The sequence below is a fragment of the Larus michahellis genome, chromosome 2 (genome assembly GCF_964199755.1).
Source record: "Larus michahellis chromosome 2, bLarMic1.1, whole genome shotgun sequence".
NCBI classification, from domain to species: Eukaryota; Metazoa; Chordata; class Aves; order Charadriiformes; family Laridae; genus Larus; species Larus michahellis.
Window position 1 is genome coordinate 135350311 of NC_133897.1, and position 72089 is coordinate 135422399.

The 72089-nt window shown below is 38.5% G+C and overlaps 1 protein-coding gene across 3 annotated transcripts; it reads left to right on the plus strand.

Moving 5' to 3' along the window:
- The first annotated feature begins 16257 nt into the window (after positions 1–16257).
- Positions 16258–59367, plus strand: CRISPLD1 (cysteine rich secretory protein LCCL domain containing 1). Of its 3 annotated transcripts, XM_074577298.1 has the most exons (15): positions 16258–16517; positions 17458–17780; positions 37129–37247; positions 37379–37511; positions 38973–39088; positions 39997–40097; positions 41193–41372; positions 41465–41525; positions 41651–41717; positions 42364–42494; positions 45686–45729; positions 45822–45894; positions 48106–48181; positions 55502–55632; positions 57527–59367. In XM_074577298.1, the coding sequence occupies exons 2-15, from the start codon at positions 17523–17525 to the stop codon at positions 57576–57578; spliced, it is 1542 nt and encodes a 513-aa protein (XP_074433399.1). In that variant the 5' UTR covers positions 16258–16517; positions 17458–17522; the 3' UTR covers positions 57579–59367. The 3 variants fall into 3 exon arrangements, with proteins under 3 accessions (XP_074433399.1, XP_074433398.1, XP_074433400.1); XM_074577297.1 differs by lacking the exon at positions 57527–59367 and having other exon boundaries at positions 55502–55729; XM_074577299.1 differs by lacking the exon at positions 16258–16517 and having other exon boundaries at positions 17528–17652.
- The last annotated feature ends 12722 nt before the right edge of the window (positions 59368–72089 follow it).

The following is a 72089-nucleotide window of genomic DNA, read 5'->3' on the forward strand; positions in this document are numbered from 1 at the left end:
GGAAATGTTGAATCACCAGAGGTCCAAAGCCTGGTTTGAAGAATATCTACAGGCCAAGAAAGAATAAAGACTTTCCAAACAGATTTGGGAGTAGCATCTCATATGGAAGAGAAGGCTAGGAGTAGGCATGGAGACGCCTCTAGGAACTGATGAAGACATTGTGCTGAGAGCAGCAGCCCAGTGATATATGGAAGTTGAATAAGCAGTTGGATATAGGGATTGTGAAATACAACAGTAATATTTTCACTTGGATGTTTTAAATCACTCTTCTGCGGATGGAAATATATACGTTATAATTAAAGATTCTTATAAAAAAAGCTTTAAAATTAGGACTTTGACCTTTAGTTTACTTACAGCAATCTCTATAGACTTTACCAATGCCAAACCATCTTTCCTGCACTTAACACTGTTTCCTTTATGTGCCTGTGTCCCTTAAACTGTCTGAAAAGTTGGAAGAAACTGCTTTCCTAGCATTTTTTAAAGAAGCATGCTATTTATTATACATCTGGAAATAATGCATTGTACAACTCCCTCAGAGAATTTTTTTCTAATGTATATTTTGGGAAGCTTAGAAATTTCAGTTATTTTTATCATGATTAGTTAAGTATAGATGTGAGCCTTGCTGACAGATCATTTTTCAAAACCTTATCATATGTCAGTGAAAGGGTTGTCCTGATGCCAGGAAGTGATTGTGAAGGCAAAACCTGGCTGAGGGGAGAAAGCAAGTAGAGTTAAAGTGTGCCCAGTGCCAGGTGGGTCACCACATTAATGCCCTGTGGCTTTTTATTATGATAATATTATTTTGAGTATGTGATATGCTATCATTCATATATAGTAATTCAGTTGTAAATTCGTGTGATATGAAATATTTAGGAGAAAAATGCCACAATACATAAAAAATGTCATCCACAAGTTTTCACTGAAACCACAATGATCAGGTTTCACAATCTTCCCAAAAAAACTTCCAACCTCTGAAAATTTTCTGAGAAGTATTTACTCCAGGCACAAGCACCTTTTAATAAAACCTCCATACTGTGCACCCTGGCAACTCTGCACAGTATTTTATCATTTTAGTGTTTTTCAAAGTGCTATGGTGACTTTTTAAAAAAAACCTTCTCTCCCTTCTCAGATCTATTGCAGAATGTATTACAACACCCCAAATTTTCAAATATTAAAACTTTACTTTCCTAGTGCTAGACTGGAGGCCAGAAATTATGTGCTATTCCACTACAACACTGACAAGCAAGAGCAGAGAACACAAATATACCAGTATTTTGATTCACTAACTGCAAAGGACATGCAGATGATAAGCAGTATTTGAGGGATAAGTCCTCTTTTCCTGTGTTCCTGAATCAATATGATTTGCACAGAGGAAATGAAGGAATCAAAATCTCCCCTTTCTAGCCATGGACTCGCATGTGGGGAAGTTACAGGCCTAGTTCATTAGTGATAATGGAGGCAGACTGTGATACCTTTCCCATGTAGCATTGGGACCCCACCAGATATACATCTTAATTGCACAATCATACCATGCCAGGCACAGAATCCTTGGCACCCTCTTTGATGCATGCCAAAAAAACTGAGGAAGCATTCCAACTCCCTGTCCCCTACAAGATCCAGACTGTGATTCCAGCAGCCCTACTGCATTTTGAACATTTCACACCTCCTCTGTAGTCAGTGTATTTCTCACATGGTGCAAACTAATTAAAATGAAGCCACATCAAATTTCTTTTCCAAAGGAAGCAAACTTTGAGTAAACTTCGTTACTTCCACTTGGCTGCACTAAATTTTATAGCATCCTCAGGAGGATCAGTCACAAAAGTCCCTACGGCTCACAAAGTTTATCCTCAGATTGGTCAGGTACCATACTGCTGCAAACACACCAAGATCTCAAAGTTCTCATCCACATAGACTCATTGAATGGTTAGAGTGGGAAGGGGCCTTAAAGGTCATCTAGTTCCATCCCCTCTGCCATGGGCAGGGACACCTTCTACTAGACCAGGTTGCTCAAAGCCACATGAAGAAAGACCTGTCCCTTTTCCCCTTTTTTTCCAAGGCAAGAAGGAACTGTGGTGTGAAAATATTGCAGTCCATACGCTCTGTAACTGTCTTGTTTGCATATATAAATATTGCTTCTTTAAGAAAAACAGACACTGGCACCAGTGTAAGAATGTATGTTTTAATATTTGCGCACATACAGATATCAGTCTGTTTAGAGCGAGAAGGCTGAAGAACAGGCACACACAACTGGCACAAAAGGGGAGCTGACCTTTCAGTATTTACCCTGCTGGTGTTTTCAATGGCACCTACCTGGCTGACGTTGGCGACGCCGTTTCGGAAAGCGCCAATAGACTTTACAAATCTGAAAGCTTCTTTGCAAAGCGTTTACTATACGGCTTGCTTGAACTTCCTTTTCTGGGGCCCCACATTCTGTAAGCAATTAATTATGTTTTATAACATAAGCATTCAGAGAACAGGTCAGTGTTTTGATGTGTATAACCTGCACTCCTTTAAAAGTGCTATTCCTTCCAAGCAGTGACTGAAATCCTCACATACCCTCCTTTAGCTGTAGCTGTAGCTGTGTGGGTTTGCCATCCGCTGCAGCAGCTGTGGATGCAGCCTATTCCCCAGTCCTTGGCCGCAAGGCTTTTTTTTTTAAACTGTGGGTCAGAGGAAAGAGAGAGTTGGGATTACTGGATGCAAAACAGCAGAGTATGGAAGACTGATGAAATGGGAGGAAGAAGGAGTTCTCTAATAAACATCCTTTTATATTTTTCAGCCACCTGTATACCCATGCCTGTACTGCTGCCAAATGTAGTATTTTTTAATGCATAACCCATGCTGCAGAAGGAAAAAGGTGGTAAATCAATGGTATAGCTACTTAGGAATATGTGCCCCGTTGTTCTGAGAGGTGAGGTAGGAAGTTAGGGAACTGTAAAGACATTGCTTCTGAGGAAGAGTCAGAGGTCCTGATATGAGGCAGGTAAGTAAATGCAATAATAAAGTTGAAGAGGCAGAAAATAAAGGGCTGGGTCTTGCTGTGAGACAGAGGGAGTATGGGGTCTGGTTTCTTGTTGGTGGAAGGACCCAGCAAAAGGAAGTGTGGGACTGGGAGAGAAGGAAGCAGAGAGGAGAATTTGGTGCTCGGCTGATCTCAATCAATCAACGTTTGACACTGTTAAGTTTAAAGAATACATGAGGGAAGAACGGTTCTTCCTGCACTGCCTGCACTGCAGGCACAGAGCTGGAAGCTGCTGCTGGTGGTGCGGGTGGCAGCCCATCCACATCACGGTATCCTTGTGACGGTCTTACTCTTCTACGATCATGTCCGTCTCTCCTTGATACAACAAAATGCGCCACATGGATCGGTTCCCAAAGCCATCATTGCCTCAAAATAAGACACTGCGTCACAGACCTTTTCCTGATACTGGAAAATAATTACCCAGTGTGAGGAATGAGTATTTAGAGGTGCTAACAGTCAAGGCTACGCACTGAATTGCAAATGACTGGCAAATAAGCTATTAATTAGAATAGAAATTGATTCCATCTTGTGGGATTTAAGGAGAAATAAGATTCTCACAAGGTCTCTTCTGAGTGCTCTTTTAGTACAGCTAAAGGCAGTATTTTAATTTTCAAATAATCCAACCCTATAATTAAAGTTACATTTTTGCCACAAATTTTAAAATATTAATGAAACTTGAATAAGTCTGGCTGAAGTGCTCCCAGGCAAAATATAGAAATATGCTAACGAGCACCTTCTTCAAAGATCTACTTATGAAAGAGCCATATTCTAACTGACAAAGTTCATTGCTTTCGTTATCCTTTGTAATTTTAATTAAATCTTTCTTTATGAATCAATTTTTAAACCATTCCTTCCTTTCATGTGCTTGTGGAATCATATATCTAATTATATTTATCTGTAAATTTACAGGAAATATAATAATAATAAAAATTAATAATCTTTAGATCTTTGTTTTAAACATTGTGTTGATTTTTGACAACTAGAACGAGTTGCTATTGAAAAGGAAGGTGTTATGTAGGATGACATAAATTAATTCTTAATAAATGGATCATAACTGTCCATGCTGGTATAATTTATGAAGACCCTGTTTTGCACAGCAGGGTGTGAGTAATTTATATAGAAGAAAAAAGAATTACTAACAACATGTAGTAGAAGAATTAGCATGCTTAGTCATGCCAACATAAAATCAGAATTAAATATTCTTGATGATCCTTGAACAGTGTTGTTTGAGAATATTCCAGTTGTACTAGCGGGATGTGGGTAAAAGTCATTTCACCTGACCTTTAGGCTGTGGTATCATGAGACACTAAAAGACTCCCAACACCAACTCAGAATTGTAACAGTTAAATAATACAACTTTCCTTTATGATCTATATGCCTGTACTAGTTCAGATTGGTTTGGGGGGAGGGGGAAGTGGGTTAACTGTGCAAGAAGTTATTCTGTGTTATCTAAAGCTGTCCTGTGCTCTAGATGTACTAGATGTGCTCTAGATGTACTCTGCTCTAGATATACTACAGGCATGATCCCCAGTACCTCTTCCATTCCTTTGGCTTCTGGTGCCCCTGGGGGACTTCCATCCCCAAATCCCTTAAAATCCTTTCTCTAGGGGAATGCTACCTATGATCAGTAGACTTATGATGCCTCTGTCTGATTTTGCCCACATTAAAAAGATGTGTGATTCAGCTGAAGCAAGGCCCAAGACTTGTAAATCACTCTGTGGGACCTGATATTGATCATCTGTACCTAGGCAGAAGTGCTGGATGTACCAGATCTCTAGGAGAAAGGCTGCTGCCAAGGAGCCACTTACTAGTGTGGCATGGATGGTCTGAGATGTTACAGATGCTAATGCAGATGATTCTGTATTGGCACATGAACATGTTTCTCAGATGAAGATGCTCTACCGGTGTCACTGTCAGCCTTGTTTGTTGTTCTCTTCCAGTCATAAGAAGCTTGGTGTAAGTGTGTGGGCCTTTTCTTCTCCTCCACCACTCATCCTCAGCATGGCACACAACTTTTAAGACCCAGGATGATATGGGAAGCAGAAGCTGAGTCCAAGATAGGGCACGATCATGGCAGAGGCTGTCCCAGGGTGAAAATGGATTTTTTATAGCTAGATTGCTCCAGGCCAGTCAAGACATGTGACAGCCTCTGATTATGCTGCTGGGAACTGTGAGTAAAGAAGAAGAGCAGCCTGTGTAGAAGCAGTATGATAGGTCCTTTCTCATATGTGTTTGATTTAAAAAAACCCAAACAAATACATACATGACGGGGACAAACCAGACCCAGGCACCGCTGTCTGCAGGAAAGTCAAACATTTATGCCTTGCACCGTTTCTATCTCTGGGGTTAGGGCAGTGCTACTTCCTATACTTCTCATCCCCATAACCAGCCACGCATCTCTCCCAGCTCACTTACAAGAGCTCTGAACCTGCAGGGTTTTGGAGCCCTGCATTGCTATTAGTTCAAGGTACCTCCCAGCACTGGTCACACCAGTGCTATGTAACGCACAGCGGTTCTCAGCTGCTGCTTTTCTCAGAGACGGGACCTCCTAGTTTTGCAGGGTGATAGTGCTGCTGAAATCATGATTTCACTTGAAGTTACGGTTTGTCACCATCTGCCTTACTGCAACTATAAAGGATAAAGCAGGCAAACATAATAGGATTAATAGGACATCAAGTCTGATACCAATGCGTCTCTGTCTTCCAGTAAGAAAAATGCATATTTCACATACAGTCATACAATAAAGGCCAGTCTGGGATTTACTGGTAATATAATATCTGGAATCCAAAGTTGGTGTCTTCTTTATACCCACAGTATCTTCTTCATCGTGGGACTCCTAGTTTGTTCAGTGTCCAAAGTAGTTCAGCACAGATGCCTCTATCGTTTTTTCCACCCAGTAACGATTTCTTCACCTTTGTAGAGTGATGTACTGTCACCAGTCATTGCTCTTCTTATGTATCCAAACACAGTAGAGATGAGACCCTGCAGAAATCATCACTGGTAAAATGCATGATGCTGATACTTGCATGCTCCACAATTGTGCACACTTTGAACTGTGAAGTTCATGCTGGAAACCTACAAAGTCTACAAAACTCTCACCATCAAATTAATGATTGATTTATCCCTGTGGGTCTGGTGATATAGCAGGTGACCCAGCACAGCCTGGGTAACCTGCAGCATGTAAGCATGTAGGTCTGGAGGGAAGAGGATTGCCAATCTGCCAGAGCTATCTTCAAGAGGCAGAAGTAGCTTCTGCTCCCCCACTGTGTCTAAGTTTGTCTGTAGGTTAGGAGCATGGAAACCTTGGTACCTATGTTGCTAAAATAGCACGGGGGCTGGAGCATTAGCGGTAGGACTGGTGGGGCCCCATGCTGGCATCACACCCGGGTACTGTCATGACCTTGATGTTCTAGGGGAAGATGGGACAGTGCAAATATAGAGGCCCATTGCAAAGAGTTGTCATCTCTCTGTGCCTTTTACAGAGCCCCAGCCTCCCCAAAGAGGCCAAGTTTCTCCCTGGCAGACAAGAGAAATGTTTGGTAGCCAGTGGGTCAGTGCCTCAGTGGTGAATGGAGGTGCTGATGACACGACAGTGAGAGAACCTCCTCTGAGGCCACCCTAGCTAAGAGTTCCACAACAGGAGGAACAGCAGAGGAGTTGCTTCCTGCAGCACTCTGTGCCTCCATAGCCTGCTCTCCCTCCTGGGCCATCTCTGGGCCATAGCCACAGGCCCACAGGTGTTTCGAGACTTTTCCTACCTTAGTAAGGAATGTGCTAGGTCCACGATTTAAACTTGTTGGTTTTGTCCCTCTCCCCAAGATAACTGGCTAGGGGATTTGGACTGAGGGGATGCAGCAATGTATAAAGAGAAAGGATCAGAAGGCAGGGGAAGGAGGGAAATGGTGTACCCCCTGGAAATGATCCCCTTCCATGCCAGACACACAGTGTCCTCTAGTTTGCTGTTCAGCTGTACAGCTTTGTCATCTCCAGTGTGCTTTACTGGGTGTAATGGGAATGGTGTAGGTGGTTGATTCTGCACCTGGATGGCCTCTTTAGTTATTCTTACAAAGGAAGGGTGACATTCAGCTGAAGTGAGTCAACAGCAATGATGTAGTCAGTGCTATACACTGTCTGGGTCATGGGAGCTCCTCCTTGCTGCACCAAAGGTCTGTCCCTCCTGAGGTAACTCCCACAGCCAGCAGGAAAAGCACCAAGTTGCTCTTGCAGAACAGTTCATTGGGTAGAGGAATCTCTCCTTGACAAAGAAGGGTGACAAAGAACATTTCTATTCACCTCTGTCACACTGTGTGCTGCCACTGGCATTTGGATGATGCTTTGCTGGCAAAAGGAAAGCATGTGGCAGATGGCAATGTACTTACAGCCCAGTGGAGAGGGCTGGGTGGGGAACTGCCCTAGTGAGGCTAGAAAAGGGAGGGAGAAGGGCAGCATGGGGGAGGGAGAAGAAGAAAGACAGAAGCGGGGGGTGAAGACTACTTATAACCATAGAGACTCAAAGGTGATGGTGATACTATAAACTGAGATTTTCTTCTCCACTGCTGTCAAGGTGTTATTCCCCAATGCAAAGAAAACCATCTTCTTATACATCTTAGAGAATTATCACCACAGCTGAGACCCCCGTCCTCTCTGCAATGTCTGTGTGGGTCTCAGGTTGGGGCAAGACAACATGATCAATGAGAGTAAAAATTTGCCTTAAAAACTCCCCACAAACAAAAACAAACAAAAAATACCTAAATACTCAGGAGAAGCAATGGAGAAAGGACGGAAGCCAACAGGAAGGACTTTTTTCTGTCCCTTCCCTTTCAAGGGGGGATAAACTGAGGAATCTAAGTGTAGCAGGAGATATCATTCCTGCCCACAGCGACAGTGGTCGCAGCAGTTCAAACAGTAAATGCTTGATTCTTCTCCTCAGCCCTCAGTGAGGCAGTAGGGATTTCCATTTTGGTGCTGCTGTGGCCAGTAGGCCCTGCCATGAACACATGCAGTGGGGCAGGGCTTGTCCTTCTGTCCTGGATGGCCTCTGCTGGGCTGCAGCTCAGCCTACAAGGGGAAAAGACAGCAGAAAGTAGCCAGGCCACCTACGCTCCCTGCCCAGCCTCATCTAGGGCTGGCAGTGGAGATAGGACACTGGGCTAGGTGGACCATTGGTCTGACCCAGCAGGGTACTCCTTATGTCCTTCAGTTATTCTTACTATTCAAAGATTTCCTGTGCTTAGATTTAGATGTTCAGAAGAGAAAAAAAGCGTCTAACTGCCTAAAATTCATAGCATCTCTGTGATGCTGTTTCTGTGCCAGCCAACTTAGACAAGCAATTAGGATGCTTGGGCAGAGCGAGTTTACGCCCTGGGGTAAAAAAAAAAAACCAAAACAAAAAACCCCAAAAAACCCCCCCAAACCGAACAAACAAAAAAATTCTTGAGAATTTTCATTGGAAGGGTCTTGGTCCAGGGACATACTTCTCCGTAAATTCTCATTTTCAAATATTTTTCTCCCTTTTTATTTTGACTCTTTGCTGTGATTTCTATGTCGGTAAAGATGCTACTTTTAACAGGGGTACTGAAAAAATACTGATATTACTGTCTAACTTTAGAAAGGCTGAAATGGCTAAGTCAAGCCATTCCTTTTCCAGAGAGTAAACAGGGAATTAATGACTCTCACAGGGTTTAACTGGATGGGACTGCACCGTTACAATCAAACTGTTAAACTGTTAAGCCACTGCAATGTTAAATGCTCTAACTGGCAGGAAGGGATTCAAACTTGGGTTTGCTCCCTCACACATGCAGCTCAAGTGATTCATACATATAAATTTATAAATAAATCGTCAGCCACATTTAATATAAAAAGAACATAAGAAAAATACAGGCAGTTCAGTACCATGTTTTGTTCAAAACTTATGACAAAATCCACCTATTTTGGAGTAAAAGTTGGTTTTGGGCAAAATGCTCCAATCCCGTCTCTGCAGCAACACTGAGCACAAAAGCAACATTTAATTCAGTTAAATTATTTTATGGGGCAGATAGCTGGAGACAATAAAAACCACCAGCAAAGTTCTCAGTCCTATTCCAAATCAATCAGCAGCAAAGGGACTTAGAACAAAAGTGTTTCTGCGCTTAAGGCTTGAATTTGTTGGAGCTGTCAGCGTATATCTGTTCAGGCAGAAAAAAATAGCATGCTCATAAGTCCCCTATCCCCCCAAAACAAAAAAACCGAAAGAAGCGTATGGTTGTGAGCTTGAGAGAGAGCAGAAACAGGAGACTAAATTGACAAGAATATATATGGTACCATATACCTTCCCCAATTAGTTCTTTACTTGAAATACATTAAATGTAAATAACATTTTTCAGTGTGATTTCGTTTTACCAGAAATGCCCTCCTCGCTGGGTTACAAAAGCGTTACTACACATCTTCCTGGCTCACAGTGTACTTGATTATTTTGTGAAATAGAAGTGACAGAGAGAGTGCCATCCTGACTCACTGTAATGTACAGGTTGGGGGAATTAATCAAGGACAATCAGGCTCAATTCCTTTTAGAGAGGGGTGGAAATGGAAACCTACTCCTTCAGATGCTGACTGATTATCTCTTGTGGTGCTGTGTAAAAGAAAAGGGAGTGTGTATCTGTCTTCCGTTACATTTTATGAACAGCCATATTGAAACAGTGAGTATACGTGCTAATATCTAAATGTCAGAGATGGTTTCTGTGAGAATCCAATTGTTCTTCATTTCGGAGTTTTTTTTATTTGGTAAACAAAATACTTTTCGATCTTTATATGCTTAAGAGGCAAGGGGAGCAAATTAACTAGTTTTATAATAAACAACAGTTCAGAAATCAGAACAATTTCTTGTATCTTTCCTTTAAAACATATCTTCAAAGCAATTTCAGTCGTGACATTTTTCTTCGTAATGATAACCTGCCTTCCATTCACCTCAGCTTCGCAATGACCGGCAGCTCTGACACTGGTTTAAATCTTTCTTGGATTTCATATTAGTTGCAGAATGTTAAACGCTGATAACTTTTGTTCATTGTTGATCTTGGACAAAATCACACTAAAAAAATAAACTGTTCTTAATCTCAATTCGAAGAAAAGTAGAAGCTCCCCTTAGAAATAATTGCTTTCAATCACTGTGAATACACAAGAATGACTTTTTCAAAGCAATACAATGATAATAAAATTACACTTCACAGAATCGCAGAATCACAGAATCTTCAGAGTTGGAAGGGACCTCTAGAGATCATCTAGTCCAACTCCCCTGCTAGAGCAGGATTGCCCAGAGCACATCACTCAGGACTGCATCCAGGCAGGTCTTGAATATCTCCAGAGAAGGGGACTCCACAACCTCCCTGGGCAGCCTGTTCCAGTGCTCTGTCACCCTCACCGTAAAGAAGTTTTTCCGTGTATTTGAACGGAAATTCCTATGTTCCAACTTGCGCCCATTACCCCTCCTCCTGTCACTGGGAACCACTGAAAAGAGTCTGGTACTATCCTCCTCAACCCACCCTTTAGATACTTGTATGCCATAATAAGGTCTCCCCTCAGCCTTCTCTTCTCCAGGCTAAAGAGTCCCAGCTCTCTCAGCCTTTCCTCATAAGGGAGATGCTCCAGTCCCTCAATCATTTTAGTTGCCCTTTGCTGGACTCGCTCCAGTAGTTCCCTGTCCCTCTTGAACTGGGGAGCCCAAAACTGGATGCAGTATTCCAGGTGTAGCCTCACCAGTGCAGAGTAGAGGGGGAGAATGACCTCCTTCGACCTACTGGCCACACTCTTCCCTATGCAGCCCAGGATTCCATTGGCCTTTTTGGCAACAAGGGCACATTGTTGGCTCATGGATAATTTACTGTCTACCAGGACCCCCAGATCCTTCTCCTCAGAACTACTTCCCAGCAGGTCCACCCCTAACATATACTGGTGTTTGGCATTCTTCCTCCCCAGGTGGAGGACCTTGCACTTGCTTTTGTTGAACCTCATTAGGTTCTTCTCTGCCCAGCTCTCCAGCCTGTCCAGGTCACGCTGGATGGCAGCACGGCCCTCCGGAGTGTCAGCCACCTCTCCCAGCTTGGTATCATCAGCGAACTTGCTGAGGATACACTCTGTCCCATCATCCAGGTCATTAATGAATATACTGAACAAAATTGGACCGAGTATTGGCCCCTGAGGGACACCACTGGTTACAGGCCTCCAACTAGACTCTATGCCACTGATCACAACCCTCTGAGTTCTGTCACACAGCCAGCTCTCAATCCACCTCACTGTCACCTCATCTAGCCCATACTTCCTCAGCTTCGTAATGAAGATGTTATGGGAGACAGTGTCAAAAGCCTTGCTAAAGTCAAGGTAGATGACATCTATGGCTCTCCTCTCATCCAGCCAACCAGTTATAACATCATAGAAAGCTATCAGATTGGTCAAGCATGATTTACCTTTGGTAAATCCATGTTGACCACTTCCAATAACTTCCTGTTCCTCAACGTGTTTGGAGATGACATCCAGAATGAGTCGCTCCATTACCTTCCCAGGGACGGAGGTGAGACCAACCGGTCTGTAGTTCCCTGGATCCTCCTTCTTGCCTTTTTTGAAGCTTGGAGTGATATCAGCCTTCCTCCAGTCCTCAGGCACCTCTGCCATTCCCCATGACCTTTCAAAGACGATGGAGAGTGATCTAGCAATAGCATCTGCCAGCTCTCTCAGCACTCACAGGTGTATCCTGTCAGGGTCCATGGACTTATGAATGTCCAGATTGGCCAAGTGGTCTCTGACCCAGTCCTCCTCAATTGAGGGAAAATCTTCTTCTCTCCAGACCTTCCCCCTTGCCTCCAGGGTATGGGATTCGTGAGGGACAGCTTTAGCAGTGAAGACTGAAGAAAAGAAGGCATTCAGTAATTCTGCCTTCTCTGTATCTTCCACCACTAGGGCACCTGTCTCATTCATCAGTGGGCCTAACATTCTGTCGTCATGTAATCATTGTATTCAAAGTTTAAAATGAAACTTTTAAAACTAGTAACATACAAGTAAGATCTTTAGGCCATCTATTCATAACATAACTAAAAAAAGTTATGTTCAAATAATTGTTCTAGAAATCATAGCGTGACTTTATTTCATGTATTTCATGTATCTTTACAACCCAATTTATATTTTACTATTTACTTTTACAGACTTTTGTGATTACTTTCTCAGTGACTTGTGTGAAATAGCTGGTGAGGATGGTGCAGAAAAACATTTCTGCCAATTTTGCTCTTCATCATACTCATGCATAATGCATGATGATAGGTATGGCTCCTTTTCCCAAAGGCCAGGAACTGTGGAGTGTTACAAGTATCTTTATTGAGTCCAGTTCTTTTAAATATTTTTCAAGCATCTTAGAGAGACAATGGGAACCATGATCTTTGTGAACTCTGCTGGTGAAGTAACAACAACAATGGACATAAAATTTTCTCCATGATGCTACAATGTCTAAAGATGACCAGCTCTTCCATGAACAGCATGTTGCACAAACTGTGCTCAAGAATGCATAGTGATGCCTGTTGATAAAGGATATCCGTGTAAATGCTGCTTGGTACATGCAAAGTGTCCAGGCACTTGAACGGCTTCTGATAGATGATATGGGATTTTTGTGTATCTTCTTACCCTGGTAAATCTAGCCATAGGAAAGCTATGTCCCATTGCTTTTTTGTTGACTTCTGTCTCTGAATTACCAATATCGCCGTGCTCCTTGAGAATAAAACAGCTCACAAAGTCCTCAACAATGGATGTGGGCAAGAGATTTTCAGCTGAAGGAATCCATCTATCAAAAGATCTTGCAACACTGGAATAATTTTGGTTTGGATAACGGTTTCCCACCACACCCAGAATAGCACAAATACCAACACCCATCATCTCTGCTTCATTTGTTGTCCTTGCCGGAAGCCTTTTGTGACAGTTTTTTAAACCTGACCATCCAAAAAATAAAAAAAGCCCTGCAGAGGTAGTTTGGGCAAAAGCTTAAAGCAAGGCTTTGAACACAGTTCCTCCATTTCAACCACCAACTTGCAGGTTAATATATTTATCTTTTCTAGCTCTATGTGTATTTAATTATAAAATGGAACAGATTAAACAAAAGACATCAAAAGCAAAAGCAAATCAGACTGCTCAGCAACATGGTGGGCATACTAGGTCTCAGTCAAGAAGCAACAGCAACTTAAATACTGTTTTTGTAGGTCAAATTTTTGGGAAAAAAAATGGCTCCGAAGTCCTCTAATGGATCAGACTTTTTAATAGTACTTTTTGGCTAATGCAGTGCTGCAATCCTGTAATGTCAAGTAGCAAATCGGAAAATTTATTAACTAAAGATGTTTAAAATCAACAGAAAGATGGCCTGGATTTTTTTTTTGATCCCTTGTGTTTTCAATTAAAAGCCCAGCTCTTATAATTTAGCAGATATTTAGTTTATATGTATTAGACTCTTTCCCTCTGTCTTTCTTCCTTGGTGGTGTCACTCTTTCTTAACCCAATTAGCCACACTTGGGGGCCCTGTGTATTATTTCTATTAGGAAAACAAATTGATGATGAAGTAAAATGTCTTTCATTCAGGACCTTGTTTATTTACAATGACTGATGGAATTCTGTCTTCTCGAACCCAGGAAGATTCAAGCAGCAGAAGACACTCTTTCCTTCAAACTTTGAATCGATTTTTAGGCAAAGTTTAGGTTAAAAATCTTCCTTTCTAGGATTTTCTCAGTGCCATATTTTCAGTGCTTGTACAGCATGTACCTGGTGGCCCCTTATAAAATTCTTTCAAGTGTGTTTTTTTTTTTTTGTTGTTGCTGCAAATGTTACTGCTGCTACAGCTATTCAGAAAACAATTACTGAATCTGTCTGCCTGCATGTGCTCTGTCTGCCTGTGCCTTTGGGAAGGGAGGATAGTTTTAGTTTCAGGGGATGTAATGGTGCTTAACTGTTTATCATAATTGTTTTAAATTATGGATGGCAGTTATATCCTCAGTATCAGAGGTTTAAACCAATCCAGAACAACAAAAAAGGAGAAGAGGGTCTCCCCCAAGCTGATGAAGACAACAGATCCAAGCAATTTCATTTAATTATAGACAAAAAAAATTAGTGGATAGGTCAAAATTATCATTTGTCAAAGTCACGATACTTTTATGTGGTCACAAATCACATAGTCATGAAAGAAACACAAAGGGCACAGTCACAGAGTTTATTCACTTTCTGACAAATTAATTGATAAACAACCAAAAAAATTCAATTTAAATGAGACCTATCTCTTTTTGTGTTAATATTTATTTTATTGAATCTAAAATATATTAAGGTCTTCAATCTGACAAAGACCAAGTATGATCAAGTGCTTTCTAAAAAGTATGATGTATACTCAAAATAAAAGATGGAAGGTGATGTTTGATGTATATTCTATTTGATGCCCAGCAGATGTCCAATGCCGATGGAAAGGGGCAGCTACTGCGCTTTTCAGTGATTGACGGGAACCCCATAAATCCTTTAGAATTTTTCAGTTTCTGTGTGCAACCATTAATGGCTTTAACAGTAAACCTTTTCTGCTGCCTCATAATGAAATAGCACTTGTGCTTGTATACAGAATAAATGGCTCGGTATGACACATATTCTTTGTTAGGTGATGATGGAGAAGCTGTGCCTTGATGGTATAGAGTCTACATCTTGGCCTCCAGAGGTTTAAGAAGGATATAAGTCCATCTAGCAAATGGGTTGCGAGTATTATAAAAATACAGATCTGACATGTAGACTTCAGTGAGTTCTAATTTTTGGATTCCTTCCCCTTTCTTCAAACTCTTTTGGATGATGAGACTATAAGTAAGGCTCATTCTTCCAAACCAAAAATGACAAATGTTAAGGCATCCTGATACATAAACCCTGAAAAAACTTGCATCTAGTCTGTGTATCCAGCTGCACAGTGGCATTTTACCTCACACAGTTTTGCTAGGAAAGAAGTTTAGTGCCTGATACTTGAGTGCAGAAGTCCACATCTCAGCATGGCAAAGAGAAAATCATAAAGATCAACCAATATGGAACATAACAATTTTTGCATATTATGGTTTGTAAGCAACAGAGTACCCATAGCATCCTGCAAGACAGGTTAGGTTCAAGGTCTTTAGGGAAATTATAACTGAAACTGAGAGAGTACAATAAGAAGCAGTGTGTTACTTGCACGGCATTGTTTCTCTTGGGCCCATGAAATTTGGAAGCGTTTATAGAGCCGGTCTGAAGCCAGCTGGATTCTGATGAATTTTAACCTCAGCCTCCCAGTTTCTGAAAATGAAAATACAGAAAACCTTTGGAAGCTGGTACAGCAGTCCTGTGAAGACTGGAAGCTGATCAACCCTGCCGTTAGCTCAGTGTACCAAAGTATACTAAATAAATGAAACATTGTCCCAATCAGCTTGCATAAAAATTCAGGCTAGAAGATTTTGATACAAATAGAATCAGAGAATCAGAGAACCAGAGAATCAGAGAATAGCTTGGGTTGAAAGGGACCTTTAGAGATCATCTAGTCCATCCTCCCTTGCAATGAGCAGGGACATCTTCAACTAGATCAGATTGCTGACAAAGAAGTACCCATTTGATGCATACAACATCATATTTGTATACAACAGCATATTTGATGTATACAACAAAGAAGTACATATTTGGTGCCTAGTCTTGCCGGAAACAGAAACGAGTGGTTACAAGCTTTTGAATTCTACTTCGTAGAATTCAACTCATGCGGCTGGTCTGAACCCACAATAAAATTTCTGTCCCGATACCTCCTGCCACATTCACGCGTTCTGGACTTTTGTGGAGCTCATGTGCGACCCCCCATGTTTTTCCCCTTGCTGTGCCTCAGCAGGAGCAGGCAGGTTCAGCATCCTCTGGCCAGCTACCAACAGATGGAGGCGGCGGGGGACGCCCCCCCCCGACTCCCGCAGTCCCCGACCTTTGCGGGGCGACAGCTTTTGCAGGGCCGAGGCCAGCCTCTGGCAGGAGGCAGCGCTGCCAGCCCACCCTTGCTGCCCGCCGGACTCGAGGCACCGCCGGGGGAGCTGCTGTCGGCTCCGCCGCCCCCGGCCCTTCCCGGTTCGGGTGCGGGTTGCGGGGTGCGGGTGGCGGGGCCGGAGGCGGGCGCGGTGCCCGGAGCGCGGCGCGTCCCGCCCCGCGGGGTGCCGGGGAGGGGTGTCCGCCGCGCGTCAGCGCCGCCCGCGATAAATGCCCGGCGGGGCGGGAGCCAGGAGGAGAAAACGCGGAGCTCCTCGGGGTGGCGGCGGCGACCCGGAGGCCGGCGGGGGAGGAGGCGGTGGCGGCGGCGGCAGCCCCTCGCCGCGGCTCCGCTGCTGGACACGTCCCCACCCGCCGCGCCGCTCCCACCCCAGCGAGCGGGGCCAGGCCGTGCCTGAGCACACCCGCCCCGGCCCCGGCGAGGAGGTGGGCGGCGGAGCGAAGCTGGCTGCGGAGGGAGGAGGCAGCCGCCGCCGCCAGAGGGGTAAGGGCGTTTGTGGGGGCCGCCCGGAGGCTCCCCGCAGCATCCGCCCCGCGACAGTGGCGGGGGGGGGGGACGGGGACCGGTCGGGGAGCGGCTCCTGGGGGCCGGCTGCCCCACGGAAAGCGGGGCCGGGGCCGACGGCGGCGGGGAGAGCCCGGTTCTGCCCCCTTCGCCTTTTTTTGTTTCCCTCCGGCGCGGTCGGTGTGGCGGGATTCCCGGTTTTTCCACCCAGGGTGAGGGAGTGACTGTGGCTTTCCTACCTAAAGCACTCAGTCGTGTAATAGGCTGTGTTGGAATACTGTGTTCTTGGAAGTGGTACTACTTTTTCTGAGAGTTATCTGTGCTTTCCTTTGTTTCGTGAATAGAATACACACATACACACAAGTCTCTCCTCTTCCCCCCCACCCCCCCCCTTTTCTTGGCAGAGTTGAATACCTTAAGTTTTATTAGGTTTTGGGGAAACCATAAACCAAAAGCTTTAATCGAAGTCATATTTTGAAATGCATCAAGAGGAGATATTTCATATCGACTATTGTGTTTTTCAGTTTGGCAATGAATGCAAGCCTTTTAACTTTTCTTGTTCTTAAATTCCAACACTGGAAGACCTTATCTGCAGCCTAATCTTCCTTGATGTCTGGCTTCTTTTAAGGAGCTATGAAAAGCATGCTTTCTTGCATGCAGGCAGTGAAATGTGCATACCAGTGTCCTGTATAAAACTACTTGAACAAACTGAAGTTCATAAGGTTGAAGATAAGCTGTCTTCCCAAAGCAACAGGGTATACTTACTAGAGTAGAGAAAAAGTAGCATCCTGGTTTCTCTCCCTAAAACAACAGTGGCAAACTCCATACAAACTACAGTTTGACTTTCGTTGCTTACTAAGTTCATACAGGCCAGTGCTTCAACCTCCAAATTTCATTACTCTCTCTTATGCATTTACAGCCAACAGACCTGGAAGAAAGACTTTGTCTTGGAGCTAACCGCTGAGCATTTTGAGATCATTCATCATGAAGTATGTAGTACAGGAATGGCTCAGAGTAACTACCTTGCTATTCATAGCTCAAGCAGTTTCTGCAATGGTTCTTCCCAATGCCACGCTCTTAGAGGAACTTTTGGAAAAGTACATGGATGAAGATGGTGAGTGGTGGATCGCCAAGCAGAGAGGGAAAAGGGCTATCACAGACAGTGATATGCAAAGTATCTTGGATCTTCATAATAAATTACGGGGTCAGGTGTATCCACCAGCTTCCAATATGGAATATATGGTAAGGAAAAACTGATAGCGACATGCAGAAAGAAATGTTCTTAGAATAGTTACTGTGACTTTATAAAACAGCATACTTTCAGTCTTAACTTGCTTGTTTTCTCATATAAGCACTTGATACTTTTTTGTCTTTTGTGCAGGGGTGAACTGTGAGATAATAATGCCTGTTTGTGAATCAAGTGTCATGTTCTACTGATGTTAATGGGTTTAATCTCTCACAGCTCTCCTGAATTTAAGTGGTAATTCCTCAGTGTAAGAGGCCAGTTTCCAAAATTGTGCTACTTACAATTGTTGATTGTGGCCTATGAAGTTACCATCTAAGAAGAGTGCTGAAATTTCAAAATAACATGGATTCTCTCCCATGCTTGTAGGTTGGATGGAATTTCTGAGCAAAAAGACGCCTCTATAGCAAGAAAGCTTTCTATTTAAGTTGGCATGTGTTACTGGACTGGAGTCCTGTTATGTTCCTGTGTTTAACAAATAATGTAATACATAATTTCTGTTTGTGTTTTTCCCTTAAGAAGCCTCTATGTTTGATTTGTTATTAGTAGACTTAAATCTCCCATGTTTTTGAACTTTGATTTTGTGCCATTAGTTCAAGGCTAACTCTATCTCTCCATGCTAATTAGATCAAAGCAAGTTATTAGAGCTTTTAAGAAGTCCAGAGATCTAACAAGAATGGACAAGTTTTCTTCTGTATTCTTGTTTCTGCAGAAAAGCTCAAATCTCTTTCCTGTGTCCACACTGTGTATTATTTATTTATCTGTCCAGGTACCAGAGAAATACCATTACTATAGGTTGGGTTGTTTATACCAGATACCCCGACACTTTCCATTGTAAGGTTATGACAGAGGATCATATTAACAAATTCCAAGATATAGATAGTCTCTCCCGGCTTGGAGTGATGTCTCTCTCAGCTTGGAGATGTGATGAGACTGAGCATATTGTGTGTCCTTGAGAAACTTAAATCATCAATAAAAGTAGTTTAACTTAAGTTTACCTATAAGAGTGTTACTATATTAGACTAAGAGCCATCAGAGAATGAGTTACCACGTTCCACCTCCAAACAAAGGGATGATAATATCTGAAACTCTTTTAACCCTTTCAGTTAGGATTGTCTGTACATATCCTTAAACTTTGTTTTCTGTTGTGACTTCTTTAGACCTTGTTGTAATAGACGTTACATTTTTGTTCCCGAGATCTCAAGTTGATTTATTTCTGGAATACTTAAGAAAAAAGTGTCCAGCATTTTTTTTGTTAAAATGCAAATAGGGAAGACTGTATTGTTTTTCCATGTTAAAATACCGCAAAACTTTTTGCCGAGATTCTACAAAAGGGTAGCTTCAATTTTCAGTTATGTGCCTTTTTCCATTCCTAATGCCATTCTGCATTTGCTTGTGTTATATATCTTGGAAAGAAGAATTTGGATGTACTCATTGGAGCTAGATTTTTAGCAGCTGTATTCTTCAAAGATTCCTCCTGCACTGCCCGCCCTTTGGCCTAGATTTTGTGTTAGGTCTACAACTGGAACAAATTTTGTTGTTGTTGTTGTTTTTTCTGTGCTCCCCAATGACCCCTGACACACAGAGTACACACAGCATGGAAAAGAGATTATCCAATTTTAATGTAGAGGAAATATTCTTATGTCCTGTTATTCAGAACAGGACAGGAGCTTTCAAGAGAGTGGGGCTCAATTTTGGCATAATATCCAAGGGAATTGGGGATTGGCATAGAAAAAAGTTTGGGATTTGTGAATGTAAAGGGTCTGTGTAAAGGGTCTGGTCAGAGGGTTGGATATATGTTTAGGGACAGGGACCCATAAGAAGGGCTGAGAGTCTGGGGATTCTGCTCGAGATGTTGGGGAATAGGTGGTGTGGAGGGAAAGAGCATTCGATGAGTAGATGTGGTTATGGGAAAAACTGTGACTCTCTGGGCAGAGAAAAACTGTGAGCAAGAGTTTATGGAGGGAGATTAAGAGCACAGAAATTTGCTAAAAGGCTATTTTAAAAGACTAAGCCTGGGAGTGAGTGGGAGGGGATATTGTACCTGGAGGAAGCAGGTGGGAGTCAGTTTTGGGAATCAAAAGAGGGTGATTTAGGAGACAGTGAGAGCCCTCTGCTGCTTGAAAAGAAGGAGGAAATGGTGGATTTTCTGCTTGTTTGCACATGTATTTTTATGATACAATTTGTGATTGTGTGATTGTCCACCTTCTTTTCTGCATGAGGTGTCATAAAGGAATCAGGGCTGTTCTATTGCATAATAAGAGCAAAATCTGAGTACAAATTGTAAATGAGGTGCGGAGTCACAGACTGAACAGCAAAGAACAGGCAATAAATTCTATATAGTTCATTAAGGAAGCATGATTTCTTTTGTGCAAAGAGATTCCCTTGGAAAAACTAATATCTGGTCATTACCATAGTGCATATATGCAAGAAATAAATTACAGAGGCAAACTCCATTCTATCATTTCATAACTTCTGACAGACATTAGAGCTGTATAACTATTAGTGCTAGCTTTTCGTCCATAACTAAAACAAATGCCTGTTTTAGCACTTAATAGTCACTTTATTTTTCTAGATACATATTAATAATAGGATGGACAAATTCCACTTTTCCAGACAAAGAAATAAGCACTCTTAGGTCTGGTTTTCCAAGGGTCTGTGACCTCTGGATCAATTTTGTGACTGACAGAAAATTCAAACACCCAAGTACTAAAACTGTACTTGGCTATTTTTTTTGTGAGATAAAGGATGGGGATAAATGAGCCTGTTTAATTATTAAAAAAAAAGTTTCATCAGATAGACACATGCCACTAAAAATAGTATTCTTGCAATGTGATACATCAAGTCTTACCAAAGGTGAGCTCCAGTTCTCCACAATAGGGAAACAATCCCTCTAAATGTTTGCCTAGTGGTTAGCAAACTAGATAAGTACAGTTGAAATACTTCTGTCTACTTTTGTAGTCCTTTATTAGTATAGACAGGCTGGCAAAAAAATCTGCTCTGGGCACATTCATGTCACTATAAGCTGCCCCTTGTTCTAGTAAAACCTTTCCTCGTAAACAGAGCTAGCTCTGCTTGCGGAAGTGAAGTTTTATGTCTTACTGAATCCAAATAAAGGTGTTCAAGGTCCGGGTGCCTCACTGATAAAGCTCACTCTCTAGAAGTCTGTGGTGTGGTTGAGAAGTTTAAAACCTCCAAGAGTGCTTGGAGCTGAAAGAAGGGTTGTGGAGGCTGCACGATCTCATTCCACTGTTTGTGTGTAACAGCTAAGCTAACCTAACAGGTAGCTTGGGCTGAAAATGCTTCTTCCCACTCTTGCCACTGGCATGCATCTGAGTTGATGACGAGACTGATCCAAGTACTTAAAGAATCAGACTTTAGTTTTTAAATTTAGTATATTTTTTTTTCCAGTCTGAGTCATGGAACTGGCTTCCTACATGACTGAATCAGATGAGTACCAGTGGAGATAAAAGAGGGCGGGAATGCATAGCTAAGGAATGGGAGGGATGAAGAGCCACACTTTGGGTAGGAGCTATTGGTTATATGCCTTACTTGCAAAGTTCAGCCTTACCTTTGAGAGAACTGCAGTCTTAAAGCCATGTTTTAGTTTAAGTTGTGCAGAGGAGAAAAGCTTTTGAGGATGGTCTCCAGCTTATAAGATCTTGGTTTTATTTATTAAAAAAAAAGGGAAAACAAGAAGATTGAATTACAGATTTTCTGTACAGCTGTACACTCCCCCCTTATGCCTTGAAAAATAAGAAGGATACCAGGCTATCATCGTTCAGAGACCTGAAGTTACTACTCACAGTAGGTATGACTTAATGAACAGAATGTTCTTATGGTTATCTGGCTGAACTTACTGGATGAAAAGTTCATCTTCCCAAATACTGTGACTCTGGTGCTGAGCAGTAATGGATTCCTAGGGCAAGAGGATAAGAACAGAGCATGTGAACAGAGAAACTTCTGCAATGAAACCTCCCAGCTTCCAGCAAACGGCAGCTTAGGGACTTCCTAAATCTGCTGTTGTACTTTTTGGGTCTGATAGTCTTAGGTGGAGTTTTCTTTTATGAATCTGAAAGCTTTTGAGTCCATTTTGTATTCTTTGAATCCATGGCATTAAGTTGCAGAGCCCTATAAATTTAATTATGCACTGCGTGAAAAAGCACTTCTTTTGCTTTAAACCTGTTCTTTTATTTGATGCCTTGTTTTTCTTTATTATGAGAAAGAACAGTTTTCAAGTAAGTAGGACTCTTCAGCTGAAAAATGTTACCACTGAGGAAATTATTCTATCTGAAAAACTGTTCCATTTTGTTTTCCTTCTCTACCTGCTGTGGTTCTACTATTTTCCTTTTAATTCAAAGTGAACAAGTCAAACTATTGATAGTTATGGCATACTGCGAGTTGATACAGTTGTACTTTCTTTTTTTTTTTTTTTTGCTTCCTGATAATTTCTTACATTCTTTTGCTTTTTAACTGTGGCTAAACTAGAGCTAGCACTTTCATAGAGCGGTTCACAATGGCTCCAAGATCTTTCCGATGTGCTAATAGGTCATTTACTACACTGCAGTGTATGTATATAGTTGGCTGCAGTCTCCACTAATGTCCTCATTATTTTGCACGTGTTGATATTGAATGTTATCTACCATTTTGTTTTCCAAACAATTAGTATTAGTGAGTCTTCTATCTCTACCTTTTATTTTCCTATCTTATTTTTAATTACTTTAAGTAGTTAATAGTGTCTTGCATTCCCTTTCTTGGGCTGTTGCGAAGAAGGTATATAGCAGAGGACCGCAGACACATCATTCAGGGAGTTAAAAAAATATTTCTTATTCTTAAATCTGGTTTCTGTCTTTTGTCACGTTCTTCTTTATCTCATGATAGCTTAATTTTATTCATTTATTTATTTTTAAATAACTTAGGAACTTTGTAGAAAGCTTAACTGCACTTAAACCTTTTCCACATGTTGTTGACACATTCAAAGCATAATATATTAGGGAGGGATTCAGATTATCCATGTATTTAGTATGTTTTTTAACTTGTCCTATGAAATCATCCCAATGGAAGTCAGTTTTTAGTCTGCAGTTTCTCAGATTCTACTGGAAGCTTTTTAAAACATTAACACCCATGCGCTGTTTTTGGTTACTGCGGTAATGAGGCCATTTTAAGAGGCTGTGTACCACACGGTAATTCAACCGTTTCATAATCAACCAAATTCTTGAAGGATATTTTCTGGTCCTGGCAATTTGATACTGTTAATATTTTCAGTTTCATCTAATGTTTCTTAAGTCTTATATGGATCTTCCAACTTGCCTTGTGTCTCTTTCTCTGTACAGATGATTCTGGCATGAGAACCTGCATAAGCTCCTCTGTAGGGAACAGCAGTCCAACAAATTCAGGAAACTCCTCTGCCGTGGCCTTATATGACCTTATGACTACATGTTAGATCATTCTTTCCTAGACCTCTTCCTTCAATGCTGAGAGAGTTTTTGAACTGTCAACATTATGACTTCAATGGCGAAAAAAAAAAATATCTTTCTTGAGGTTATGGTGAACAATTTGTTATCAAAATGTATGGCAGATGCATACTGTATGTATGTTTATCCTGCCAGGTGCTGTACAGAATTGTTTCCTAGTAAAGAAAGGAGTGAGGAACGTTTTCTTTTTGGTGTGCACAAGAATTTGATATAATTGGAAAGAGAACAGAGAGGGATGACATTTCCCTGCTACCCTTCCAAAGCACCCACATAAAGCTTATCTGAGCGTTGTATAAAGTGTCATGCTTTCGACATTTCCCATCCTGGGCCATTGACACCAGCATGGCCTTCACACCATGGACACGCTTGGGGTATGTCTGTGTGGAAGAGATACCTGAGCTAGTACCGAAAACTGAAGCCAACCGCTGCTGGCAGGAGTCAGTGTGACCCAAGCAGTGTGATGTTGGGGCTCTGCTGCTTGGTGGCTGCTCAGGTGTCCCTGCCTATTCCCCTGCTGTCCTGGAGCTGGCTGTGCCTGCCCAGCCTCCCTGGGCAAAGTAATAGCCTTTAAGACAAAAATGGGAACCATCGTGCTTTGTCATACGCTTGTCAATATATGTAATAATCTTGGAATCTACAAGGCGATACATTCTTTCTGCAGTTCAAATCATTAGTTTGGGAGACTGACTTTAGATAGCCTTTTGCACTCTACTGCCATCAATCCCACCTGGAAATAAGTATCATGCAAGGGACTGTGACCAAATCAGGAAACCAGTACGTTTGTTTGTTGTTCAGACCGGGTTGATGCGGAAAGACTTTTTCTACCTTATAGAGTTAGAAAGGTTTTTATTGCGTTATTAATAAATTCTTACTAGATTGTAAAGTGTTAATAAAGCTTGAAATACTTGTTTTAGGTACATTAACCCAACAACTTGCTAACCTCTATATTTTTTAAAATACTATTTCTTTGTGTGTCGTGGACTGAATTTGCTGTACTGAGAAGTGTTTAGGTTCACAGCTTGATAGACAGCAATGCATTTCAACCTGATATTTCTTGGCACCTGGCCACACGCTACATTGTGTAATTACTGTAATTGAGCATCAGTGTCCTCTAGGGCAAGGAAGTCTTTACTTATTTAATTATTTTTAGTCGTCTTTTGGCAAGATCCTGCTGACATATGCTAGGGATGTCATTGCAAAGCCCGTGCCTTGCTTCTATGAAGTTTTATTTTGCAGACTTTGTGAAGCAAATACAGTCTTCTAGAGGTGCTTTTTGAAATAATTTATTTGGTATAGCTGCATGGTTCTTAGGGACACAATTACAGATGTGTACTTGGCAGCAGGATTCAATCCATACTTTGTTCACAAGGGGGAAAAAAAAAAGAAATATATTTATATTTAATCTTACTTTGTGTTGATATAATGCCTCTGAAGGTCTTAGTTTGAAAACCTTAGTAGTGATGTGTTGAAGGTGCTGATACCATATAATTAATTTCAAAACCATGACTGACTCATGACTTTCGTGGGGCCATATATTTTGGGAGGCTTAAAGGTTTGTCCCTCTATTTCTGTAACTTCATGAAGAAGAAAATTAAGAATGACTGTAAATATTTAGAGTTTTCTTATTTTTTCCTTTGACAAATTCATGCTGTATTTAAGTACAGATCATTGGACTTTGGATAATATGAACCCACTGGGGGATAGACCTCTTGCATGGATAATAGTAAAACATTGTTCATGTCATCGTAGTGACAGAATGGGGAATGTAATACATTTTTAGCTATTTTGTAATGCTTTTAGATCCTATGATTTGCATAAGCCTGGATGTAGCAGTTTCTCTATATATGTATCTGTCAGCTCCCAACTGAGATTTTTTGAAACAGCATTAGGAAACATAAAGGAAGGCCTTCTAGTGGACGTAGACATTTTGGTGAATTTTTCTGTGCTGCGTAGAAGTGCCCTGTTAAATTGCCTAGACCTTTCTGACAAAACCTTTTCATGTCTCTGTTTATTGTGTCTTGTCCATTTTGCCTAAACTCTTCAGGGACACATGGTTAAAAACAATTCCCATTCCTTTCGAGCAGAGGACTTTGGTTTGTGGAATCCCTTAAGTGGCTGGAGAGCACTTCGGGTGCCAAGAACAGAGCAGCTCTTTTCAAAGTGAACCTGCCTGCTTTCCCTCTGGTTTTCCACTTTTCTGCTCCACTTCAAAGGTTGGTGGAAGTGCTTCAGCTCCCTTGCCTGTGCTCAAAGGCTACTGACACTGCATCAAAGAACAGTGACGTTGACTTATCCTCTTATTCTCTCTGGCAGTTTTAGCAAAGGATTGTGCAATGTGAAGTGGACAAGAAAGCAAGTGGATAAGTCCGTGTTATGACTTTTATTGATGTAATGCCAACAACAACTAAGCAACTCCAAGTAAAGAAACTGAAAGTGGAAAGTAGCAGAAAGGCTCACTGTCTCAAAGTTTAAGGGAGCCTTCCCAAAATAAAATAATTAACAACACAGGACGGACACTGTTCATCTTTTATTTTTGCTGTCAGAGAACTTCTTCATCCCCCATATCAAAAAGATTATTAAAAAATAATCAGTAGTAGCAGAATCAGAGCTTAAATACACAATGCGAATTGAACACAGAAAGAATCAATGAGATTTATAACCGTAACTCCATGTAGCCTGCCATCTTCATGATATCTGCCTGGGAATCTTCTTTAACTTAAGATTTTTTTTAATTGAGAAAAAAGTTATTTATTAACATAATTTCATTGAAGTGCTAGATATGAATTTATCCTGTTATCTGTAAATATAGTCCTCAACCTTAGATTTGACGTAAGTAGAGTGACTATCATAGTTAGAAAAACATGACTCATTAAGAAGACTAACTTCTGTCCATATAGAGAAGGACAATTTTTACTTTATTATGAAGGAGGATAACAGTTTCATAAAACGAGGCTATTAACTCATTAAAACCAGAATTTTGGCTGCCTGATGCATATCACAATATATTTGTCCTGAAATCCCTGTTGGATTTCCAGATGGTCAGGAACTTCTTTAATACATTTTCCAACTCTCTTTTTTTAGATTTTATTTGAACATATTTCTAACAGTAGTGCCAAGTCACGTATGATCAGTGGGTGCTCTCTGGCAGTAAGTTCAGTTCACTTATGTCAAATCACAGTGGTCATCTTTTAAAAGCAAGCATTCACTGTGACACATATTTGAGATACTGCGGCTAATTCGTGTTCAAAGTCCAGGAAATTCTGTAGCATCTCTAAAACTGCTGTATGAAAGCAATCAGTTACAGCTAGTTTATCATGGTAATCACTACTAGGATATGAGGTTAGGACCCATGCTCTGGTCAATTTGTAATTAGCAATAAATATTTATGAACACTATTTGTAATGAATGTGTGTAATTCATGCTTTGACAATGGACAAAATGCAGAAATCAAGATCAGCTTTCACGTCGCTGTTGCTTCTCTTCCATTCGTGTCAGAATATAGAAGTGAATGGGTGATTTTTAGTCATGTTCTAATAGAAAGTCTTTATACACTGCTTTTAAAAAGTAGCAAAGTAAATGTACTGTTTCAGGACACCTTGGAAAGCTGAATATTCCAGCAAGGTTTTTTTAACACGCTTAGAGTACACACAGAATTAAATGTGATTAGTCATGTCTGCTGGTTCCTATTCCTGGTTTTACTTTTTGAACACAAAAAGCTCAAACATATGAAACTGTAATAAGGAGATACTTCTAAATATTGGTGCAATTTATTCACTGTTCGGGAACAATATTTTTGGCCTCATACTGCTTTCCTGTTTCCAGGTAAAAGCCACAGTTTTCCTGCTTTTTACTCTTTTCCAAAAGAGTCGCTGAAACCTCAAGGTCTATTCAGGGATCTCTGCCCAGTTTAAAGCTCTATAAACTCTTGTCTACCACATGGTAACATGTAAGGTCCTTAGCATTTCATTTCTAGACAGGCAGTGGTCCTCCAGTGGAAAATGGATGCCTAACTTTCTTGGTAGTGGAAAGTTCAGCAATTACAGGTATCCTCTTCCCTTGTGCTTAAAGGATATATCAGTACTAGTTAGTTTGGTTGGTTTTGTATTTTCAAGGAGAGTTGTCTCGTGTTTCAGAACTCCTGAGTTTTTGCAGTCACTGGTGTAAGGGACCTCGGGCAAGTATGGAGGCCACATTTTTGTCAAACTCAAATTACTGAAGGTAAGGATCTGAGTTTTGTGCAAGTTAGTGACTTTTCAGATGTGCTAATTATCATTAGTTTCCATGGACTTCCTTCAGCAGCCTTGGTATGGATCAAAATGCTTCACCTAAGGGTAACTGAAAGCCAAGCTGATGAAAACTACCAACGTCTGTTCATCAAGAAGAGATCATGTCAAAACGATCTATTTTACTTTTTTTTGACTCAGTACTTAACCAGCATAATGTATCAGAGGGAAGTGGTAAGTGCCATATTTTTGACTCTGGAGAGTTTTTGAGAGTCTCCACACTGACATTTTTGCAAGTGAAAATTGACAGAAGCTCCCTATCAAACTGGCAGAAGATTGAAGGAGTTGATGCTGTTGGAGTCCATCCCTTTTTGGTTAAGCACATAGATTATGACTCGTGTGAGCAAAGAATACACTTGAAAACTGCAAAATACATTAACATGGACACAGGTTGGGGTTGTTTTAGAGAACACAATCAAAAGTAGAAGAACTTGACAAGTGGAAGTAACGGCCTGGAATCAACATGATGAAATTAAACTGCAAGGTGTGGAGTAAGGAAGACATCAAACAGGTCGAATACAGGGAATGAAGTGTAGAGCTACCACTGCAATAAGAAGATGCAGGAGCTGCACTGAGTTAAAAAATAATGAGGCAGCAATCTTTGAAAGTAGACTTGGCTGTTTGAATCTGGTGAGACCTTGTCTGAAATGCAATGTCCACGTTTGGTCATTTTTTAAGAATGGTCTAGTCATTCTAGAGAGAATGAATAAGATTAATGGGATTGATTATAAACATAGAATATGTGATTTATGAGAAAGATTGAAGGAATGAAGCAGCTGAATTTGTTTAACCTGGGAAATAAATAAAAGTTGTTACAGGAAAGAGTGATTTCTTTATTCTTGGCAATGAAACATCAGCTAGCATTGCAGGGCAGGAGCTTTAGGTTGCGTACTAAGGAAATCCTCTTTACTTTTACAGTCATAAAACTGTAGAAGAAGATTACGGTAAATATTATTCTGAAACTACTGCTATTAGTTTTAACTAAAAATACATGGATAATACACATATATTTGATTCTGGCTCAGTGGAAGAGGCTAGACAGGCTACAGTCAAGATCAGTGTCTTAAAATAATTTTCAGCTGTTATTAGTGCTGGTACCATGCAGCAGCTTTCTAAGTCTTAACTGTATTTCTGTCTTATTTGTTCGTGGCATTTCTCATTCTATGTTTCATCTTTCCTTTTTTTTCCTTCTCAGTGTCATTAGTCTTGAAGAATACAGTGGATTCTATTAAAAAGTAAATAAATACCCATAGTGTACTGTGGTATTTACTTTACCACTCTCTCCCTATATTTAGAATGTATACAGCAATGAGGTATTTATACTATGCCATGGTAAATGTTTACTTTCAATGGTGCCCGCTGTACTTACTTTTCCATCTTTACTGAGCTTAAATTTTCGCTTGTTTTTATTTTCCATATAGTCCCATCCCATGTGATTTTTTTCCGCCTTCCTACATATATGAAAATATCTCCATTAAAATATTATCACATTTTTTTTGTATTTTACTGGAAAACATTTTTTGAGCTGTGGGACTTGCCAGTTCTGTTGTAATACCAGTTGGTATAATTGGTGGACTCACTTATGCTGGTCTGCCTTGGGTGACAGCGTACTCTTTTGATTTAACGCTCGTACAACACAAATGGTGGGATTCATCTCACTAAGCTTTTGATGTCTGTGGTGTAGATGTCTGTGTTTGAGCCAGTCTCCTTTATAATTAGTAGAGAAAAATGAGAATTTCCAACACGTAGTTGATCTCAATTAAAGTGGGCAGCTAAAATTATCTCCTTCAATAGATGCTTATTTGTCTATGTAACTGCAAAGGTAATTTAGATAATTAGCTTAGATGTAGGTATCTGCTTTGAGGCTGTTTAAATTCAGGGGAGGTTGATCCCACCCTATGTGATTAGTTTGGCTGTTGATGAATTGTGATTTAAGCTGCGGTATCCTCACTGAAACATCAGCTCCTCCATAAGCAGAACATTGGTTTCAGTCTACACGCTACTTGAACCCCATGTTGACAGAGGTTAAATACCACAATTTGTAGTCCAGTCTGTAAAGTTAAACTGATGTTAGTTGTGGTTTATTTTAAATGCGATATGTTGTAAACCAGAGGCATTCAGAAGACCCACGTTGCATGCACCATCCCTGCTGCAAAGCTTGTAACCTTCTGGGGTAGAAGAGTCGGCAGCTGGAGCCAGGAACTGCTACTACTATTCAGTTTAATCTGCCACCTGGGTTTTAGGCTCAGCTAGTCTAGCATACGTGGAACATTTGTGAAACGCTGATAGTGCCATTTCTGTGTGAATGCCTTTGATGGTGCACTAGGTTTTAACAAGATACTGATGAAGGCAATGCCTATGTTGGCAAGTGCTGTGGTGCAATAGGAGCGGATTTGTAAAGCAAAAGAATTGGAGTTGAGGACTTGAAATTTCAGGGATTTTTATTGTGCACTAAGTCAAAATGTGCAGTGTTGTAGTGTTGTGCACTGTGTTGTGCACTGTGTTGCACTGTGTTGACTGAATACCCATGAATAAGTGCAAAGTGTTAGATGCACTCCTGGAGCACAGCTCCTGGCATTTTATCTGCAGAGGATCCAGTTTGTACTCCAAGAGTGCTCTGTGATGCACAGTAAGTGGGAGTGATCAGGAGTTTCATTTCAAAAGCACATTCCTGATCTAAATTAAAAAAAACCCCAACCTAATCCACTTTGAGTTCAGTCATGGTGGTATTGCAACCCAGTCTAAAAGATCAGCATCGGTTCCTGACTGCTGGGTTCATGAAAGGGAGTGTTTTAGATAGTATATCTGTGCGAACTCTAAGAAATACAGCAGAAATAACATGAATAAGCATGATATTCCGATGATTTGCAAGTTGTTTTCCAAAGCTGAAACAGGAAGACACTAGACAACCCTACTGAGACTGTAAAGCTAGATGTAGAACTAGATGTTTTCTCCTTTTACTGTGAAATAGATACTTGCAGGGGCTGAAAGTTTAGCCAATGCTCCTGCTGTACCTAGTGGCTCAAATATAAGTTTGAACTTGGAGTTTTACTGTGTGGGTATACTGGTTTGGATAGCAGAAGCATCTGAGTTACAGGCCATGCCATCCTGTCAGTGGGAGACTATTCAGAGTAGATGATGAAATCAAGTCTAGAGCAGCACTGAGCCTTGAATTAAGGGGTGTTATGTGTGGATGAATTATACCACAGGAGGAACATACTTCGTGAATTGTAAGATAAAGTCAAAGTCTTCAGAACTGCTGTTGTAAGGAAGTTCATTTCTTGGATACAGAGAGTTATCTGTGAAAGCTGAAATTAGGAAGGATTCTATGCATAGGTATAATATAGAAAACAGGTAAGATAATGGGATCAATTTTTCACAGGCGGAAATTTTACATTTCAAATGGTGATCACTCATTATTTCCTTTAGTTATGTGTTCAGTGTCTAGCTCTATCTCAATGCAGAAAGCCAATCCTGATGATGATCCCTTATCCAAAAGGTCAACCACATGTAGTTTTCCAACAATGTGGGCAATACTTTTTCTTGATAAACAGGTTGAATTACCTTGCACATAGTATGAAACAATTGCCTGTCAAAATGCTTGTCAGATCTGGGAATCAGCTGCCTAGTTGCACTTCCGTCTCCTTGTGGTCCCCTCAGTACCCAGTATTTACTAAAGGAATATGACAGTGCAAATTCATTGAAACCTGGTCATGTCAAAGCATGAATGAGGAACTAATGGATGAGGAATCAGGTGCTGCACACACATTTCAAAATGCCACGATCACCCTTTTTATGAAAAGAAACAACTTCCTGTTTTTTAAGTAAGGATGTTTGAAGGGTTTATTCATCCTTCATCAAGCGAAAGAACCCTTGCCTATAGTTATAGAGGGATTTCTGTTAAACTTTTTCTGTTCCAATTGTTTCAAAGAGTTAAATTGGTTTAGTTGTGTCCTTAGTTTAAATCTGTAAAATACCAGCTGATGACGGTGAATGTTGTGGAAGAATTTTTTGAACTAAGTTTAAAGCATTAGAACTATGTCCGTTCAGTATATATTTCAGTAGCCAAGATTTTAAAATCACTAATGACATTGTTGTTAAAGCCTACTTGTGGTAGGATGTAAAATACCTATGTTGCTGTGACTCTTCATATTCTTCCATTTTTATTCTAGCTTTTTTTTTTAAATGCCAAGCACCTTGGCATTTTAAAGATGCACTAATTAGTTCTATATTTGTTTGAAATTCTTCATTGTGGGACTTGCTCTGAATGGACATTTTTATGTATTTTTGGAAACCTTTTCTTATACATTTGCTTTCCTACCTTTATCTTTCTTTTTTCCCACTTCTTTAAGGAGGAAGGGAACTCTAGGAGAACCAAAGCCTTTTGATTTTTATGAAACGAAACATGAAAACATATGTGTATATATATCTTTGTATATGGAGATGCTGTCACTGTTTGAAGCCAAAAGCTTGCCGTCATGTAAGTGAAACAAGGGAATGTTATTAAGAGCACAAGAATAATTCCAGTAAGGAAGCAGATTTTATATGCTTATACAGATTATTTTATGTGTTTGTTTCATTTAGCCTGCTATGTGAGCAAACACAGGACAAATATGATAAAATGCATTCTATTTGGAGTGAATATAACTGGATTGGTATGGAAATACTTTAAAATTAACAGGTTTTTAATCCTTAGAGTTAACATACACAGTTTTTCTTCATATAACTTCAATCAGAATAATTAATTTAGGAAGGAAATTTGGATCTTCTATTTTAACTACTGGAAGAGAAAGACAAAACTCAAGATGGCATCACTAATGTAAAGCAGCTTCTTCCTGTTCTTGATCCAGTCTCTGACGCAATGATTAGGCATGTTGGCAAAACAGTAGAAAACCTTTTGAATTGTTTAAGTTCTGACTACATGTAACTGTAGAAATGAACTTTAAAAGTACCTTTAAGCTCATTTATTCTGTGTTAGCTGTGGATTTCTTTTACAAGTTTTTCATTTGTTTTCAGAAGTTCTATACCTGTTCATTAATAACATTTAATAAAATTTTTGCATCACTGGATTAGTCAGGTATAAATTGCATCAGAGATTAGGGTATCAGTTTCCCCTTTTTTATTAAAAATCATTAGAGTGATCCTGAAGATTGAGAAAAACTTCTTCATTTCTACTTTGATTTGGAGTTGTGTTATATTGCTTATGTCTTGGTAGGGGTTGGAGACCCGAGTAACCGTGACTTCTAATCCTTTCTATATTTTTTTTACTGACTTTAGGAGGTTATTGGTGTTTTATTCCCTTTTTTGCTTTGAAAGTCTCTGTCAATCAAGAAAGTGACTTGGATGTCTAGGAAGTTATTTGGAACTGCGATATTGGGTCATTTCTTCCAGAATATTTCATAAATTTGATGTAATTTCGGATAGGTTTTATTTTGATTCTAACTTCTACTACAGACATCTCAGGAAGCAGTGGCTTTGATGAAAAAATGAGACAGTTGAATAATGAATACTGCAATTAAAAAGATTGTTTGCTACATGCAATTTACACTTGACAGATTTTTTACATCTGAATATGTAAAGGTTTTGAGATTTACTCCATCACACCCCAAAACAATACTTAAAAAATTAAAATGAGGAAGAAATTAAGCTATATCTTGGTAATCTATTTGGTGTACTTCCATACTGTGGACTGCAAATTGGCACTCAGATACCTGAAATAGCTTAGAAATAACTGGCACCACTAACAACACTAGTCTTTGTATATTTAAACACATTTGAACTCTCAATAGTCTTGATGGAGAAGAAGCAATATTAAGTGGTACTGTAGGTCAGTATTTCTCCGTGACCTCCTTCTCATCCAAAAAAACCCTGGATCAAACTAAACATTGGCTGGCAGGATAATAGGCAGTGTTTTCTGACAATAAAGTGTGCTAGCTATATGTGTATGATATACATGCCAGGTAGTATTTATATCTGGTTTTCAAAAGAAGGGATTTAGGTGTTAAAGATTGAGAAACAAATGAATGATTCCTTTCTTCTGTGGCACACACAGAGAATTTCCTGGCCAGCTGACTGTTCTGAAGTGACTTTATTGCATGGTACATGCACTGGGGAGAAAAGTAAGACATGTGGCGTAATTTGCTTCAAACCCAAAATATATATGCAGGTTTTTTCACATCTGATTCATTCCAGATATCTCATAACATTTTGAAGTTGGAGTTATCTGTTGACTGATCAGCCTACTATGCATTTGGGATAGGCAGAATAATTGGGTGAATTCAATCCTTACACAGCAGCAACAATTTACTGTCGGATTTCTCATTATTTTTATCATAAAAATTTTTATTCACTACTTTTAATCAAAATTTTAGGGATTAAACTTAAGTCAAAATTAATGGGTGAACGAAATGTATAACCTGTCTTTATATGCTTGTATTTAAATTCTGATTTGCGAGGCAGTTGCCATGGGATAGCATCACAGACATTTTACAAGGGTACTGAAATATAAATTACTCAAGTTTTAAAAATCATATTCTTTCTCCAGCGTTATAAAGATTAGATTGCTGAAGCTGTTTTTAGAGGAAAGTTGATAACTGAATAAATGATGGAAAGATATTTTTGTATAGAAATTTACCATGCTAATGAAAACAATGTATCTCAGACTAAATAACGACTTTCTGAGTACATTTTAAAGATTTCTTATTTTTTTTGTCACACTAATAAACAACAGTTGTCTAGCCTATTAATGGTAGTTAGAATATTTTTAATTTTTGATTAGAGAGAGGAAAAGTGAAAAATTTCAATTGAAACAAAATTTGGTTTTAATCTTCTGTTTATTTGTTTTCTATGGAAACTGCCAAAAATTGTGATTAGCTCAATTTTAACTTCCCTATTACTTCATTTCCTTCAGTCCCTCTAATATATGTGATGAACTGATGACTCTGTGGAGTTTCTGTTATTAGACCTGTCATTATGATTGACATGGAAGGGCAGTGACCAAGGAAGGCTGATGTTATCACTGTCGTAGAGGACTCCAGAACAGAATCATAAATGAAGCTGCTTCAAGGAAAGTGCACTATGATGAGTCTCACTTCACCATAAACAGTAGTAAATAAAACCCTGGAAAGCACCAATGGGACAGATTTAAACTCTAACATAAAAAGAAATAGGGTGATTACCTCATGATGAGCCTTAAACTATGACCTCTTGCCCTTAATTAATCTCAGATTCCTCTCAGATAATCTCACACACAGAAACCCATTCTTGGGGAGAGTGGAGCTGGCTCTCTAGCTCATACACAAACCTTTTCTGGAGTCAGGAATGACTGTGCAATGAGCAAAAATATGCAAGCACCCCAAGCTCCTCATTACTGATATATATACCTTGGAGTGTGGGTGTTCATCTGTCAGGAGGATTAACGATGAATGTAAGTTTTTCATCAAAAGGCTATTCTTGCAGAGTTCTGGATGGATGTGTCATGCATAGCTGTCATCACTCTTTAGAAGAAAATTTTCTTAAAGATCACTACTTCACAATCTTGAGGAATCGATTCAAGCAGTTACTATTGACTACCTAGCTCTGATCTTCCAAAAAAATCATTATTTCAGTTAAAATAGCTGCACAAAAGATTTTGAAACTTGCGTGGAAAAAAACCCCCACAACAATACAATTCCTTTACCCGTGACTGCGGTTTTCAGAGTTGAAAATGGGGAGGGATGCTTTACAAGAGAATATATTGTGGCATTTGTTTTGAAATGTTACAGTCTCATGATTCCATTGTAAAATGATGAAGCAATTGTACTGCAACTTATAAGAAAAAAATATGTATTTGGAAGAAGTGTGTTAAAATGTATGTATTTTACAATGGATACAATAGGAAGAAGAACTACTTATGATTGTGTGACATGGAAAGGGAAGAGGAAAAGATTTATACAGACTACCATATAAAACCTTCTTATTTAAGATTAGAATATTTTCTTAAGAAGATTAAATAATGTTATGACTTATGACATCGAAATACAGGCCCAGTAAGCTGAACGGAAAATTCCTACTATTTCCTGAAGTCAGTGTTTTTGTATCCATATGTGGGTTGAAAGCTTTATTCTGTCATTATTATACTGTTAGGGTCATTCTGTCAAAATAAATGTTGCATTTTGGAAGTCAAGGTATTCCCTTTAAATTTCTTATTTGCTGATAATATTAATAACAGACGAAATGGAATTCAATGCATTAGAGACTTCTGAAGAAGGCAACCAAGACCGGATATTCTAGGATTAAACTATGTGATATTAAAGTCTTTATATAATCATGGTCTTGCATAACCGAGGACATATTTGTTTTTAATGAATAATCTGATTAATAAGGTGAAAACTGCATGTCAAAATCAATAGAAAAATAAATTCTAGCACATGGAATTTGTCTGTTATATTTCTGTATTCTTTGGCTATGTTAAGGAGTTTTTTACCTTTAATTTGTGCCAAAAAATTGTAGACATGATCTCCAGTGTCTGCATGGGAATTTGTGTTTGGAAATGCTGAATTACTGTTATTTAGGTAACACAGTCTCACTCTAAGAATTTTAGTCTGAATTTGTGATGAAATAATTGAGCATCTATGAAGAAATCTGTTTCCTTTCTGGAAATATTTTAATTCCTAACCTGAGCGTTGGTGTCAGAAAGTCAGGTATCTGGAACCTATTTCTGCAACTATCAGATTTAAAAGGTCAAGCAATGGTATGGATACTTTGCACAAGAGGGACCACTTTGAGCAAACCCCAGCTTAAAGCAGTAAAAACTACGCATACACAGTATGATACGATTAATTTCAAGAAGAGTAAGTTTTAGTAAGCTTTTGAAAGAATGAAACTTGCATTTGCCTTTCAGCTACAAGCCTATTCTTATGTGTCCCTTAAAAAATAAAACCTAAGGATAGAAAATTGTGACAAACAATAATTCATAAGCTTTTTCTTTAACTTGTCCTGGGCATTCCTCTTACTAACATGACTGCCTCCTTTTTTACCAACCTAGCCATAAAACCAACGAATGATGACCTTACTCTAGTTTTCATATTTTGTGTTTGCATTGTGTATTATTTCTACAAAAGCTGATTATAGAAAAGGAAGAGAAAATCACTTTCATTTCAAATAAACTGTTGGTTTAGAGGAAGTAAAGCCTTATGTTGAAAGTGGGTTGGATAATACCCTTTTGGCTAAGAAAAGTGCCTATTACTAAAAAGAAATCTCACAAGACAGAAAATGCACTTAATTTAGCTTGGAAAGTTGAACTAAGCCTTTCAGTTTCATATTTGTCTTTTATTCACTGTAGCATGGCTGCACATGCTTTCTAAAGGGACTGCTGTGCGGGGATTAAAACTCTTTTTTTTTTTGCTCTTGGTGAAAACATTGGTTTTTTTTCTTATGTAACACAAGTGGGGCATACAATTGTCAAGTCTCACATTTTTCTTCAGTCTTCTGACCCAGTAACAGAAGCTTTAAAAATGGACAATCCTCTTTTTTTATTTTTTCTTTTAAAGTATGAGGTACCCACCGAGGATATCTAAGAAGATGTTCCTTTCTTTTCTTTCAAATTTCAGACGTGGGACACAGAACTGGAGAGATCTGCAGAGGCGTGGGCTGAAACCTGCCTGTGGGAGCATGGGCCTGCAAGCCTTCTTCCATCAATTGGGCAGAATTTGGGGGCACACTGGGGAAGGTAGTTTAAGATGTTTTATACTATATCTGATTTTTTAAAAAAATCTAACAAAATTTGCTTATTACTTAAAGGAAAAATGATAGAAGCTACAACTTCTGAATGATCTAATAGGCTGCTACTGGCTTTCATAGGTACAGGCCTCCAACATTTCATGTCCAAGCATGGTATGATGAAGTGAGAGATTTCACGTATCCCCATCCTCATGAATGCAATCCATATTGTCCTTACAAATGCTCTGGTCCTGTTTGTACACATTACACGCAGGTACGTAGGTGGGTTTGTTTTTTATCTGCTATGCAAAAGAGTGGTCAAGACCTCCAGTTAGGTTGCTGTATGACACATAGAATTTATTAATCTTGTACTATGTACCATAGCACTAAAGGACAAAAGGGGCTTGTTACTAGACTCCACAGTTATAAGCATCGGTATCGGTGACATAGAGTAGGGTTGTCATACAAATCTTTATATTTCATCCCCATAAATATCACTTGCTGAGTGTTACTGCTCAGCACACTTTGAATAATCTAGTGTCTATGCTGGTAGTTCTTTCTGTAATATGCTGAAGAAACAGCACTTTTTTTAGAAAGAGGTTTTCTTCTGAGAATTCCTCAGATCAAACAACGGTTTTTAACATGTTGCTTTAACTTCAGCAAGATTTTGAAATTGCGCAAGAACTAATTTATTTAGTGTATCTAGCCAGAATTTTTCCAGAGGGGAACCAGTCATGTTTTCAGTGAGTTAGAAATATGTGATCCTCAGATTATACTAAAATCCACGTACAATATTCAATATATTAGAAAACATCAAAATGACTAATTTTTAAACATTTATTTTGTTTGTTTACTAGCACAATTTACAATCGTATCTAATTTTAAGACAGAATTACCTCCATATTCTTATTTACCATTTCTGTAAAAATACCTATAAATACATTTACCCATTGCATGCAAGATCTACGATAGATATATGTAGTATTTTGTGGTACTAATTCTTCACAGTACCTATCTCTTTCAACTCCAAAACCCTGCTGGAAATACACAGTTGGCTTATCTTGAATTAATACATGTTTAGCACATGTCATATTTATCTAATTTGAATGTTCCAGCCTTTGTTGTTCAGATTATTTTGAGATCTGCGATGAAAATTGTTTCAACAGACAAATAAAGGAGCACAGCCACCTTAAATTGCAATAACATGAAAGCATATTCATCTAAAATCTATGACTTGAATCTTTTCGGTGTAGGAGTTTTTTGAGAATAGTTTTGTAGTTTATGTTTCCTCCTTTCACTACTGACAAATATCTCTTAGTTCTCTTAGTCTAATCAATCTAAACCCCTCTGGGTCCTTAGGTTGTGCTGAGAAATCCAGGGCACGGGAACCTGACTTATTCTAACTCATGGTTATCTATTAACTGTAATTTCAAGAATCAGTTCTTCGGATCATGTTGTGTAAATATTTTGCTACACTTTCAAATACATATTTAGACCATTTATATAAAATGAGACCCATACCTTTTGTATCAAGGTAAAGCTTTTCTTTCTAGTAAGGGTATGACCAAACGGCCTGTCGACAGTTGTAATTATGTCACTTCAACCCATTTATAACAGAGGGGAATATAACACCACTTTTGTGATTTGAGTTTTATGTGTTGAAGTTTGGAGACGGTTTTGACTTTATGTTAATCAGCTTTGATTTTCTCATGTCTTTCTCTTTCCTTTTCCATAGGTTGTTTGGGCTACAAGTAGCAGAATCGGTTGTGCAATTAATTTGTGTCATAACATGAACATCTGGGGGCAGATTTGGCCAAAAGCAGTCTATCTTGTATGCAATTATTCTCCTAAGTAAGTATTTTTGGGCTGACACCCAAAAATATCTTGAGGGGGCAAGGTACTTTATAATATTCCAGGAAATAATCTGAAAGGAAGTCGGTCTGGGGTTTCTATTTTTTGTACTGTTACAAAGTAGAACATTGTTCCCAAGGCAGCCTTTGTCTGCAAGAATACTCTTGTGATTTTCTGGAGCTTCAGTTCTCTTGCCTGTGTTTTAACATACAACATCAGAGATCTTTGTTGTAGTGATATTTGTCTGAAAAATAAATGTATCTCTCCATTGTGACTTTAAGGAACGTGTAACACGAAGCCCACGGTTAAGATCAAATTCTATAGGATATTCTATTTAGGAGAGTGGAGCCTGTTCTCCTGTAATTGAGGAATTTAGTCTTACAGTGCTGTGCCAATCTAGAAAGATCTTACATCAGCTTATGGCAGTACTTCATTTTTTTCTTCATGGACTTTTCAATTGCTTCCTGTGCATTTGGTATAGAATCATAGAATCATTTAGGTTGGAAAAGACCTTTAAGACTGTCGAGTCCAACCGTTAGCATAGCACTGCCAACTCCACCACTAAACCATGTCCCTCAGCACCACATCTACACGTCTTTTAAATACCTCCAGGGATGGTGACTCAACCACTTCCCTGGGCAGCCTGTTCCGATACTTGATAACCCTTTCAATGAAGAAATTTTTCCTAATATCCGATCTAAACCTCCCCTGGCACAACTTGAGGCCGTTTCCTCTTGTCCTACTGCCTGTTACTTGGGAATATCAAAGCAATGTTATGGTTTAAGTATCTGCTGGTTTTTATCATTTATTTGTCCACATATTAAATGTTAAATGTATTAAATGTTACCAAACATGGTAACGTTTGTTTATTAAAGCATGTTTTGATAACTTTTTTTTTTGGTGTAAAGGGGTAACTGGTGGGGTCATGCTCCTTATAAACCTGGCCGCCCTTGTTCCGCATGCCCCCCTAGTTTTGGAGGAGGTTGCAGAGAAAATCTTTGTTACAGAGGTATGTACTATTTCAACAGTACGATTGTAAATAGACAGAGAAATGTAACCTTTCTTTTGCTTTCTTTCCTCATTGTGCTTTAACATCGTGGAATAGAATATATTACGCATGTGCCCAAAACCACATAGGTAGGGGCCTACTTTACTGTGATGAATGAGATCAGGTACTTAGGACACGTGAGGCTGAGCCTCACCAGATGGAGTGGAGTGCACTGAACTCCTGCTGGTTTAAGTGCTGATTGAGGGCTTTTAGTACACAAAGATGTAGGCTGTCGCTGTGTGCTATTTGTATGCCTTTCTGTAATTATAGTGGAAGGCTATGCAGTCATTTGTTTACAGGGAAACGTTATCTCAGTCACAAAGCCAAGTGCATTACTATAAAAAAAATCAAGAACAAGACTAGAAGACTTTAGTAACTAAACATCCCAGTCAGCTGGGATGATTGTTAACTTTTACAATTTTCATAATGCTATTCATTTTTTATAGCGTTGAAACACAGCATATTAAGAAGCTGCTATTTCTTTTTGTTTTACTCTGTGTACAAGTAATTTAGCAATTTTTGTTAATAACTTTTGAAAGTTCATATGGACCATAAAAGCTGCACGAGTGTGCCCAAATACCTTCCGTATGGATCTTGCTTAAGTAAGAAGTATAGATTCAGTGATGAGTATTTCAAAATTATTTTCATTATGTGTGTACAGAAGGGCCTCATTTTCAGGTGTATGTTTTTATGATATCAGCTTCTTTAATTACAAGTTTTCTGTGAACTTGGTAAAACTCTTCCAATGTATAATAGAAATACCATCTTTGTTCTGTTGGTTTTCTGATGGCAATAAGATATTAAAACAGGAGTGTTAAGAATATTTTCATACCTCAGTTCTGCTGCTTGTGCTAGAAAAAAATCTACCTTTTGTCAGAATCAGAAACACACTTGATATGTATTATTAATCTTGAGGTCTTCATCTTATGAAGCAGTGGAAAGTTTTCCTGGCTTTCTTGCTTGGATTCATCCACCATTTTATGAGGACAAAGGGATTTATATTCCACAAACACTTTTTTTTCCTGAGAAGTTTTTCCCCCCCATTTTCTGAAACAGAGGATTCAGAAAGGCCTTATTCTCCCCATGAACCAGAAGAGGAAACCAATGAGATTGAACGACAGCGATCCAAAGCCCAGGATGCAACAGCGCAAAGCCGGCCAAGAACTCATTCCCCTTCAGACTCCACAGGCACTGACGACAGTGAGAAAAATGAAGTAATAAGCACACAGCAAATGTGTAAGGAATTTACCTGACTTGCAAATGATCAACAAATTTGAATTACATAGTATCAAATTCATTGCAATGAAATTGCTTTTTGCTTGTTTTAGCTCAGATTGTTTCATGTGAAGTAAGGCTAAGAGATCAGTGCAAAGGAACAACTTGCAATAGGTATGGTAAATTTTACAGTTGTCATTCTGAGATTATTCTAAAGGGCTGTATTTGTGTGCGAGCTGGAATGTTTTCCCTTTTTGTAATCCTAGGATTTAAGACCAAGTTGTATTTTATTTTCTCAGGTATGAATGTCCTGCTGGCTGTTTGGATAGCAAAGCCAAAGTTATTGGAAGTGTACATTATGAAATGGTAAATATTTTAAAATTAGATTTTGTACCAGTAGAATGTTTAATAAAACGTATTTTCTGTTGGAATACTAGTTAAAGTCATATTAAGTATGGATTTTGAAGAAATCAACATTCACCAAAAATAAAAGCCTGCTCCAAATGTTTAAGATAGCATCAGATGATCTGTTTGCATCTGCCATTCGGCATGTACTGTCCAAATGTACTTCATACTTCTTATACATGCACAGAAGTAGAATTTTTGTGTCCACATATCTCTGTGTAAATATGTGAAGGTGTGACCTGAGGAGAAATACAGCAATTTGTGGGTACACTCATAAACTGTTTCAGTAAGATAGGCCTACTTGTGTAAGCTTAATGCTAGCTGAAAATATATAACGTACTCTGTAGAACTGAAAAACAGTATAGGAAATAACAGCTACTGTGAACAAGCATACTGTAAATGAGTACGGTTTCTCTCTGAGTAAAGCAAAGTGGTGTTTTTTTCGTTTGAAATAATGCCTACATAGACCACATAAAACTTTATCTACCAAGTTTTTAATGACATATTGTAATTAAAACCTGCTTGGTTTTTTTTTTCACAAATAAATTGCAATGTAAAGTACCGGCTTTGTCTGACATGGAACTGCTTTTTCTGCTCTGTTTTTCAGCAATCCAGTATTTGTAAAGCTGCCATACATTATGGCATCCTAGACAATGAAGGTGGTTGGGTTGATGTCACAAGGCAAGGAAGGAAAAATTACTTTATCAAGTCTTATAGAAATGGCATTCAGTCAATTGGGTAAGTTTTCTTAAAATCAAAATGTATGGAAATTTTTTCACCTGTTTCTTTGTATTTCATACAAAATATATCACAGTAATAACATTTTGTTCATACTTTTTGTCATAACGAGTATGAAAATACTATCAAAAGTCATATGGATATACAAGTATTATTCCCATTCTGAAACTTTAGCCGGTGTTTAATGGTGGACAGAAAAGTGACACAATAATGATGTGAAAGAAGGTGAAATAATTTCCAAAATCACTTGGGGAGTAAATTAGTATTTGCAGTTAAATAATGTCAGTATTTGGAGCATTCAATTAATTAATTTGTGTATGTTTGTATATGTATATGTTTGTTGTAGAAAACTAATACATACTGGCACTGAAATAGATCGTTTTACATGTTTTGGACAAAGCTGGTAATATTTCCAGAGTTGGACCATGGGCACAGCAATCTGTGACAACTAACAAGGAAATAATCTTACAAGTTCATGTTTGGAAGGGACCCTCTTGAACTGTGAGAACCGAGAAGAAACTATACCTCTTTCTCTAAGTTTTGTAGTTACATCACAGTTCCAAAATTTACATACGATATTTTGTGCCAGCATTTTGCACAATTTCTGCATTGGCCAGTGGTGGAATAATGTTGCATACTGTGGAAGCTTCATTTGGAAGTGTACTACACGGTGCAGGTGCTTGCTTTAAAAAAACAGATCCAAATACTTGTTGACATACTAAAAGAGAAAACAGGAAAATAGTGCATAAAAGTGGAGAATATTTGCCTGTTTCCACATGTATTTATCCAGTGATAGGACAATATCAATAGTATGTTTGAATCTAAGATATTATTAGTACTTGCAAATGTATTCTGCAGAACTCTACTTTGCTGTCCTAATTTCTCTCTGTAGTTAGTACATGTGTAGTAATAGTAATGCATGCATAATATCAAACTGAAAGAAAACAGAATTTTGCTGGGCGATATATTTGGCTCAGGCGTGAACCCAAGGGTAAGGAGGTAGGTAATTGTTAGAGGCTGTGCTCTCACTCCGAGCTGTGCAAAGAAATGGCACGTGCTGTGACACCTGTCATAGTTTCTCTTTTCAACAGATTTACCTAATCCAGGATAGAGAGAAACACTGATCAGGTAGACTAAATTCAGTGGCCTATAATTTGGGCTACCTGGGTAGCACTTCAGGCATTGATAGCAATCTGTTTCTTTGGGTTATCCAATGATATGACTGTGGTTTCAGTTACCACCCCTAAAAATGAAGATAAAAATATATTTTTTAAATGCTTTGAGACAAAGTGGGAAGTAAATCTTGGTTATATCAATGCTAACATATTAGGAGACAGCTTTTGTAAAAATGTGGGGGTAGTTAAACTGTAGAAAAATCTTCAAAATTGAAGGAATTGATTTCCCATCACTTGAAATCTCTGTGCTTCTGTGGCATCTGAGACACAACTGTACAAGTGCATTTAGCACCTATCCTCTGAGAATTGGAACTCGGAGTGAGGTATTAACACTTGGTTTTCTTTGCTATAGGCGTGGATAATCGTATCATCGCTGAACATTACTGGCCATTTCAGTTTTGGTTTTGTTGATGTTGTACAAAAAATTTAGATGCTTTATAGATAAAAGACTGTTAAAGGACCGAATCTATACCTTCGTATATTTCTATATGAAGTATATTTCAGGAAACTCCTGCTGCTATGTGTGGGCACAGATGACATAAGTCTTCATTAATGTCCTGTAGTATTTAGGACATCACCTTTTACAGTGAATTTACAAAATATTGTGATCAGGCATCAGCTTCATAAGTCAGTCTATAAGTCAAAGCTTTGGGATAAATAAAGTTGATTTACCAAAGTTTCAACCTTCAAAAGACCCATCAATAGGACCAGGGATTCCTTGCAGCTACCTGACTCTCACTAGTGTCTCTGGATGGAGCCTTGCATAAACTCCATGTCTTTTCAATGAATAGATGAAATGAAGTCACCTCTAGTGTGTATTGCAAAACAGAAAGACAGAAAAGGGAACATCAGTGCAACATACAGCAAACTTCCTATCTGGCTTCTTTGATTTATAATCAGGATTGCTAATACAGATGTTTTATCAATTGTTGCATTTTCATAGTGTAAGATACCATTTTTAACAATATCTCAACAAGCTAATCAACAATACGATAGAATGAACTATTCCCACATCAGTGTTTGACAATGCTAGGGCAACAGAAGTATGAGCTAACTCAGTGAAAGCAAATTGGAATCCAATAAATGAGGAAATGTGAAATTGGTGGGCCATACAACTAAATAAACAAATGCAAGCAAACAGTTGCCGAATACAAATTGCAGTGCTGTGGAGCTCACAGGAGTAATTTGATCCAAAGTTCCAATTATTTCCAATAATTTTCTTCTTTTTTTTTAAAAAAAATAGTAAATAAACTTATGGGTGCCAAAAAACATAATCAGCTTCTATGTTACAGATGAGAAATATTAAAATCAGAGGCATATCCAATGAGTCAAAACAGGAGTAAAAGAAGAATAAAATAGGAGATAAAGAGGAGTAAAACGGAAGTGCTTATCAATTGTAATGTAACAACAGAATGTGTATACCTCACTCTATAAAACAGCCGGAAAGGGATGCACCCACGCACCATATAATTACTGAGAAAAACATACTGTTACTTGTTGTGCTGGGTTTATACTGATAGTGGTGATAATTTAAGATAGAGAAAAGATCCAAAAGTAAAATTTAATGTTTTGGTTTTTTTTCAAAAGGCTGTCAGGAGCAACTCGTTTCTGTTTTGGAGCTGTTTGTAGGAATGAACCTTTGGGGGGAAGTGAATAATCTCTTCTGGTAGATGGAAGCTTCTGACAATTCTCAACCACAGATTTTGGTTGCTACATTTTGAGGAACAGATAGGTTGCATAATTTGTTCCTAGCACATTTATTCTCTTAGCAAATTAAATTACTGAAAGAGTTTAACATGCATTCCTGGTTCTCAAACAGGTTCACTGGGAGTACAAAGTAAATGTGTCATTGAAACAAATAGATTCACACCTGGGGATAGGGGGTGCAGTGAGTAAAAATTGACTGGGGACAGTGTCTTCAGTATATTTCTAGATTCTCTAACAAAAATTCTCCTAGCTAAAAAGAAATTGTTGACAGATGTTATTTACTGACTATTATTATTATTTCTTTTTCAGAAAATACCAATCTGCTAATTCCTTCACAGTCTCTAAAGTAACAGGTTAGCATTTATTTCCTATAACCTCAGTACTGCTTTGAATTTTTTTTTTCTATATGACACACATTTATTGTGTTTTGCTTTACTTCATTCAGTTCAAGCTATCACCTGTGAAACAACAGTGGAACAATTATGCCCATTTCAAAAACCGGCCTCACACTGTCCAAGGTAAACTTATTTCAGTCTTATTAGTTCAAAGTTCTGCCATATTTTCTGTCAGTTACTAATTATCTGTAGTTGTCATTGATAAAGGTGAGAACAGTAGCTGTAAAAGCGAAGCCAGAAATGTTGTAGTGGTATTTTAGTCTCTGGTCTAAGCGGAAGGCCAGGGAGGTAAAGACTTTTTCATTAGGAGAATCTCGCTTTCTTTTGCCCATAAAGATGGTTTCTTTGATTCCTTGGGAAATCTTAATGAAATTGTCATTGGTTAGACTAAAGACTGTGGAGAAAGACATGTTTTTCTTTTCATTGTCCACTATTAAATCTATGCACCTTGTGCAAAATACACCTTATTTCAGTTCGTTTGCCTGTAAAACACATACAATAAAAGGATGCAATAGATATTTATCATAGAAGTTATAAACTTTTTTGGGAGTTTTTGAGGATAGAGTGAGCAAATATGTTTGCAAAAAAACTAAAGGTTAAGGTAAGGTGGTAAGTAAAGGTAAGTAAAGGTAAGTAAAGGTAAGTAAAGGTGTGGTCTGCAGGTCAGTTAATAGCTTTAAATACATGTGCCATTTCTTTGAAGCCTACGTTTTAACTCTTCGAAAGGAGCCTGTGCCACAATATTTTGAGGAAGGAAATCGGTAACAGTTCTTAAAACCATAGATGAGTCAAAGGCAAATACACTGTAGCATGATTTACTGCAAGCTAAGCTGGAGAGATCCACAGGATTACTTTCATAGCAATCCTACAGCCAATACAGGAAGCAAGTACAAAGCCAGAACTGCTAGGAAAACATCCCTTCATGTAGCACTTGGGTCCGTGGACTTGTTTGGTGTTTGGCTATGAATCCTGGCTTTCTAGCTGGAAGATGTGGAGAAGTAAGCGGAGCAGAATGCAGGAATGGATGGGTGCAATCTCATGCTTCTATCTTTTTCTTTTTTTTTTTTTTCATTATTAAAGCCTAAACATAGCTTCATTAAGAGAAAAATAGGTCTGTCTTTAAGAAAAATTACAAATAAAAATAAAGTTTAAAATGACTGATTAATTCTGATGCATCAACTTCAGGAACTTCGCAACAGCAGTGATTCATTCAAGATTCTGTGCATGCTCTTAACTTAATTCTGACAATGTAGTCTCCGGAGTTACAAGCAGTAATCGGCTATGGCATTGATTTCATACCCTCATTTTTCCCTCTCATGCCCTAATCATAAATCAGCAGGTCTTCAAAAGGCCTCTTTGACATCTTGCTTCCTTCAGACAAAAGTCTCACTCCTAGCTGCATCAGCCTGTTGTGATTACCCGTCTGGTGAGACTGTAGCGTGCCCAAGTGGTATGACATCCCAAATATCGATTAGGGCATGGATAGCATCCCAGAGAAGAACACTTGCCCAGGGCTGCCTCATGTAGGGCTCCAAAGCTATTAGGGTATGACCCATTTTTTAAGTGAAACAGCTCGGTGTAGACCTGGAGCTGCCTGGCACATCTTCGTTGTAGCATGTCACAATTAACAAGCAAGATGCTTGACACCTCCTATACTACTGTTAGCTTCCCACATGATTTTCCCACATGATTTTCCTGTCCTATAGCAGGCACGAATCATGGAGAGAGTTTTCCTCCAAGGTTAACAAAATGTGGTTGAATAAAGACAGTCTTTGTTTCAGTAGCTTTCTGATCTCCTAGAATCAGCTAGGAATCCCACTACTTTCCAAAGTTTTTCATTTTAGCTGCAGATGCCAAGTGCTCACCCTCATTATACATTGCTAAATTGGCTTGCATCACCAGGTCATCAGCATCGCAGCAGGTCCTCATTCAGATCTGCCTCTTCTGAGAAGGTATTCAACTGTACAGTTCGTAGAGGGTGCCGTGGAAACAGATAATAATGTGAGAGTGAACAGTCTGTCTTCTCACTGGCTTTTCTGCTGGCCTCACATATATTGAACTAGAACACCATCCGCTTATCTGAAGGGAAGAAGACCAGACCTGTTGAAATACTTTTTCAAGCACTGTATTATGAACTGCAACTTACATCAGCAACGCTTTCACTTATATTGTCAAAACCTCAAAAACTGACAGCCTTTTGCTATCAGTATGGACCCATACGTATGCATCATCAAATTATTGATTTATACTCAATAATGTTAACATTGAATATGATAGAGTAATACTCTGATATCATTCTTCCTAACTGCGTGTGGTTTATTTTTGGTATTTCAGGGTGTATTGTCCTCGCAACTGTATGCAGGCAAATCCACACTATGCTCGTGTAATTGGAACAGGAATTTATTCTGATGTAAGTATAGTGATTTACATTGCATTATATGATGAAATACAAAATCTTATCAAAAGCTATAATGTAAAGATAATGAGATATAATATAGATATCCATTTTTCCTCCATATGCTGGTTTTTTACAGTCTTTTCAAAAGCTCTTTTTCAGAGGCTCCCATTTAAGTTAGTAGCACTCAGATATGGAAAGTTATTTGAAAATTCAGTGTAGACTTCAGTAGTCTCTGGACCCATATTTTCAATTTTTTATCAAAATTCCCACTGATTTGTCTGGTATTGCCACTGTGTACTCATTTAAACTCTTGCTCTCTAGACCCTGATGCAACCATAACTTCTGTCAGATTAAACTAACAAAAAAAAAATTATTCTGAATTTAAATGTCCGCAGTCTCATTTTTTTAGATATTTCTTATCTGTGTAGATAGCTAAATATTTGCAGGAGGATTTTGATATGTCTATATAAAGCATCTCACATTGTTGTATTATTTTAACAGACTGATATTGTATTTTTTTTTGTCATTCTGTTTCCTAGTAAACTAGGTTTTTTCTGTCGCTTCTACATCATGTTTAGTTCTGAAGTAGGTAGAAACAATTAAAAGAAAGTTCTTTTTTTTATGCCCCTCTTTTGTGATATCTCTATGGAGAAGCCAGGATGTAGCAGCAGAGAGAGCAGTTCACATTTTTGCCAGTTAAATCTGTGTTTTATTGTCTTTTATCTGTCATAAGGAATAGTATGGCAACCAGCTGGGTCAGATGATGTTTTTCACTTCTTTCCAGCACTCTGAAATGTGTGAAAATAATATGCAAATATGTATTCATCATTACTTTGAAACTAACTAGTGTCCATTAGAGTACCTGAGTAACTTGTCCTGAAAAGACTCTTGTGCGTGTTACATGTGCGAGAAGTACTTCCAGTTCAGGAATTAAATTGATTTGCACATGTGGAACTGGGTCCTTAATGTGTATAAGGGGAGCAGTGAAAATAGATTCAAAGAAAGTCCATTTTGTGGAAGACGATTTTCTTTCAGTTCTGTGCTTCCAATCAAAGGCTACAGCCAAAGTTTCCCGTGAGTTAGAAAAGACTTTGTTTCAGGAGAAAGACGACCCATTTCTGTTTAACATACACAGGATAATGTCTCAGAATATGTATTTACTTTGGTTGGAGAAGTCCCGGATGACTTTAGTTAGTATTATAGAGTTATGCTTTAAAATTATTTTAGATGTACTATCTCATTATTATATAGAAATGTGTGCAGCCATACTGCTTTTACGAAAAAATGGACATAAATACAGGTAAGATACCAGGGATGGGAGTCTTCTTATCAACTTCAGATGGTGTTCTAGGTTATGTTTATAGTGATTCGTAGTACATACAATTTAGTGGTAAAGGAGATAAATAGGCATCTGCAGAGCAGAATTCATGATTTCTTCAGAGTGTCTACCACAGTATGAGAAGAATTGCCTAATAGAGATGTCTATTCCTCTCCATTTCGGACAGAAGTGTCCTTGGGCATCTAGCTCAGGTTTAGACAGGTGTGTCCTACCTATATTTGTGCAGATGTTTCCATCAATGGTATCAGCATTCTGTGATTTTCTACAATGTTGCTTTATTGCGAATATTTAAATTATTTTAAAGATACTTTTTATTGTAATTTTCACTAAATAATATGACTATTTTGTGCTTTATAATATATTACCGAACTAGTTTCAGGTGAAGTATTTATAGAGAATAGTCTATTTAATAAGTGTGTCCTCTCTTGCAGTTTTTCATGTATTCACAAACAGATTTGTTCATAGATACAGAGAATTCATTTGTTCACTTGTCATAGCAAGTGTATTTGAAATTGCAGTCCGTGATCTACTTGGTTGATTACACAAAACAGATGGGGTTTTTGTGACGTTCTTGCACATTCTTTTATTTCAAAAGTACATATGTATATACGTGGATGTATGCATATATGCACATGACTATTTATTTGCACAACTGCTTAGGCGACTTGTATTCATGAATTAAGATTTTGCAGAGATATTAAGAAAAAAAGCAAATAAGATTAATAGATGTCACTAATGCAAAAAGATATGTTTACAAAACCATTTTTGCAGTATTCATGAGAACCTAGTTAAACCTTTCCTTTTCTGACTTAGGTCTGATCAGAGACATTGATTCTTAAACTCATTTCATATTTTATGGTGACTACTTTTCCTCCCTGCTCCTGAGAATGGTTTTTCTCTGGTTTATCAGTAGCGCCCTACAGAATTTTTACCCTTTTTTCTCCCGTTCTTTCTTTTCTTTGACATTGCAATGACTGTCCCTAACTAGATTGAAATAAAACCCCCCATTATTTCATCCTCCATTCTTCCAGTCAGCTACCTGTTGTCTCTTTGTCAGTGGCAGATAAATCACAGCCATGTTTCATATAGACAGCATCTATAAACTTATGTGTGTGTGGAGTTTTCACGTAATACCCAGCCCTCTCTGCTCTATACCTTCTATTTTTCAGTTGATCTCCTTTTGTTTCACTTGTCTTGAAGGAGATTGCAAGCTTTTTAAAGCAAAAGTATCTCTTATTCTGAGTTTTTGGTAAAATTGGTTCATTTTCTGAATAGAGCTGTTACGGTATGAATGAGAATTGTAGTAGGTGTCGTTCTCAGCAGGCACAACTAAAAATTACTCATTCTTCCTATGGCCCAAACACATCACCACCTTTTGTACTTTGTGTCCCTGCTGGCCCCACTGCTAAGAGTTTTCACATGGCAATGCTTTGTCTTGCTGGGAGACCAGGAAAAAAAGAAAGTTTCCCCCTATCTTGTGCTGAAGAGTTGGTTCCACCTTACAACTTTGGTTAATCCATTTTGTCTAAAACTTTTTGAGTCTTATTTCTGGAATTTCAGAATCATGTCATGTTGACAAGCATTTTAACAATACCTGTATTTTTAAAGCACTTTTCAATATGATCTCATTTGTGAAATAAAATAAAAACCTTCCCAAGAACTGAATCATGTCAGGCATGATGGGATTGTCTGAACTCTGTCGGAGATGCTCTTGCAGCACCTGCCTGTACAGGGATGGTCCTTTGTTGTTGTTATTAGTCCTGGATTATAAAGATATCAAAATAACAAACTTTTTCATAGAGAGAAGGAGAGGCTACAACAGTTCAGTTGAAAATTCTTCCACTTGCAGATTTTTTTGGTAAAATTTTATTTTAATGGACACATCTTAGATGTGTATATGGTAGAAGTTCTCAACTGTATTCCAATTGCCTTATAAGACTTTCTAAAGAGATGAAGGTTTATATTTATCCTGTTGTTTTCACAGTAGGCGACATTTGCCCAAAGACAATCTCTTACCAATAGTGACTCCACATTATGGATGTTGATTGAGCAATTATAGAAAAAAATTGAGCCTCCTTTTGGGGGCTAAAGATCAACAAAGGTCTTTTATCTAAAGAATTTGATGGAGTTGTGTAATTTCATACCATCTGAGGACTTTGGCCATATTAGTTTTTGTTTCAGTAACCATATATGGAAATATTTCCCTAATACTTGTGCAAAAGTATTCATAATTCTCTGCTGTGGTAAAATATAAACAATATGATGTAAAAAACCTATTAAATAGTACTAGAGTCCTGCGATGGTTAGGGAGAGATGCTTGTGGTTAAAATGCCTTTGCGGAGTACTGCTATGCTGTGGTAGCTATTTGGTATTTTGCTGAGTAGCTGAAGAAGGAAAAAAATTTGGTAGCTTGGTATTCAGATTCTATGACCTGTTAAATACTAACAAATTTCAGAGGGTTCACAATACAGCACTAAAGCAGGGTCATATAATGCTGTATGAAATGCTTACGTTAACTTAAAAATACTGCCTTATATATCCTTTGGAAAGAGTTCGTCAAAACTAAAGAAACAAACCCAAATCTCTGATGAAGACTTCCAGAAAGCTGTATAAGGCTGCTAATGTAAAATACCAATAATATGCTGAAATTTGTGATAGACCTGTGTGAAATCATGTTCTGCTTAAATTAACAGGAGGTTCACCTTAACAGTTCAAGGAAGTGTGATCAGGATGACATAATATTATTAAGTGTAGGAAATAATATGGTATCTGTACAAGAATCTGATTTCATTTCGATGAAGATTGCCAAGCCAATGAGAAGATCTTGAAAGCTCAAAGCAGAAAATACTTTCCCAAAAAAATTATATTCTCTCTATATTAATAAAATTATATGCATTTATTCATCTCTGTTCTTACAAGCTAGTTCATAATTATGAATTTATACTCATTGAGTTGTTCATATATTCAAAAAGTATGCACATTTTTTTCTCCAGTCTGATGTGGATGCAGCATCAGAATATCAGTTTATTTTTAATATGAAAATAGCCTCTGAGTTGGCCTCATCAACCCCATTCTTCTGATCTCTCCTTTTTCACATATCTCATATAAGCTTATGCCTTTAGCTTTAAAAAGTTGTGCATTAGCCTAGCTGTACTTCATTGATCCAGTAACCAATTGCGCTACCGACCCTAACAATGACCCCATCCTTTACTGGAAATAGTTTCCAACAAGTAGTCAACCCATTCTGTCAAAATCCTGATCCCTTGACCGTTCCTTTCTTTTTTACTTGACTAGAAACTTCCAAATAACATTGGAACAGCCAGTATCCTAGCTACCTTCAAATGTAATTATGAGGGTATCTACCTATCTAATGATGTACACGAAATGTAGCCTTTTGATTAGTATTACAGAGATGACAAACTTTGATCTTTTTTCCCCAATTGTACCTCTAGCTTTTTTTTGATATCTCCAATGTGAACTGAAAACAAGGTTGCTGCTACATTATAGTAGTAGTAATTAATAGTGTTCTACTTCTTCACTGTAGTTAATTGCTTGTAAACCTCATCTTTTGTTTCTTTAGACTGTAATCCTGTATTGCAGAGGCCCTTTTCCCCCTGTGTATTTGAAATTGCATGGTCTGATCTTATGTTACTCCCATAGTATGAGTACATATAGGATGCTGTAATCCTAAAAATTAGGCAGCTACTGGTGTTCAGGATATAACAAAATTCTTGCAGCCTGGTGAGGAGGAGAGAAAGTACAGAGGAGCATCAGTGGCCTCCCTTCTGGCATGTTCAGAAACTGCAGCCAGCTGCGTGAAGAGAAAAACTCTAAAGCATCTTTGCAAAAGATTCTTTTCATAAACAATTTCAAATCTTTACTCCTAGAAATATTGTAACATTAAAATACAAACTATTTAACAGTGAAACCGGCAAGTTCTGTGCTTAGAATGAGAGTAGGAAAATCATTTAAATTTCTATTTAAAATTCCTGATTTTATATAGCATTGCGATTACAAAATAGCTATGGTAACAGACACGAGTTATTCCAATAATAACTGGAAGAAATGCAATTCTTGTTTAAATAGTGGTCTGTGTAACCAGCTATTGATATTTATATTGGCTAAGTTTTTAAGGTTGTGGAGAGACCTATTGCAGTGAAGACTTTTTCTGAAAAAACTACTTGGCTTTAAGTGGAGATTCACTGTAGCTGGAACTACACTTTGCTGTGCTGTGTGTTGAAGATTGGAACCTACATTCTGGATGATATAAGAAGTTTCATTCTTATGACAATTAATTTTTAAAATGCTGAAAGAGTAGCAGAGGACTGCAAGTTTAAATCAGTTATTTAAATGAACATTTTCAAGATTTTCACTGAGCAATCCTTCTGTAGATATTATTTATGCTACGTAGGTTCATGAGAGGAATTAATGGCCAAAGAATGTAGATTGCACTCAGATGAAACTGCTATTAACTTCACAGAAAATTTTCATAGAATCACAGAATACCAGATTGGAAGGGACCTCAAGGATCATCTGGTCCAACCTTTCTTGGTAAAAGCACGGTCTAAACAAGATGACCCAGCACCCTGTCCAGCCGAATCTTAGAAGTGCCCAATGTTGTGGAATCTGCTTCCTCCCTGGGGAGATTATTCCAATGGATGATTGTTCTCATTATGGAAAATTTTCCTCCTGTGTCCAATGGGAATGTCCCCAGCAGTAACTTGTACCCATTACCCCTTGTGTTTTCCATGTGACTCCTTGTAAAAAGGGAGTCTCCATCTTCTTTGTAGCCACCCTTTAAATACTGGAACATGGTGATAAGATCTCTCCTAAGACTTCTTTTCTCAAGGCTGAACAAACCCGGTTCTCTCAGCCTTTCCTCATATGGCAGGCTTCCCAGTCCTTCGATCATCTTGGTGGCCATTCTCTGGACCCTCTGTAGTGTGTCTGCAGCTTTTCTGTATAGTGGGGACCAAAACTGAACACAGTATTCCAGGTCTGGCCTGACAAGTGCTGAGTAGAGTGGGATAATGTCTTCTTCATCCCTGCTGGTGATGCCCTTGTTGATGCAACCCAGCATCCTGTTGGCTTTCTTTGCCACAGCAGCTCACTGTTCGCTCATATTGAGCTTGATGTCCACCAGGACCCCAGGTCTCCTTCCAACGAGCTGCTCTCCAGCCGGGTAGATCCCAGCCTGTGCTGCACTCTTGGATTATGTTTTCCCAGGTACAAGACCTTACACTGGTGCTTGTTGAACTTCATCAGGTTCTTGTTAGCCCACTCTTCCAGCCTATCCAGGTCTTCCTGTAGGATGGCTCTCCCTTAAAAAGTGTCGACTTCCCCACTCAGTTTGTTATCATCGGCAAGCTTCATCAGGGTACACTTTATCCTTCTGTTTGATGTTCACATTCTACCTTTAATCTAATTAGCTTTTAGTATTTATCCATGCCTCGATAGGAAATTGTGATGTTCCCTTTGAATATGGATCACTTCACTGCTGTTTGAGGTTTAGCATTTAGAGGTGTAATTATTGCAGTCTATCCCTCTCCTTTAGGGTGGGACATTCTCCTAGAAACATATGACTGCAGCGTGCCTTTGCTGTTCTACATTTTCTCTGTTTGTCTCTAGCTGGAGATTAAACTAAATCTCCTGATCTATAATAATTGACTAAGGTTTGGGTTTTACTACCTCTCTGCTGTTGAAGTGAAGGCTGATAGGGCCTTTTGAAAGGCTCAAGAATTCAAATGTGTTCCTGATCTTTGAACTGAAATAGCCTGAAATAAATTATTTTGGGGCCATGCTGCAGGAGATCTTTGAAGAAGGAGTGTCTGTATTCCTATAAACTGAACTAATTCCTATGAAACTGATTTAAATACTGTAAGATTAGTAAAATGAGTCATGCAATAAATTATTTTGTTTCCTAGAACTTGGTTTAAATGTCTTTATAAATAAAAGGATGAATGAAAACTAATCTTCTCCTCATTCCTTCTTAGATATCCAGTATCTGCCGGGCAGCAGTACATGCTGGTGTAGTCCGCAACCAGGGCGGTTATGTTGATGTTATGCCAGTAGACAAAAGGAAGGTGTACGTTGCTTCCTTTCAAAATGGGATATATTCAGAAAGGTACAGAGCCCAGTTTCAAAGATTACACTTTACCCTTCACCTCGATATGATTTACAAAGTCTTGCATTGTGTCTGTTTGTACCTGGGGCAGTGCTAGAAACCAAACAAATAAGCCAACATGGGTGATTTACAGAGCTTGTGTAACAGCTGTGGTGACTTTGGAGAAGCTGTGGTACCAGAGCTGCCTGCCTCCTCTAAGCTCATAAATCATTACTCTAAAAAGCTGCTTATGAAATAAAATAACCCTCTTGTTTACTTTGCTGGTTCTGTTTGCAACTAACACAATATTTGATAAGAAAATTGCCTTTGCTTTCTTTGGGATTTTTTTAAAAATTAACATGAGTGATTTATTCTGTCCAAGTTAGAGGACCTGCATAGATGTGTACCAGTAGCTCATGCAGGCTCATTGGTTCATGATGAAATGTTCATTACTGCTTTACATGGTATTGAATCAGTGAGCCTGTATCATAAGTAATATTCAAAAACATTAAAATTCACAATCATTAAAACCCATTTCTTAATTTCTTTTTTTTTAATGGTTTGACTGTTTTTAACAGCATTTTTATGAAAGACTTGGAGATGCTGCGAAAGTTCTTTTGGTTATATTCAGTGTATTCCTGCATTCTGTGATGATAATGCATGGCTGTGTGTTGCAGTTTAAATTTAATCCCTGAAAGAGGTCTCCAGGTTCTAAAGGAAGAAAGAGAAATTACATTAAAAAAGAATCTTGTACCAGTCTTTTAGTCCCGTAAAGCTAAGAATGACTGTTACCTCTAAAACTATAGGCATTCCAAGAAATTTTTGTGGGAAAAAAACTCCAAAAGTTTCTGTAGATAACTTGGAAGTTGGAAAAGATAGAGTATTTTTTTGTTATTTTTAATTGGAGGTGTGGGGATGTCTTGCCTCTTTCCCTCAAATCTTTCAACAAACCTGGAAACATACAGATTTCCTTTGCTTAGTGGATGACTTAATTTACATAGTCTTTGGCCTTTCCCCATGACCATCCAGTTCCCTCAGAAAGAATGCTTCCTTACTGATACTTTTGTTCTCCATATAATTCTCCTCATTGAGTAGAGATGTAGCCAGGAAAAGTGTCGCAAATTTAATCATTATTTTTACTGTCTTGGTAAAGTTTGGAAGGTCAGCGGTTTGGAAAACAGTCCCGTGCAAGTTTTCTGTGAAGCAGAAGACGATGGATTGTAATCCCTTCGCAGGCAACCTGTTTCATCGTGCCCTTCCTTACTTTCACCTCCATTTCCCTTTCTTTCCCAGATACGCCCCAGACAGGGTTTGCAGAAGAGAAAACAATAAGACCATTAAGTATGACATGCTAGTTCACTTTATAAGACAAAAAATACTTATTCTAACAAAATTTCATTGCAGTTGGTGACTTTTGTTTCACTTACTTTGAAGGCAGATATTTATCCATTCAGAAGGCATTTCCTTTGCTTTTGTCAAATATTCTCTTTAGAAACCTATCCTTCAGCATATAAGCAACTAACAAGCAAGTGGTCTCCCAGGTCTCCTAGTTCTCTCCAAATATAGTTAATGCAGTTGTGAGCATAAGATGCATACTTTCTCTTTTGCCTAAAAAACCTTTTTTTAGTGTTTTGCTTCAATAGAACTTTATTCTTTAAACCAGAATCCCTCATCACAAAGGATTACTTAATTCTTTTTATGTTATGATTTTTTCCTAAGAATCTGCTTGGAAGAGAAATTAATCTGAGATTTATGTAATTTTTATTTGTAACGGTTTAAAAAAAAAAATCTTAGCTAAAATTATGAGCAGTCACAAGAAAAGTCGCAAAATGCTAGAATTGTATGTAACGATTCAAAGTTGTCATTGGAGTGTTGCAGTCTTAAAAATAACATCAGGAATGTTTTTATGTTTCAGTTTACAGAATCCTCCAGGAAGCAAGGCGTTCAGAGTATTTGCTGTTGTTTGAGTCTAGCAAGTAAAACGTAAAACAGGCAAGTGAAACCAGAGCACTTGGAAGAGAATAATAAAGGCCATTTCTTATAATTCCTAAAATTTGTATAAAGCTGTAACATTATTGTACAGAAGATGTATACTGCTTTCCACCAAAAAGTTTAAATTACATATATGTCTTAATGAAAATATCTGTAAAAGTAAACATGGGAGAAAAATTCATTTGAAAATCTATAATGATATATAACAGTATTTTGAATCCTGTGTTAAATATTGCTATATTTTCTTAGCAGTTACTCCTATACAGTTAATTCAAAGCTCATAAATGTTCTTTGTTTTCTTCATCTGAATATATTATTGTATGGTGCTTTATATATGCCACTAACAGTAACCTTAAAACTATACCATAGGGAGGCCTGAGTTTTTATTTCCAATGTACATAAAAGAAGCCATCCCAATAATTCAATATAATAAATCATGCCTTAAAGTAAAATAAATATATATATAACTTTTTGATGATTTACAGTAGCATTAGCTGTGCAAGCATAAATGAAGAGCTAGACTGTTTTCACACTAATTATAATAAATACAAATACCTATTTTGAAATAAAATGGAAAATATAAAATATAGGGAAGTCCTGGGTCACATTAGCATGTTTTCCTTTAAAGAAGTATTTTTAAGAGACTGGGTCATTCATGTTTATTATTTCCTACATATGTTAATGAAATGTTTATTGAATGCTGCTAAGCTCTTTAGTTCGAATAACCAATTCATGATGGCCCAGTCCTTCACAGATATTCAGCTGTCTTGGGATGGGTGAATGAAAGATAGACATATATAACCTTGAAGGACCTGAGAGAATTTTCGTATTGAGAGATGGAGTAACCCGAAATTAAGGATTAAGCCATCGGTTCTGCAATGCATTTCTGCAAACATACATGCTTCATTTTTGCCATGTGACTCCTTCAATTTACCTAAATTTGGTTTCAGCAAAAATATGGAATTGTACACATACATAAAAATTTGCAAGCTTGAGGCCTTAAGCTGTACATGGTATCCGTATACTATACATTAATATGAGGGTAAATGTTCAAAAAAACCTTAAAGAAAATGGTAACAAAGGCTAGCCTTGCTCCTCATGACCTGGCAAATACTCCTGCAGGCCAGGAAGTATAGTGGTACGGAGCCCAGTGACAATTACGTCATTTGTTGCTTCACTATTTTCAAAAATGCATTTATGGTGAACAGCCTTGTGCATTAATTTTACCATACGATGGTATATGAAGAACATGTAGTGGTGATACTATGTTTCTTTCTATGAAAAGTGTATTGGTGCTTTAAGACTGAAAAGCTGTTAAACTTTATTTTTGGTATTTTTTGTTTCTGTTGTTGAATTTATTTCCTTCCAACTTGTAAACTTATTTGTATTCTTCATATTTCAGAATACTATATTCTGCCTTCTGTTTTGCTACATGTACTACCTCATGTAGTTAGGCAAGCTTTGTTAGTTTTTTAATCTGTTTTGAATAAAATTAATTTACATAGTAAGAATACTTTTGGTGGCCTTTATTTTTGAATTGTTTGTCCTGCTTCATGAAGAAAAAAATAACAGCCACCCAAAATTTACTACTTTTTTTTTTTTTCTGACCTAAACATTGCAAGTGTAGGGCCAAGCAGTCGACATCGTTTTTGTCAAGCATAATTCACTTGCCTGCTGAGCTTTTCAGTTAGGATCAATGGAGGCATTTCTCTGCTGTGCTGCATCCCATCCAGCTGGAATAGTTAATTTCATAACTAAACAAGAGTTAGTATGAAAGAAAGTGGTCAGACCCAAACAGATAATTCTTTAACAGTCTCTCACTGTTTTGATAGCTACCTGAGGATGTAAGGGCATGTAGCGATAGGACGAGTGACAATGGTTTTAAACTAGAGCAGGGTAGGTTTAGATTCGATGTTAGGAGGAAGTTCTTTACAATGAGGGTGGTGAGACACTGGCACAGGTTGCCCAGAGAGGTGGTGGAGGCCTCATCCCTGGAGACATTCAAGGCCAGGCTGGATGGGACTCTGAGCAACCTGATCCAGTTAAAGATGACCCTGCTTTCTGCAGGGGGGTTGGACTAGATGATCTTTAGAGGTCCCTTCCAACCCAACACATTCTATGATTCTATGAGGATACCTTTTTTTAGGGAACTTGGACCCATACTAATGTCAGCAGGCAGCCCATAGTACTAGCTGGACATAAACTAAGGAAACTAAGAAACATTCCCTAAACTTTGTGGATACTGAGGAATTTTAGAGAGTTTGCAGACTTCCTTGTGTCTGATTTCTGCATAGGGGACAGTCTGATCGAGAAATTATACATAAAGTATTTTTGGAACCAAGCCTGAAACACAGGTTGGGATAACGTGTGTGTAAGTTTGCAGGTTTTTAATGAATGAAGTGCTCAGTTTCAAGTTTTATGTAAATGTCAGACTGTCAGCTGTCTGTGGATTCTTAGTGGATTTAAAAGAAGAAAAGTAACATCAGCTTTTTGATGTGCGTTGATACATACGCTGAGAAAAATGCACGGCACTTTACTTCATATGGCAGAGATGTAACCATGTTACTCACATAAACAGTGTCTTCTGTGTGGCAATTGCTTTTGAAGTGTGTTTTGAATTTGGCTTAAAACTCAGATAACCCAGCTTCCTGTGAATACACAAGGGAAGGTTTATTTCCTGCAATTTCTGTAGTCATACAAAGGGTCAGGTTTAGAAATGTAAATATTTGGAAGTTACAAAGATTATTCATACAGTGCAATATTCTGTTCGGAAATTTATATAAATACTCTATGAAATACTGTACTGTCACACTTCTGTGTCTTGAGGCTTTTTATAGCATCTGTGGAACTCTAGGGAATTATACAAGGAATGAAAAGCCTGAAGATTTTTGTCTCATTCAGTGTATCATATGCATATTACAGAGCTTTAGATATACAAATGATAGCATACTTTAGTATTCAGAAAATTGCATATGATTTTATTAAGACATACATTGTGCATATGGGAAAAGCAGCCCTGCTGTCAGCCTTAGCTTTAGCCTGTCTTTGCTGTCAGGAATAAATGATGGAAGCAGTATTTTATATATGGCTACTATTGATATTATTGATATTATTGTTATTAAATGAGGAGTCTTTGTCATGTACTAGGGGGCTGTGCAAATACAATAAAACGTGATTCCTGCTCCATGTTAACATAGGATGATACTGCGATACCTAAAATTTGCCATCAGCTGGTCAATGGTCTGTGTCAAATGTCTTGTTCATCTTAGCCTGTTTGCTAGGAGACAGAGGCCTACATCATTAAATCATCATAGCACTTTGCAAAAAGTACTAATAACAAGTCTTAAATTTTCAGAAGCTAGCAAAAGCCCCCCAGTCAGACCAGCTCAATATGATAAGGCACAGGAGAATATGAGAGATCGAAGGAGGAAAGTAAAGAACATGCAACCAAAACAGCCAGTCATGATGCTCCATGTCTTACTATTCATAGTGATTTCTGGAATAATTACACAAGTTATTCAATTCACGATCTGCCCCCAGTGCTGTACCCAATATTGTTTTTGTCTTTTCTAACAATGGGGTGAGTGTCTGAAGGCTAGCAGCAAAGCTGTTGGTTAAGAACTGAGATACACTGGCCAAACAACATGAATAAGTTTGCAATGCTGTATCTTTTAATAGGCACACAAAAGACTTCAGTTGCCAGTGGCAATAACTCTTGGGCTTTTAAATTCACTAATTTCATTTAAAGCATAAGTGTTATAATAAAAATGTCAGCACATGCTAACTGTTTAGTAAGAAATTCAGTTGCTCAAAGAATTGCCATTTATTTCATCTGAGCAGAAATTGACGCAGCTAACACCAGCAATATTAGCAATAATCTCCTTGAAATTTTAATATAAAGACTGCTTATGCAGTTTAACAGGCTTTATTTGGTGTGTTTGCAGTTATTTCTGAATGAATGTTGTTTATGAAGACAGTATCCTTATTAGGAGTATCATCTTAGAATAAACAAAAGAACTTGCATTAAATTTGCTTCCATGTCTTTTTGGAGTTAATTCCAAAGTCTGAGAAACTCCTAAGAATTTGTAGTAGTACTCACTATTTCTAGGATGCTCAGGAAAACAAAAAATGCTAGGAGGTAGTAAGACTTCCAAACTTAACCTACAGTTTGAAAAACAAGTACTTCAGTTGCTCAATTATTCACTTAGGCTTATTTATATGCAACGTAAATAGCAAGCTGGCTTTGACTTCTCATAAATTGCTGCTACTGTACATCCCAAAGATAAATTGGAAACAGTTGCTAAATAAATCTCCCTGTAGTCAGTTCAATCTTCATTCCTTATTTATCTGTTGAAAACCATCTGTTTCTTGTTGGTGGTGGGTCATTTTTTTTCCTACTGAAAGATCATGTCTTCTGAATAAGCATTTCTTTTATTGTGTCAGAACGACTCCAAGACCTTTGGGGCTGCAGGCTGCACTAAGCACAGAAACAGAGCAATCGTTTTATGCAAAAGGACTTAGTCTCAGATTTTGGATTTAGCCCAGTTCGGTACACAAAGAAGTACATTGTATGAATTGATTTAGTGCTTGCTGTACTGGAGGTGATAGTCCTACTCCAGCACAGCTATAACTGAGCCAAGGAATAGTTTTGTGAAATGCTCTGAGCCCCTCTCTCTTAACCAGGAAGAATTACGGGGTAAATTAGATCAGTGTGCATTTTTAAATAGAAGGAATAACTAGGGTTTGGTGGATTGCTGATAAAGACTTGCCCTTCTGCCACTGATTGAGGATTTAAGCATATTATATCAAACATGTTCAGTGATATGCAAATCATGCAGATGCAGTGATTTTTTGCTTGGCACTAATGTTAAAACCATTTATATTCTGAAGCTTCTGCTCCAGCAGCTTCAAAACCCACATAATTTTAAAGCAGCTTTCTAGAAGTTACAAGGCAATTTTTTATTATTTTGTAATATTTAAAGATTTGTCCTAGGAATTAGGAAGTCACACCTTGAATAAGATGTGTTGTTGCATCTACTACGCAATAAGAATACCATTCTTTGATTTAGGACTTATTTTCTGCTAATACTTCATTTCAATTTGTAGTTTTCATTAAAATCCCTGGAGAAGCACAATCCAAACAAAACAGATAAAACTTACTTAAGGAAAACCACCATCTCTAGTGTGGTCTCCCAGAAGACATTCAGCTCTTATTTATCTCATATCAGCACGGCACGTAAACAACAACTCAGAACCACTCCTATAAAAATTGCAGTCTGTGACTCCCCAGAAGGCTGAGTTTCCAACCCAACTTCTTATTTAGCACTAGCCAAAAGCATAGGCAAAGGACTTAATGTCTCTTTTAATATACTGAGTAACTTAACATCCATATTCTGTCAAAGAACCAGACGTTAACGAGAAAGGTGAGACTAATTGGCAGCTGCGGTCTCAGACAATATGAGAAATGCCTCTTTCAGGAAAGCAGGGCACTTTGATGTATTAGGAGACAAACTTACGTGCCTGTGTCACATGAGCCATGAATGGAACTGGTGGATGCTGCTACAGGAACAAGAATAAACCTTAATAAAGACTGATCTCAGTACTTTAAAGCTGTCTGGTTACTATCCCAAACTAAATAACCTTCAAATAACATTTTCAAGCTCATTGTTTTTCATTGGTGTGTAAAAATAGGCAAATACCAAGGTCAGCGGGGCTGAGAAGGAGAATTCATCTGTAGTTTGACGGGTAGGTGGATAAGAGCTTGCTGAGGTATACTGATGCATGAATGCTAAATCTGATGCAAATTGTAAGGCTCATTCACAAGCACTCAAACTCTCTGTAAACACTTTTCCAGTAAGCTTTGGTCTTTGTGCAAACAAATCACTTTAAATGAGTTACGTATACCTGTTTTGTGGGACTGGCAGAGGAAACTTACCTGCAAGGAGTTTTTGTAAATATGGCTCCAAAGTTATTTAGTGATTACTGTAAGGTGAAATAAGAAATATTCCTCATAGTACTTAAGAAATTCATCTTTATGGCTGGAAACTGCTTATGATAGAGCGACACCTGTAATGAAATCAAAACTGTTGGGGAACTGGTACCTTTTAGAACTGCCTTAAAAGTCTGGAGGTGATGACTCACAAAAGTCAAATTCTTTAGAAAACAGGACAAAGTATCCAGTAAGCAGAAGACAGGATGGAGGGTAGGTGGTTTTGTAATATGGCCATAAATAGTTTCCCAAATTGCTTAGATTAGTTAGGAAATACATCTTATGAGGTCTTCTAAACTGAACAATCATCAAGTTTCTTTTAATTTCTTGAGCTAAATGTTGCAATATTTAAGTTTATAGATATAAAGGTGACAACCCATAATTTTATTTTGAATGAATTATCAAGAACTTAAAAATTAACTTAAATTCATGTAGTCTTCAACTCAAAACTCTTTTCTTTGCTTGTTCCTTCCAATCTGTAGTTCACTGTGTATCTCTACCAGTTGATGGGCCAGCAATACTCTCCAGACATACAGATTCCTAGACAACAATGTTAGGAGTGAAATTCCAGAGAATATTCATTGGTTAAAAGGTATAAAAGATGTGATAATATGTGGGTTATCCTCACAGTGCAAGGAAGATAAGCTGCTCATGAGGAATGCAGTTCATGTCCCCAGAAAGCCAATGTAAAGGAAATCACTTCTTTCAACCTACTGACTAAATGGTCTGTGTTAGCTGAAAGACTTGTTATTTAGTACAACTTCTGGGTTTGACCCTGGAGTTACTAAAAGTATCTGCACAGTTGAAGTTGCTACCCAACTCCCACTATCCTAACTCTTGCCTGGTGACAGAAGTGACTGTGAAATAGAGGTAGTGTCTCTCCTCCCACCTAACCCAGCTGCTTTGAGTCTCAGCAAGAGCATAAACGCCTCTTTTCCTTCCTAGTCAAAGGTGGGAGTTACAAAGAAAGAGAAAATCTTGAGAGGATGTCTGTGGCGATACTGCACTGCACAGCAGGGCTGGAGGGATGGCAGGCTCCTCGCAGGGCTCTGTCACTGGCAATGTTCCTGTGAAATCACAGAAAGGAGAAGGAGGGAGAGAGGGAGGGAGGGAGTCCTGCCGTACCATGAGCATGTACAAGGAAGCCTGGTAACAAAGGCATCTTCAGCACAGTAACAACACTGACAACAGGCAGGTTTTGTGCACTAGGAAATTTAGCAATTGAAGCAGTCAAGCTGTTTATTGTCAGTTATAATGCTGCAAATTTGAAAAATGAAAGTTTGGGTTATCTTTCAGTTAAACTGATGTAAATCATTTAACAGAATAATCCCACTAATATATGTGACACTCCTCAAAACCTGGGGTAAGGATAGCTTTGCTTTCCCTAATTCTAAGAATACTTCTGAAAGAAGCAAGTTGTTCACCAAATTATGACATCATCATAAAACTTTAGCTATACCAGTGTTTTGAAAGTTTTTAGTGGAAGAAGGATCAGCATTGCTTCTCCGAATAATGTGTTATCCTGGTGCTATGTGCTTTAATAAAAAGAGACCTTTATAAAAAGGTAGCTAATCCATTTCAATGGGACATTCAAATCGAGGGTGATCACAGAATCACAGAACGGCTGAGGTTGGAAGGGACCTCTGAAGGTCCCCTGGTCCAACCCCCCTGCTCCAACAGGGCCACCTACAGGACCATGTCCAGACAGTTTTTTAGTATCTCCAAGGATGGAGAATACACATCTCTCAGCAACCTGTGCTGGTGCACAGTCACCCCCACAGTAAAAATGTGTTTCCTGGTGTTCAGGCAGATCCTCTTGTGTTTCAGTCTGTGCCCATTGCCTCTGCTCCTGTCACTGTGCACCACTGAAAAGAGCCTGGCCCCTCCTCTTGCACCCTCCCTTCAGGTATTTTTAGACATTGAGAAGAACCCCCTGCGCTTTCTCTTCTGAGCAGTCACAGGTCTCTCAGCCTTTCCTCATAGGAGACATTCTCCGTGTGTTAATTATCTTTGTGGCCCTTCACTGGACTGTCTCCAGTACGTCCATGTCTCTCTTATATTGGGGAGCCCAGAACTGGACCCAGCACTCGAGATGTGGCCTCACCAGCGCTGACTAGAGGGGCAGGATCATCTCTCTTGACCTGCTGGCAATATTTTTCCTAATGCAGCCCAGGATACTGTTACAAATCTTTGCTGCAAGGGCACATTGATGGATCATGTTCAACTTTGTTTCCACCGGCTACTTTCTTCAAAGCTGCTTTCCAGCTGGGCGGTTCTCAATATATGTTGGTGCATGGAGTCATTCCTCTTCAGTTGCAGGACCTTGCACTTCTCCTTGTTGAACTTCATGGGATTCCTGTCAGCCCATTTCTCCAGCCTGTCGAGGTCCCTCTGGATGGCAGCACAACCCTCGGGTGTATCAGCCAGTCGTCCGAGTTTTGCGTCATTAGCAAACTTGCTGAGGGTACGCTCTTCCCCGTCACCCAGATCATTAATGAAGAAGTTAAACAAGCTTGCACCCAGTATAGACCCCTGGGGTACACTGCTGGTTACTAGTATCCAACTAGACTGTGCCACTGATTGTTACTCTCTGGATGCGGACATTCAGCCAGTTTTTAATCTACCTCATTGTCTGGTCATCAAGGCCATACTTCATTACCTTCTCTGTGATGGTCTTAAGGGAGACAGTGTTGATCTATTGAGAGAACATATCCTCTTTGTGCCCTGCCTTTAGTGCTTCCTACTAGTATGCAAATAATCTGCTCAAATGGTGGCTGCAGGATCAGGAAGTTTAATGCGGGGATTAGTAGGGATTACTTGATGTTTCTCATTCTTTAGGTGGGGGCAGTCTATAGACACTGACAAATACTATTCTTGATGTTATACTACAGTCATATTTTCATATTATTGTCTGTAAAGAAAACTTTCAGTCTCATCATATTCTTGACAATGTCCCGAATTTCCACTGCCAGGAGCCCAAGAAGCCTACATGAGATCATGTCCTTTACATGTCCGCTGAAAGTGGGGACCAGTTTTGCTATTTCAGATGGGTGTTATTCAGTCTTGTAATTACTGGCAGACCTCTTCAGACCTGAAGTATTGTGCCAGTCTACTCATGCCTCTTTGCATCTGCTGATGGCTCAACTCAGAAGATTTAATGTAAAAGTGGGAAACCTTGCAATACCATGAGATGAGATAATACTCTGCAAAAAGCAAATCTTTTCTACATTAGCTCCATAAACAAGACAGAGAAATTTGAGCATGATGAATGAACTGATGTAAGAAAATGGTCTTTGTTTGATTTCACTGGAACAGCTCTGTGTGGAAGAGAGGAAGTGAGGCATTCAGGGTCAGAAATGTTTGAGGAAGTGGCATGAATTATAGACCATTCAAAACAATGGGAGATTATTTCAGAGGGAAAAAAAATAACAAAGAGGTATACAGATTATTCAAAATACTTCTCTTGGAGGCAGATCATTTGCTCTCCATCACATAAGAATGACTGGCTCTCATTTTACTTCAAACAGCCTGAGCAGGACTGTTTATAATTCCATGAGTAGGCTCAGTCTTAGATCTTTCTCCATTGCCTCCACTACACACTTTTTTTTTAACAGTCTTATCTCCATACATCTTTTTATCTTTTTGGGTTGCTATGCTATTATCCAGTTCTGTGTATCCCTCTGGATGCCAGTGTCTTTTTGCGCAGCAAGCCAACTAATCTTAGTACCTCCTACTTCTGTGAATAACATTAGTACACCAAGACACTGGAATGTCTTCTTCCAAGCAAGGTAGACTTTACCCAAAGGAATGGAGCAGACATGGGAATGGCCTCATTGAAAGAGACCTCTCTGCCCAAGATGTGCCTTGAGCTTGGCATTCCCTGCCTTTTCTTATGTGGGCTGCTCTCAAACTTGGCATGCCTGAATCTTTTGGGGATGAAGTTACAGTTTCTTTGGATTTCAGATGATCTCTCTGTTTGTCACAGCTGACAGCTTCCTTGACCTCTTTCTGCCAGGGCATTTATGCCCTGGCATAATTAACAGGCTTTCTTGGTTTAAGGGACACAGCTTTAGTAAAACAAAATGTGTTAAATTTACTGTCATGAGGAAGAAGCAACTCCCTGTAATGGTCCATTGTCCCAGCTGCCTTTGAGATGCATAGCTGAAACTTTTCTATCCCTGAAGCTTTTTGCTTCATTTTCCACTTTGGCAAACAGTATTACTCAAGAAAAATAACACCAACATTTAATCACAGTAATTCTTAAAAGCTCAAGCCAGACCTTCAGCTGGTGTTGATCAGGCCAGCTTTCCTGACTTCAAGGGAAATTTGCTAATTTACACAAGCTGATGTTATGGTCTATACGTTCTTCAAAAAAAGCCCCAGAAAATAAACATTGGCAAAACTTCTTAAAAGGACATCTAATTTGGATTCTTAGTCTGTCACCTCCATAAACTTACAAAACAGAGTATGCGTGATTTCCCGTTCCCAGGCTCATTTCCTGGTCAACAACACAAAATGGTAATGCAGGAAGCAAACTAGAGTCTCTTTAAATTGATGATATTTTTAAAAATTTATTACTGTTGAAATAAACATTTCATAAATACCTGGTTATACAATGGAGCATATCTCTTCCAGCATGAAGATTTCAGGAAACAAAGCAGGAGAGAATTGGATTTGCTGCATGGATGGGACAGAAACTGCACCACAAAGCAATTTAACTGTCATTAATTTTCTTTAACTGTGAGAGAGGAGCTCTTTTGGCAACCCCTGCAGAGCCCCCAGGACACAGCCTATTTATGCAGGCTGAACGCAGAAACAGAATTTAACCTAAGCACGGTAAAAACAATGGATAATGTAAAAAGCCAGCTGTTTAGAGCAGTCTCCTACAAACTAATAGGTACTTGTTTTTATGGACATAGGGGACTCATGTTGAGTCAGTTCTAGATAATATTTTGCCTGGCCCCAAAAGCATCCCTAATCCAATGGGAAGGCTCTGATTTTTCCTCTGCATCTAGTGAATATTTATGGGCACTGAACAAGGCCTTCTTTAAATTAGTTGTGTGGATTTACTTTCTGCTATTATTATGTGGAATATAGATTACATTTTATGATTATGCATGGAAGTGCAAAATCTAAACCCCTCACCTTTAGCACTGCTTCAGAAGCACTTCGAGGGCAAAATATACACCTCTTGTTTTCTATTAATCGGGACAAAAGCCCAATGATGCAAAGGTTCCAAAGTTAATGGAACATTAATAGTGTTTTTTTATTAAATAGGTGTGTTTGTTTGTCTATCGCAACCTGCACATTTAGGGACAAATTTTCTAAAAAGTATGATTTCTGGACTACAGGTTTAGAAACTATAGGTGAGGACATAATATCAGAATAAAACAATGCCTAATGCACTTAGTCCTTCGGAAAATCTCTCTCTTGTAGCAGGCACTAAACGAGATCAGAGGTCTTTTGAAAACCTAGTCATTATAACACATCCTTCTGGGAAAAAATAGCCACACCAAATTGTGAACACATTTAAACAGCAGTAATGAAAATAATGTGTTAGTCTCATGTTTTCCCATCCATGTCCATCAGTCTTTCTTGATTGTACAATTTTTATTGGTAAGAGTCAACCAGAGTGTGTGTATATAAATACATATAGGCAGAAAATATTTAGGGGAGGGGAAAATGGGGAGGATAAGAGAAAAAGGGGGAAAAAAAGGGAATATATCTTTGATATACTGGCAGCATTATTTGTATATTAAAAGATGTGTCACAATTGTTGCACTTTATATGCTTGGGAATTGCCCCAAAACTGATGATTGTTTTCTGTAACTGTTACTCTCAAGTTACTCTCAAGAATTCTCCCAATAGTTTGTGAACAAACTTTGGTTTTTCCAACCCTTTACTGTACTTTTACTCTGCAACTACCTTTCAAAGAGATGACAAAGGAGAATAGTGAGCAGTCCTGAATATCGCTGTACATACGTGAATAAACTTCACAGAAGACTGATCTGATTGATACTTTTGGTGAATTTTTATTTATTAAAATTACAAAAGTCAGGAAAATGCAGCATGCCAGTGAAACTCAGGCTAACACTTGTCATCAGGAGTTATCTCACACTGCATTGTAACACCTTACATGTGTGGCTTAGGAAAAAAGAGCACTTCACATCTCCCCAAGAACTCGTATGTGGGACAGGGCCACGTAGCCAGTAGGCCAACTTCATAGGACCCTTCTCAGCCAGGAATGTCTATGGTTATGCCAGTCACCCTTAACCCCAGGCAGAAATGATGGTACAAGGAAATATGAATGCTACAATCCAAAGATGAACAAAGTAGTTGACGTATTGAGAAAAAAATATGCAAAAATAGAAAAAAAAAAAATATAGTTCTCTATACTTTTGATCAGTTCCAGGAGGCTGTCTGTTAATTTCATGAAGCTAAAAGACTCTCATCCTTTTCCTGTGGCTCTCACAGATGGTTTTTATGCAAAATTTTACCTCTGAGCATTGCTTTTCCTGAGTGCAGCCTGCAGCTGGGAACCTGCCTCCCCTTTCTCATTGTCTTTTGATTTTTTCTTATTCCTTTCCTTCTCTCACAGAGATTCATGGAGCCTAATACTTGAAGCAGCTTAACACTTTTCTTAAGGATTATTGATTTTCCTCATCTAACTTCAGAAATACTGCTGATGCTTGGGAACGGATGAGCAGAACCATTTTCTAATTGGACAATAAATAAAATATGCTAAGAATTGGCCTGGCATTTACTTCTTTGGAATCAAAGCATTTGACCACTGTAAAAAAAAATACGGTCATCTGCCGAGGTGGTTTTCAAATCTCAGGAATAACTTTGTACACGGAATACTATAATTCAGGTAAGCACTATTAGCCATCACATTTCACAGAATCACAGAATGGTCAAGGTGGGAAGGGCCACCTGGAGGCAATGTGGTCTACCCCCAGTGCTCAAACAGGGCCATCTAGAGATGGACCTCTAGATGCTCAAACAGGACCACGCTGAGATGACTTTTGAATATCTCCGAGGATGGAGACTCCACAACCTCGGTGGGCAACCTGTGCCAGTGCTTTAATCATTTAATGCAAACATATTACGGGAAACAAAGGAAATTAATGTACACAGGACACCACCACTATCAAGACGAAAAAAACATTACAAAATACTCTGAGGTGCTGGTTGGTTTCTTCTGAACCACCCCGGTTACAAGATCTTTCTTTTTTTCCTAACTGTACCAAAGTAGGCTGCACCAATCCAAGGATGCCATGCAGTTGACATAAAGCAAGGTGAAAACAAAACTTTCAAATCTGAAGGCAAAACAAAGATGACATTTATGTTACTGTTACCCAATTTATGACTCACTTTCTCTGTATTTGGGGTATGACCAAAAATTTAACTCATATATTTTTTATCTTGAAAAATAATCCTGTATTTTTTCATATTGTCCTTTGCTTTTAACATTGTTTCCTCCCCCACTTTGCCTAATATTTTATTTCTTGCTTCGTTTATTCTTCAAACTTTCCCAATGCTGCCATAATGATATGAAAGACCTTATTTAATACCAAAAATATACATATACATTAACCCACTGAACTTTCCTGACTCTACCAGTGGTAAATTCTCCAGGAAATTGTCTCATGTTCCCTAGCTATGGCCTCCACACCCTTAAAAAAATGTAATTAAACTGATTTGGATTTCCGTTATTGTTTCCTTTGTTGGTTTTGATTTTGTTTTCTTTGTTTGTTTTGTCTTGGTTTTCCCTCAGATGCTTTCCAGCACATCCTTTTAAATAATTCTCAGGATTCTTCCTTCCAAAATTTAGTAAACTGTATAGTTTCAATTTCCCATGAATTGATTTGCTGCTGCTGAAGTCTCTCAGTGGACATATGGAGCAGGATATCATGTTTTCTTTTTCTGACTGACTTTCCCTTACTGGATGTGAAAAGTGGTGAAATAGTTACCTTTTTTACTGACTACTGAAAAGAAAAATAGAAATCAGTGGAAAGACTGCAAAATATCCAAAATGTCTATCTTTTTGTGCCTTTCTTTTGCTTAGCTTTGTTTGTTTGTTTAGGTTTTTTTCTTTTTTTTCTTTTTTTATCAGGAGGAACTTGGAGGAATGAACTAATTGAAACAGTTTTCTTGAAAGGGTTGCAGTGTTTTAAGTCAAATGATGGACTCAGTGAGTTAGAAGTCTCCTCCAACATGCTAGGAATTTAAAGCAGAAAATCTTATGCTATATTTACACTGAATTTCTTGTGGCTGAGTCAGAGAGGGCTTGTGATGAAATTTGCCGGTTGTCCATACTCTTGCCCAACATTACTTCAGATTGGAAGTTTAGTTTGGATCATGATGCTGATCCTATTCTTACAAGCAATACTTGAAACTGGTAGTTTTTATTTGTTGCTTCTTGCAAATTTTATCCTTTGATTTCTGACATCTGGCAATTGCCTTAAAATTTTGCTTCCTGGAGTCATGTGAATTT

Coding starts and splice junctions, on each gene's coding strand:
- CRISPLD1 (XM_074577297.1), top strand. CDS start 17,523: ATGAAGTATGTAGTACAGGAATGGCTCAGAGTAACTACCTTGCTATTC. Junction 45,730..45,821: donor CACAGTCTCTAAAGTAACAG/GTTAGCATTTAT, acceptor TACTTCATTCAG/TTCAAGCTATCACCTGTGAA. Junction 48,182..55,501: donor GAACAGGAATTTATTCTGAT/GTAAGTATAGTG, acceptor ATTCCTTCTTAG/ATATCCAGTATCTGCCGGGC.